The 50,601-nt window shown below is 39.6% G+C and overlaps 4 protein-coding genes, 1 long non-coding RNA gene and 3 pseudogenes across 8 annotated transcripts; 2 read left to right on the forward strand and 6 right to left on the reverse strand.

Moving 5' to 3' along the window:
* Nucleotides 1-249: 249 nt before the first annotated feature.
* Nucleotides 250-5,755, reverse strand: LOC126597540 (cysteine-rich receptor-like protein kinase 2). 3 transcript variants are annotated; one of them, XM_050264336.1, is made up of 8 exons: nucleotides 5,653-5,755; nucleotides 3,854-4,546; nucleotides 3,599-3,712; nucleotides 1,923-2,071; nucleotides 1,668-1,840; nucleotides 1,292-1,549; nucleotides 1,059-1,203; nucleotides 250-946 (listed from the first exon to the last, which is right to left on the reverse strand). In XM_050264336.1, the coding sequence occupies exons 1-8, from the start codon at nucleotides 5,723-5,725 to the stop codon at nucleotides 614-616; spliced, it is 1,938 nt and encodes a 645-aa protein (XP_050120293.1). In that variant the 5' UTR covers nucleotides 5,726-5,755; the 3' UTR covers nucleotides 250-613. The 3 variants fall into 3 exon arrangements, with proteins under 3 accessions (XP_050120293.1, XP_050120292.1, XP_050120294.1); XM_050264335.1 differs by having other exon boundaries at nucleotides 1,292-1,526; nucleotides 1,630-1,840; XM_050264337.1 differs by having other exon boundaries at nucleotides 773-920; nucleotides 1,292-1,526; nucleotides 1,630-1,840.
* A 3,308-nt stretch (nucleotides 5,756-9,063) lies between these two features.
* LOC126597553 (2-phytyl-1,4-beta-naphthoquinone methyltransferase, chloroplastic-like) lies at nucleotides 9,064-10,973 on the forward strand (annotated as a pseudogene).
* On the reverse strand, nucleotides 10,898-14,803 carry LOC126597544 (cysteine-rich receptor-like protein kinase 2; annotated as a pseudogene).
* Nucleotides 14,804-15,613: 810 nt separating this feature from the next.
* On the forward strand, nucleotides 15,614-17,290 carry LOC126597552 (uncharacterized). The gene is made up of 2 exons (XM_050264351.1): nucleotides 15,614-16,786; nucleotides 16,993-17,290. Exon 1 carries the CDS (start codon nucleotides 15,673-15,675, stop codon nucleotides 16,507-16,509), a length of 837 nt encoding a protein of 278 aa, XP_050120308.1. The 5' UTR covers nucleotides 15,614-15,672; the 3' UTR covers nucleotides 16,510-16,786; nucleotides 16,993-17,290.
* Nucleotides 17,291-26,678: 9,388 nt separating this feature from the next.
* On the reverse strand, nucleotides 26,679-28,537 carry LOC126596808 (transmembrane 9 superfamily member 8-like; annotated as a pseudogene).
* A 4,522-nt stretch (nucleotides 28,538-33,059) lies between these two features.
* Nucleotides 33,060-34,109, reverse strand: LOC126597557 (uncharacterized). Its single transcript, XR_007614283.1, has 3 exons — nucleotides 33,698-34,109; nucleotides 33,495-33,580; nucleotides 33,060-33,208 (listed from the first exon to the last, which is right to left on the reverse strand). It is a non-coding gene; the product is annotated as an uncharacterized LOC126597557 (long non-coding RNA).
* A 4,516-nt stretch (nucleotides 34,110-38,625) lies between these two features.
* Nucleotides 38,626-42,971, reverse strand: LOC126597543 (cysteine-rich receptor-like protein kinase 3). Of its 2 annotated transcripts, none has more exons than XM_050264342.1 (7): nucleotides 41,911-42,971; nucleotides 40,425-40,529; nucleotides 40,187-40,335; nucleotides 39,932-40,104; nucleotides 39,556-39,813; nucleotides 39,316-39,460; nucleotides 38,626-39,203 (listed from the first exon to the last, which is right to left on the reverse strand). In XM_050264342.1, the coding sequence occupies exons 1-7, from the start codon at nucleotides 42,677-42,679 to the stop codon at nucleotides 38,871-38,873; spliced, it is 1,932 nt and encodes a 643-aa protein (XP_050120299.1). In that variant the 5' UTR covers nucleotides 42,680-42,971; the 3' UTR covers nucleotides 38,626-38,870. The 2 variants fall into 2 exon arrangements, with proteins under 2 accessions (XP_050120299.1, XP_050120298.1); XM_050264341.1 differs by having other exon boundaries at nucleotides 39,556-39,790; nucleotides 39,894-40,104; nucleotides 41,911-42,967.
* Nucleotides 42,972-44,999: 2,028 nt separating this feature from the next.
* LOC126597547 (high affinity nitrate transporter 2.5) lies at nucleotides 45,000-47,631 on the reverse strand. Its single transcript, XM_050264347.1, has 2 exons — nucleotides 46,090-47,631; nucleotides 45,000-45,650 (listed from the first exon to the last, which is right to left on the reverse strand). The coding sequence occupies exons 1-2, from the start codon at nucleotides 47,232-47,234 to the stop codon at nucleotides 45,281-45,283; spliced, it is 1,515 nt and encodes a 504-aa protein (XP_050120304.1). The 5' UTR covers nucleotides 47,235-47,631; the 3' UTR covers nucleotides 45,000-45,280.
* Between the last annotated feature and the right edge of the window lie 2,970 nt (nucleotides 47,632-50,601).

A 50,601-nucleotide genomic window follows, 5' to 3' on the forward strand; every position in this document is an offset into this window, starting at 1 on the left:
TTATTCCATAAAATTCAATGGATTCAACTCGGTGCTTGAAAATTGTAGGAGCTGCAGTTTGATTTGCATGTGCACCCCAAGAGCTGGCATTGTCATTATTCCTTGATTAACTGTTAATCTTGGATTATTTTTTGTGTTAAATTTGACTTTAGTATGGTTGCTTATTTCAGTATAATTCTCACCGACATTTGAAAACGCTGGTTCAACCAATTATATATATTAAACTAAAATAAAGAAATAGAGTTTCACTTTCGTAACTTTGATTTTGATTTTATTCGAGAAGTACACCAAAACTGCCTAATACAAACAAAATCTTGAAAAGTTTATTACGAGAAAACTGATAACGTGACAGTGTGACAATCGTATCATTTCAAAATAAAAAGATTGCATATCAATAGTATAGTTCTCTACGTATATTTTACAAAGGGCATTCAGGTCTACTTACCCATGTTGTTAAAACATATAGAAGTTGCACAAAATTTGACTGTAATTAGACTCTAGGAGCTGCGGGGCTAGATCATTTGACATTCACAAGTCTGTAGGAATTGCTTAAGCTCATAGATCATCTGAACTCGCAACATTTACATCGTGGATGATGACAAATACAAAATGTTCATCTCGGCTCAATCCAGCTTTGGGTCATGCTATTCTTCGAAGATTGCTTGTTAGACTCCACGGGCAGTGAAATGAGACTTCCTGAATGAATTCTCCTGTTGAATTTTGCGGTACCAGAATTGAGAAATGGGGGTTGTGTTGGCTGAGGAATCTCAAGATTTTCGGTAAGCATTTTTACGACTAATGACATTGCCGGCCGCAGCTCTGCTGAAGCTTGCACACAAAGTAACCCTATCTGAAGTAACCGAGATGCTTCTTCATTTTCAAACTTACCTTCTAGGAGTGGATCGACAACTTCACGTAACCTACAAGTTCCATAAAGATCCCAGGTCTTTATGAAATGAGATAAAAGAAGGTTAAATTATGATTACTGAAAGTGGATGTGAAAATTTGTTCACGAAATATAAATTTAGCAGATATGCAAGAGAAACAATTTTGTTTACCATATGTAGGATAGAAGTCGAACTTGAAAGGACAGAATTGTTCCTCCTTCCACAGATGACTTCGATTGCAAGAACTCCAAAACTGTAAACATCTGCCTTCTCAGTCAACTTGCCACTAACGGCATACTCTGGAGCCATATAACCTCTAAGCAAGAAAATTTAGTATTCTTCTATGTTAGAAACAAGTCTTTGGAGCAGAAAATAAAAACGAAAACAGGCAGAGCGCCACTTACAGTGTGCCAGCAATGGCAGTGCTTATGTGAGTTTTATCTTCAGGGAACATTCTAGCAAGTCCGAAATCAGCAATCTTTGCATTGAATTCCTCGTCGAGCAGGATGTTGCTCAGTTTTATATCCCTATGAATGATCCTCAATTTCGATTCTTCGTGAAGATAGGCCAAGCCCTCAGTTGTTCCCAGTATGATTTTATACCTCAAATCCCACCTCAGTGGCTCCACATTGTTTTTCACTGAGAATTCATAGAGGGATGAACTGTAAGAATGCGAAAACGGACTGATGATGCTAAAAACCAAATTGTCTTATCGAAAATAGGATGGAGAAGAGAAAATTACCAATAAAATAATCATGAAGGCTTTGATTTGGGACATACTCATAAACAAGAAGGCTCTCGGGGCCTGTAATGCTGCACCCCAACAGCTTTAAAAGATTTTTATGATGGATTCCGCTGATCAAATTAACTTCGTTGAAGAAATGATCCACCCATTGCCTTGTGTTGAAGAACAGCCTCTTTATGGCAACAACATTTCCACCCGGCAGAACTCCCTGTGTGTAAAATAAATGAAATTCCCAAGTTAATTCCATATAATGAAATCTGATACCTACGCAGAACGAAGGGATAAATTACCTTATACACTGAGCCAGATCCTCCTTGTCCAAGCTTGTTGGTATCATGAAAGTAATTTGTGGCCTTCTCGAGAACTTCGTATGAAAAATTGAGTTTGGACTTATTCACAGTGGCAAACAGAGCTCCGAATTGCTTTTTCTCTGAAGCAGCTGTGAAATTAAAACAAGAACACAAATTTAATCCAATGCTTAAAGATAGAACATGTATTCCTTCTCCAATTCATGACTTCTAAGCAAGCATGTAATTTGTTGTGTTATTGTATACTTGAAAATGTCACTTAGTATTACAGTCCGGTGATATTCCTCTTCGCTTTGAAGTGAAAGGTCTTGGGTTCGAATCTTGTGGATATCGAATTTGATACCAAATTAGGCTGCCCAGGCCTCATTGTGTGGTTTAGCCGAACTCTCCATCTCCTTTAATGTAAAAATATCGATGTACTAAAAAAAAAATGTATACTTGAAAAATCAGAAAACAGGTCAATTAAAAAGGGGCTGATCCCATAACTTTTTATCCTTTTCGGTTATCTGATTCATAACGTCATAAAATTTTGAAGAACAAAGTAGTTTATGATTGGTGAGCCCATGTCAGCCTGCACTTTTAATTTGAGTCCATGCATCACTATTGGGCATAGACTGATATTGCTTATCAACATTGGGCTTACTGTAGAATGGATGACCCATAATTTACCGGATTCCAACTCTCATGAATTGGGCCCTCTTATCTGATCACTGATCTCAGAAGAAGCGTCTTCCCGCCGTTGTTTCAGTAATTGACATGGCTTCGCTTCAGTTACATCTTCCATTCTCAGCTGGTCCGCGCCTACCCATTTCCCGGTTCAGAAGCGGTTCGGTCCTCCACCGAACGCCAGACGCTCTTCAACCGCATTGCCCCTGTCTATGCCAACGTTTGATTCCTCTCCCTTTTTTCTTTTTAAATTGTAGTCACTTTTTCTTTCTTTGTTAATAACTTGCATATGGGCACACATAAAGTGTGTGAGAAAATTCTTATTTTTGTTTTTGAAATAGAAGGAGAGAGGAAGAGAGTGATAGAGAATGTGGGAGTGTGAATTTTTTATTTTTTATTTATTTAATTAATTTTTTTAATTAGAGAGATGTTAGGATTACATGTAGGTGAGGTTTTGAAAAAAAAAAACAAAATTTGGTTGTGTGAAATTACATTTTTACCCCATATTTCTTATTCATGTTCTGTTTTAATTAGAGGGTTAAACTGGTAATTTCATAGGATTTTGATTGACAATGAGTGTTTTATTAATTAGTAGAGATTAATTTGCCTAGATATTTATCTTCTGATTTTTTAAATAATTTTTAGTTAAATGATTTATTGAGCTTGGGTCAGCATCGAATATGGAAAAGAATAGCAGTTTCATTGAGCGGGTAAAACTTAAAATTAACTATTTTTTTGCTCTATTTTTTTGTGGAATATATATATGCTTTTTTATCAGGAGGTGGAATATATATATATATAATATGTATGTATATAAAATATATGTATGTATGTATGTATGTATGTATGTGTGTTTCCTAGTTTGGGGTGTATTTCATGTAATCAATTGTATTTATTCTTTCTTTATTATGTTAGGATTGTATATGATTCTATATATACCTCTGCATGAGAAGAATAGAAAACACATTGGAAAGCATTCTTTCTTCTTTTACCTCTTCTTTTCTTTTGTATATATCTGTGCTTCCAGATATAATATCCAATGGCTACTCCAACTACCAAAACTACCAAGGAGCTGACAACTGAAACTACTATGACAATTGTGGTACCTGCAACAAAGTTCCGAAGATTAGGCAATCAAAACTACACACCAGGCTCAGTCTCGAACCACCGAAGCACCCTACCATCCCCTCGCTTAAAGTGATTAAAGGGAACCTATGTTAAATAGAAGGGGTAGAAATTTCATGTACCTCTGGAGCTTCCATTTCCCATTTCCTTGTTGAGAAAATCTCTGTCTGAATACCTCATGAAGCACCCGGTGTACAACGCTCGCCCCTCGGACCAAGGCAAGCATCCCAACATTGATGCAGATGCATTTTCCAAACACTGTCTGCAAGAGCTCTCATCCAAAGTTCTCCAGCAATCGGCCAACACATAAGCTGACTCGTTTGCTGCCCCACTCACACTCACCTCACCCTTTGCATATCCTCGGTTGCTTGGCGCAGACTCAACCGCATGCTTCACAACCTGCCTTGCCGCTTCTCCAAACGCCGAACTCTTCCTCGTGGTGTTCCCACACTCAACCCTGTCTTCCGATCCTCTAAACTCCTCGTAAAAGCTATAGTTTTCGGACCTCATGAAGCAACCGTCGAGAAAAATCCGACCCCCAGTGTAAGGAAAACATTGGGGAAGCACTGTACGCGCCTCGTCGTAGCATAGCACACAGTCTGGAAGAGAAAGGTCTCCGTAGCATTGAGCTAGGCCGTACTCGTTGTCGGGGCCTGAACCGGTGACTGCCACTCCGAAGCCGGAAGTTCGCATTTGTTCACTGATGTTTTCCATCGTGCTGGCAACATTCGGAACAAACACGGTTGTGTTGTGCTCACGTTGGTTGCCGCACATTACTTGGACCGTCTTCGTTCTTGGATCTCCGACAGTCATTCCTAGTAACAGCAGGATCTTCAGGAGAAGCAAATATTGGGAAAGAACTGAAACGTTGCATTTCTTCATTTTTTTTTTTTTTTTGTGATGAATTGGAAGTTTGATTTAATTTGCAGCTGCCTCCATCCAAATTTATATGAAGGAATTGATAAACCAAATATTCAGGATCCTTCTCCACGTCAGCAATGCATGGTAAAGGACTCTCCAAGTCAGCTACACATGTTGGATACTCTTCAAACTCTTCAACAGATAGAAAGGAATCACAATCCTTCCTTATTTATAACTTAGTTTTGAATTTCAAATGTAATCAGATGATATGTTTATACTGCAACCAACCTCATCTTGTAATCTCTATATATTGAAGTCCATACCTCACTCATAATTAATTGAGTTGAGTTTTATGCAATCAGTATTTACAACCCTAGTTTAAATTCTTTCAGGAATGTCGTGGAAGAAATAAGGATTGCTGTCAATTGGGCAAATGGGAGAATTAGGAGTTACAGAAGGACAGATGGCACAAAAGTAGCAATACAACTTGTTTTGAAGTGGATAAATTGCAATGAGATTTAGGCACCGTCCTTAAAGTCAAAAGTGCAGGTCTTGGATTTGGGTTTGTACCCAAAAGGCAAAACTTGTTGCAGGGTTTGCAGTTTGCAGTCCCAAGTAACTTCCTGTGTGTTCACATTTTCACAGACAATTTAAACAAGAAACGTTTCTGTGATTAGCCTCCTGAAACTGGAGGTAGACTTACCAACGCCCTCAGATGCCTCTGGGATAACTCGAACTGTTAATACAATGTCATGTTCAAAACGATTCACATGACACTATAAGATTAATATTGATATGATATATATTAACATATTATCAATGACATATTGTCGACTGTTTTGCTCGAGAAACATGAGAGCATCGGCAGTCATCAATAGAGGCACCTAGACTGAACAGCTAAGAAATGCAAAAATAAAGGATTTTTCCCTACGTCCACATTAGCTGCAGCCAGCAGGAATAGACCGGATTATAATTGAATTTTTTCGATTTATATCCTAAATAAAGGGTATGAATTGCAGATAGAAATATGTATATAACTAAACTGTCAAGGAATTCTTACCAGGATTTGGTTCAGAAATCAATCCATGAGAGAAGAAAATAATGAAGAAGTTGTAGGCAAAGTTTGAGTGCATGAAAATTGGATTTTTTCGTTAAACACGAGACCTATAAATATATATATATGTACACGTACCTTTTGTTTTTGCATTGGATCAGTGAAACTATGAGTTCCTGCAAGTGAGGTGAGAAGCTTAATCGAGGACTTCTAGCTTCTGGTTTTTGGCTTTTAGCTTATGCTGTTGTGAAATGAATTAGCAAGCTAAAGAGAGAAAGGCCAACTCGAAGAATTTGGAATATGTTCAGATGAGAAGTCAGAGTGATCTAGGGCTTAACTGGAAAAGTTTCCTCTTTGCTATTCAACTTCAAATTTTCAAATCAAAAGACTGAATACTGAAGACGGAGGGAGGAGAGAGTGGAAACTACGCGGTGTTGGACCGAAAAGCCGACAGCAATACACACATACACACACACAAATATGAACACACAAATATACTGAAGACTGAAGACGGAGGGAGGAGAAAGTGGAAACTACGCGGTGTTGGACCGAAAAGCCGACAGCAATACACACACACACACACACAAATATGAACACATATATGTGTGTAGGAGGAGGGTTATTTTTTTTTACCAAGTCAAGGGTATCCCAAAGGCTTCCTAGGCCCAAGGACTAATCCCTCCGGCGCATGTGAAATGCTCCAACTGTGCATTGCAGCACAGTGCCTGGCCACTTTAACAGCTTCGGGGTTCAAACCTAGGCTGGGGAGCAAACCCAACTAGGCAAGCTTTTTGCAAGTATTCTTTTCATCCTTGATTTAAGGAGATTGGTGTAAGTTTTTTCCTTGTTGTCAACTCCTTGATTTAAGGAGATTGAAGTATGTTGAAGTAAGACTACTAGACTAGCCTTTGTGGGGGTGTTTCAAAGAGTTTTTCCCGGATGTCTTTGTGCATTGCAATGTGCACCGAATCCACCTCTTATGATGTTTTGAATGTGTTTAAAAATAGAGAAATTGAATCACACTATTGCTAACTTATTGTGAGGTACTATTTGAAAAAAAAAAAACCACAAAAAAATTAATTAATAAAAAAATACTGTTAAAATGACAAAAATGCCCCTGCCTTATTTGATGCATTATTTTGGGATGCATTTGAAGTTTTTTGTCTTGGGGCATTTTTGTCCAAATATTTTTTGTTGAAGCTTGGTGACACCAAAATCATTATATATAGACTAACCTCCATGCACGCACTCACGCGCCTGCAGAAGGCTATTTTATAATTACAACGTTCTACGCGCGATTTATACAATTTAAATGTATTTATGTACATGGATTTGAAAAGTGAATTAAACATCAAAAGAATGAATGTAACCTTATCATATATTTGATGGAAGCAAAATATCTTTGTACACAACATGGTTAGTGCAAAACTCAATTTCACAGGAAACTATTTTCTCATCAGTTCAAATGGGAGTATAGCGCTTTCTATGGTCTTTAAAGAGATTCTTGGTAAAAACACTCTAGTTCTAGCAAATTGGCCAAATAATATTTCTGCATCAGTTAGATTATTATAAGCTCCATGGTAAGCTAGTCTTGTACCTGTTATTTTGTATTGGGATAAGGGTTATACTAAACAATGTTTTCCGTTATCTGATTCATAACTTCCCCATTCAAGTAAGTAGGAGAAAATTTTCATTGTGACCGGAACATGGATGGTACCCCACGTGTTTTTATATAAGTGGTGGAAAATTGTATTTTTTAAGTTATGTTTAGGCCCAAAATAATTTTGGGCCGAGCTTATAATCATTCTCGGCCCAGTAGCATTTATCTAGAATCTTGTCACGGGTCGTCCACTCAAGATCTGCCGAATCCTGTTATGAGGAGGATTGATTTAGATAAGGGTGAGATGGTCAAATCCTAATGCAGCAAGGAGTCTTAAAGCTAAAGATGTTTAGAATTAGGAGATGAATATGGTTCGTTATGGAGCTTGGTTCAAAGTCCAATAAGGGTTAGGATTGGCTGAAACCTTCTCAGATTGGGGAATCCTGTAACGAGGAGGATTGATTTAGATAAGGGTGAGGTGGTCGAACCCTAATGTAGCAATGAGTCTTAAAGCTAAAGATGTTTAGAATTAGGAGCTGAATTTGGTTTGTTATGGAGCTTGGTTCAAAGTCCAATAGAGGTTAGGATTGGTTGAAACCTTCTCAGATTGGGTTGAGGAGTTCTAATCCGAATACATTTCTAGTTCGGCTATAAAGGGCATTAATGAGTTCTAATTTGAGTACATTTCTAGTTCGTGCTATAAATAGAGAAGGGAGTGCATCATTCAAGGCCCCTTCAAATCAACACATAAATTGTTATGTGCAAAGCTTCTCAACAACCCTGAGATTTTTTTTCCTCCTCCCCTTTCTTCTCACCAACACATCTTCAGTTTAGATAAACAACACTGTGAAGGCAACCGGTGACATCTTCAGTTTGGATAAACAGCACTGGAGCCATAGAATAAGCTGACCAAGGAGCATCTTCAGTTTGGATAAACAACACTGCTTCGAGACCGACTGGTTATTATCCAAGTCTCGGTATACAAGGATTCTCGAGTCCTTATTGGTAGATGTCATCTCATCAGCCTTTTCAACGAAGTGAGGTGTTACAGGTTACTAGGTTCGGCACATTGAACGTCGAGTGTTATTTTATGATCGGATATTCGCAAGTACATTTTAGAGTTCAGCACTCCGACGGCCAAACCACATTTACAATCAAGACATTTGTCTCTTTCGAGTATTTGTGTCTATATAGCTTGGTGTTAGTTCGGTGTACTTATACTCGAATATAATTACCGAGATTGAACCTGGAGCCGACGATTTGTGAACTTCGCAGAACTAACAGCCTTATCTTTAGGCTATAGAACCTGAAGGCCGAGACGTGTTCCTTCCTCGGCCGCAATCACAAGGTCAAGAAGTCAATAACACGCCCAACGCCGCATCAACATATTTTACTCCCCGACCGACGAGTTGGCATTCCCCACACACAACCGAATGACGTAATTAGCTTATTAGTTACTCGACCTATGCACCACGTAGACTTGGTAGTTTTTAGGGTCAACAAGTTATTAACTTTTTAACACATATATCTCACCATTTGTATAATGACACATGGTGTACCACTCCGTATTCCGGTCACATTGAAAAATCTTTTTCATAAAATTTTGAACAAAGTAGTTCATGATTGGTGAGCCCATGTCAGCTGCACTTTTAATTTGAGTCCATGCATCACTATTGGGCTCAGACCGATATTGCTTACCAACATTGGGCTTACTTTAGAACAGACGATCCATAATTTACCGGATTCCAACTCTCATGAATTGGGCCCTCTTATCAGATCACTGATCTCAGAAGGAGCGTCTCCCCGTTGTTGTTTCAGTAACGGACACTAACTGACATGGCTTCGCTTCAGTTAAATCTTCCATTCTCAGCCGGTCCGCGCCTACCCATTTCCCGGTTCAGACGCAGTCCGGTCCGGTCCTCCACCTAACGCCAGACGCTCTTAAACCGCATTGCCTGTCTACGATAACGTTCGATTCCTCTTCTTTTTATTTTATTTTAAATTGTAGTGTCACTTTTTCTTTCTTTGTTAATAATTAATCTGCCTAAATATTTATCTTCTGTTTTTCTAAATAATTTTTAGTTAAATGATTTATTGAGCTTGGGTCAGCATCGAATATGGAAAAGAATGGCAGTTTCGTTGAGCGGGTAAAACTTAAAATTAACTATTTTTTTGCTCTATTTTTGTGTGGAATATATATATGTTTTTTGATCAGGAGGTGGAATATATATATGTGTGTGTGTGTGTGTGTGTGTGTATTTGGGTCTTTGAATTTAAAGTTTTTGAATTTTGGGTTGCAGAGCAAAAATGGGAGAGAGTGTGTTGGATTTGTGCTGTGGAAGTGGGGATTTAGCGTTTCTCTTGTCTGAGAAAGTTGGGTCTAATGGCAAGGTTTGTTCTTTGTTTTAACTTGCTGAAAGATTGGTAAATTAATTTGAATATGAGCTGATGTTTGTGATTGGGATTGTATAATTTGGCTACATTGGCAGGTGATTGGTCTCGATTTCTCGAAAGAGCAGTTGTCAGTTGCTTCGTCGCGGCAAAAGTTGAAGTCGAAAGCCTGCTACTTGAACATTGAGTGAGCACGGGTAAATCTAGTGGCCAATCAATTAAAAATGTTTGAACTTTAACTCAGGATTTTGGAAATGTTTAGTTTTATGTTAAACACTTTAATAGATACTAAATTACATTTGTGCGAATAGTCGATCATGTTATGCATTGCATCTTGTTAGGTGGGTTGAAGGTGATGCAACTGATTTGCCGTTTTCTGACGTTCACTTTGATGCCATCACTATGGGTTTTGGGCTAAAGAAATGTAGTCGACAAATATAAGGCCATGGAGGAAATGTTAGAGTTTTGAAAGCAGGTTCCATTCTCCCTCCTTCGATGGATGATGCTGTAGTTCTAGGTATGTCACTTTTTTCTCATTTTTGCTTGGCATTACAGGCTCGAGGGTATCGATCCTTGATTTCAATAAAGGCATCAATCCAATTGTTTCATCAGTTCAGGTACTCAACCAGATACAATAAGCCTTTGCCTTCTAACGCATACACTAATTTTCCCGTTCTGTATTTATTTTTGCAAACAAGTGCTGAATGCTTCATGATTCAACTTTTGCTAGGAATTGATGATTGCCAATGTTGTTGTCCCGGTGGCTTCTGATTTTGGACTTGAGGAGGATTACAAGTATTTAAAGAGTTCAATCAGGGAATTCCTGACAGGTGCATTTTCCTTGCTTTGAACTCTTTATTTTTATGGCATATGCACCACACAATGTTCTTATCTCTTTAAGCTCTCTTTGTACTACTGTGTTTATACGTTGTATCTTCAAATTTCATGTACTCTTGGGAATTGTTCTGTTTGGAGGCCTTTAGGCATAGCCTTAATAAGTGGTTAAGTGGAGTGGTTAAGCGGATAGTAGGGTACTAGTCTGTTGATTAAAATCTTTCTGTGAACACAGGGGACGAGTTGGAGAAGCTGGCTTTGGACGTAGGTTTTTCCAGTGCCACATATTATGAGATTGGGGGAAGCCTCATGGGGAACTTAGTAGCCATACGATAAGTTGGTTCATGTTGAACACAAAGTATGTGCCTTTGGGAAATAAGAAAGATGTTGTGCCTCCTACATTTCTTTTCACTTATTCTTTCATAGTTGTGAATATCAATCTTTAAGAGCATTTCTCATGATCAATTTTACTTCTACAAATGAGAACAAAGTATTGCTCACACTTTCTGGCTCTGAAAACTGAGAAAAAAATATTTGCAAGTCTGGCTCAACCATCCTCACTATATCTACAAATCCTCAAATGCCATTTGTACTTCGTCTCAGTTACTCAAACTTGACCTTGTCATTAGATGTATTCTCTGACTGATATGAGCAGGGCCAAGTAGTAGCCTGAGATTCTTCGGCTCCTTCATAGGAGAAATTAGTGCTTGCAAGCCCTGGAAATTTGTGAAACGTTTTTTTTTCACTTTTCACCATGTTGTGATCACCTTGGATAGAAAGAACTATGTGAAACACTCGCAACTGAAGAAACACCACCTGCATTTAGAGGGTAACATTGGTCGTCACCGTTGTCATTGAGTTCCATGGTCTTTTCATCTATAAAAGGTGGATTGGTGGGCGCAGGAAGGTGCAGCTCCTTCTTTGTTAGCATCTGCAGTGCCTTTGACATTGTTGGTCGTAAAGAGGAACTCTCTTGGGTGCATAGAAGTCCTATCTGAACCACTCTGAATATCTCATCCTTAACATTGTCATGGCAATTCTGCAACATTAAATTTGGGTCGTACAGTTCGTCTACAGTCCCTGCTTGAAAGTGCTTCCAGGTCTGTTTGGACAAAAAACACAGAAACAACAAAGTAAGAATGGGGATCTACTGTATACTGCAAATTCGAAGATTAAATTGTCTTTTGAATGGAAGAAAAGGAAGAATTTATTGGGAAATTTACAATTGTAACTATGCCGTCTGAGTACTCTGCAGATTTGCTCCTGTTGTTTTGCTGTCCAGTGATGATCTCCAATATAAGCACCCCGAAGCTGTAGACATCTACCTTTTCTGTCAACTGGCCATGAGCTAGGTATTCTGGAGCCATGTATCCCCTGAGGTAGGTTAGAAACAACGGTAAGCTCAACGTTTTCGGAGTCTTATTCATTTATCTTCGCTAAAATAACCCGAAATGAATTTACTATAAATAGGCTTACAATGTTCCTGCAATTGCTGTGCTGATGTGACTCTTATCTTACTTGAAAGACCTGGCCAAACCAAAATCTGCAATTTTAGCACGAAGCCTTGAATCCAAAAGTATATTGCTCGCTTTTATGTCTCTGTGAATGATCCTTGTTTTCAAGTTGTCGTGAAAACAACTTCTGCTGTTCTGACAATGATCTCATTTCTCCTCTCCCAGTTAAGTGTTTTAGCTCTTTCTTGATCTGTCGAAATTTGTTGAAAACATTGAGGGAAATGCAGAAACACGCACATACCACCTAGTTAAGATTTGTGTAAATTAGCATAAGTCTACGTAATTACCGAAGATGAAGCGGTCTAGACTCCTGTTCGGTAGGTATTCATAGACGAGAAGGCTTTCAGGTCCCGAGCAACTGCAGCCCAACAACCTGACCAAGTTTTTGTGTTCCACTCTGCTTATAATGTTGATTTCATTGTAGAAATCTGCTGCTCTGTGTCTGGTGTTGAAGAAAAGCCTCTTCACTGCAATCTCCTTCCCATCGGCCAGAACTCCCTGCAAGGAGAAAACCCGGTTAGTTTCTGAGTACGGAGGCATCAGATATTTAAGACAAACAAAAGACATGGAGACAAACTACCTTATAAACAGTTCCGAAACCTCCTTGTCCAAGCTTGTTGACAATGTCAAAACACCCCGTGGCCTTTTCGATTGTTGAGCACTTGAAGTTTAAGTTACTGTCGTTTAGGGTTTTCGCCCGTTTCTCTGCATCATATGATCCTGCAAAACCCCGAAATTCTCTAGCAGTCCGGTAATCTCTTATGTTTAATATACCATTTTGTCCATCACAGATGATCTTTTAATTTCACCATTGAAGCAATACAATCTGATAGCATTGCAGAATTTCTACTAGCTTTTTACCTCTTCTTTTCTTTTGTATATATCTGTGCTTCCAGATATAAAATCCAATGGCTACTCCAACTACCAAGGAGCTGACAACTGAAACGACTATGACAATCGTGGTACCTGCAACAAAGTTCCGAAGATTATGTGAGCAAAATTATACACATGCTGTCTCTCGAACCACCGAAGCAGCCTATCCTGTTAGAATATATATGTCCCACATGGCTAGAAGACTTGAGAACAAGCTCTTTAAATAAAATTACCGTATTCTAACTAACACCGAAACCTTTTGTATTAAAACTTCACACTTGACGAATTAAGCAGGTGGCCAAGTGGGGACAATATTGGTGTTGTTGGAGTGGGCCCATGGTTCGTCTACTTGAAATTAAAGATGGTAACAGAGCTAGGAGACTGGCCCGTATTGCCACATGAACGGGTGAGCCCTGACTTGGCTCCACGTAGGCCAAGAGATGCCGCGTGAATGGGTGGGTCCCCATTGGCCCCGCGCGAACGGGTGAGCCCTGGCTCCACGTGGTTGCTGATGTGTGGAACTTCATATGTGACCCATAAAATAGGGTCTCACGTACGAGGGAGTGTTAGAATATCTCTGTCCCACATGGGCCAGAAGGCTTGAGAACAAGCCCTTTAAATAGAATTACCCCACTCTAACTAACACCGATACCTTTTGTATTAAAACCCCACACCTGACAGATTGAGTAGGTGGCCAAGTGGGGACAATATCGGTGTTGTTGGAATGGGCCCATGACCCGTCTACCTGAAATTTAAGATATCCTCCCCTCGCTTAAAGTGATTAAAGGGAACCTCTGGAGCTTCCATTTCCCATTTCCTTGTTGAGAAAATCTTTGTCTGAATACCCCATGAAACACCCGGTATACAACGCTCGCCCCTCGGACCAAGGCAAGCATCCCAACATTGATGCAGATGCATTTTCCAAACACTAGCTCTCATCCAAAGTTCTCCAGCAATCGGCCAACACATAAGCTGACTCGTTTGCTGCCCCACTCACACTCACCTCACCCCTTGCATATCCTCGGTTGCTTGGCGCAGACTCAACCGCATGCTTCACAACCTGCCTTGCCGCTTCTCCAAACGCCGAACTCTTCCTCGTGGTGTTCCCACACTCAACCCTGTCTTCCGATCCTCTAAACTCCTCGTAAAAGCTATAGTTTTCGGACCTCATGAAGCAACCGTCGAGAAAAATCCGACCCCCATTGTAAGGAAAACATTGGGGAAGCACTGTATATGCCTCGTTGTAGCATAGCACAGAGTCTAGAAGAGAAAGGTCTCCATAGCATTGAGCTAGGCCGTAGTTGGTGTTCGGGCCTGAACCAGTGACTGCCACTCCGAAGCCGGAAGTTCGCATTTGTTCACTGATGTTATCCATCGTGCTGACAAAATTCGGAACAAACATGGTTGTGTTGTGCTCACGTTGATTGCCGCACATTATTTGTACCGTCTTCGTTCTTGGATCTCCGACAGCCATTCCTAGTAACAGCAGGATCTTCAGCAGAAGCAAATGTTGGGAAAGAACTGAAACGTTGTATTTCTTCATTTTTTGGGGATGAATTGGAAGTTTGATTTAGTAGGCAGCTAGCTTAACACCAGCTTACTATCGATATTGTACTGGTATTGTAGAAAATTTAGTGATCAGTACTAATAACATGTCGATACATTTTTTATTTAGCAGCAATGATATTAACATGTTATCAATGACATATCGTCAATCCGTTCAGAGCAGCATGCTCGAGAAACATGAGAGCATCGGCAATCATCAATAGAAGCACCTAGACTGAACAGCTAATAAATGCAAAAATAAAGGAATTTTCCCTACGTCCGTATTAGCTGCAGCCAGCAGGAATAGACCGGATTATAATTGAATTTTTTCGAGTTATATCCTAAGTAAAGGGTATGAATTGCAGATAGAAATATGTATATAACTAAACTGTCAAGGAATTCTTACCAGGATTTGGTTCAGAAATCAATCCTTGAGAGAAGAAAAGAATGAAGAAGTTGTAGGCAAAGTTTTGAGTGCATGAAAATTGGATTTTTTCCTTAAACACGAGATTTATAAATATACATGCACACGTACCTTTTGTTTTTGCATTGGATTAGTGAAACTATGAGTTCCTGCAGGTGAGATGAGAAGCTTAATCGAGAGGACTTCTGGCTTCTGGTTTTTGGCTTTTCGCTTCTGCTGTTGTGAAATGAATTAGCTAGCTAAAGAGAGAAAAGCCAACTCGAAGAATTTGGAATATGTTCAGATGAGAAGTCAAGAGTGATCTAGGGCTGTACTGGAAAAGTTTCCTCTTTGCTATTCAACTTCAAACTTTCAAATCAAAAGACTGAAGACTGAGGGAGGAGAAAGTGCAAACTACGCGGTGTTGGACCGAAAAGCTGACAGCTATATATACACACATACACACGCAAATATGTATACATATGTGTATAGGAGGAGGGATAGCTATGTCCAGTAGTAGTTGGTGCATTTGACTGTTGTGAGAAATGTAAAGAGATTACTACAGGTCCAGCAAATCAAGCAGACAAATCTGCCATTAGGACGTGATTTGCTGCACTGCATGATTCGCTCAGTCTCTGTCTTTTGCTGTTGTATTGTATTCTAATACTTGCCTTCTATGGCTTTACAAAGTCAATTGATGTAATATGTATATATATACAATCTGTGATAATGCAAATAATCAAGAAAATCAATCTCAAATTATTCTCACCTATTCTCTGCTCTTTTGCGTTCATACTTTTCCTTTCCAATCTCAAATTTTATATGGTATCAGCCTTCTCACAAGCTAACGCTTTATTCGATCCTCTATGGCTTATGCTACCCCAATCTCCTCTACCTCCTCTGATTCATCTTCCTCTACCATGACTACCCCTATCATCTCCCTTCCCACCACCTTCAATATCTCTCATACGATCAACACTCCCATGGACCGCAACAATTATCTTAGTTGGCGATCTCAATTTCAGGATATTCTTGAAATTCATGGCATGGAAGATGTCGTGACTATCAATTCTAAACCACCGAAGAAGCTTGATGATGGCTCTGTCAATCCCCATTATTCTAGGGACAAACTCGTTCTCAGTTGGATCAAGGCTACCTGCATATCCTCTATCCAAACTATTCTAATCCCTTGCACCTATGCTTATAATGCTTGGACTTTCTTGGAAAAGCGTCTGTCACCTCTCTCCAAGACTCACATCCTCACTCTTCGTGACCAACTTCGCACTCTTAAGAAAGATTCGGAGAAGCCCATGTCTGACTATCTGATGCATGCCAAAAGCCTTGCAGATTCTCTTAATACTGCTGGTTCCAGTATCAGTGAAGATGACCTCATTGAATGCCTTTTAGATGGCCTTGGTCCTGAATACAAGGAGTTTACCACCGCTGTTCATCTTCGCCCTTCTCTCTTATATGATGATTTTTACGACCTGCTCATTCAGGAAGAAAATCTCATAAAAAAGATGTCATCTTTTTCCTTGTCCAACGATGTTGCCTTCACCGCTCATCATCGCTTTAATGGCCCGTCCAAATCCATCTCCAATGGAAATCGGTTCTCCTTCTCCAATCGTTCTTTTAGCCACGGACAAGGTTGTGATCGCCATCGTCCTGGTGGTGCTTGGCGTTCTTCTAATTCCCACCGCTAAACCAATTTGAATGCTCATCGACTCAACCGTGGTCCATCTAATGACCATCGACCTCCTCTTCTTCCTTCGCCATCGTTGCCACCCAAGCCACCCACTTTTGAGACTGACGAACCTTGCCAACTATGCGAGGAATATGGTCACAAAGCCAAACAATTTAAGACACGTGGAAACTTTGCATATATTGCTCCGTCACCAACACCTTGGATTGTTGATTCTGGTGCAACAAATCACATGACCAATGATCCTTCCACCCTCACACAGATTCAACCTTACGAAGGTACCGATTCTATTATTGTTGGCAACGGTAATCAATTACGTATCTCTCATGTTGGTAAATCCTCTGTAACTGGTTTACATGGCTCCCTCATACTGGATGATGTGTTATATGTTCCTGCCATTAAAAAGAACTTACTATCGCTTCGTCGATTTTGCTATGATAATCATTGTTTCTTTGAGATGGATGATCGTACTTTTCGTGTGAAGGACAAGACAACGGGCCAGGTACTTCTTATTGGGCATAACTATGGTGATTTTTATTACATTCGAGTTGCTTCACAAATCAGACCAAAGCTTGTTTTCTATGGAGAACGAACGACTCGTGATGTGTGGCACGCTCGTCATGGACATCCATCAACCGTTAATTTTCAAGTTGTTGCCAATAAATACCACTTACCTATTAGTGGTGGATCCTCCAATAATAAATGTCACATTTGTCCATTAGGCAAATAATGTCGATTACCTTTCAATTCTCACACATCTATAGCTCAACATCTACTTGATCTTTTGCATCTTGATGTATGGGGACCTGCTCCAACTCTCTCTAATTTTGGCTACAAATTTAATTTATCAATAGCGGATGAATGCTCCAGATTTGTGTGGTTCTTTCCCCTTGCAAGAAAATCTAATGTTATGTCTACCTTCGTTACATTTAAAAGAATTGTTGAAAATCGGTTGACACGAACAACTAAAATTGTGCAAACTGATGGTGGTGGTGAATTCACTAGTAATGCTTTCCACACTTTTCTACGTCAACATGACATTACTCAACAACTTTCTTGTCCCTATACTCCCCAACAAAATGACATCGTTGAAAGAAAGCATCGTCATATTGTTGAAATGGGTCTTTGTTTACTTGCCCAATCCCATCTTCCGTCCTCATTTTGTGTGGAAGCTTTCACCACGGCTGCCTTTCTAATTAATCGGTTACCTCTGCACAATATTGGGGATGTCTCACCTTATGAAAAGTTATTTGACAGGACACCAGATTATCGATTCTTGCAGACATTTGATTGCACATGGTTTCCTCATATCGTTCCCTACAATTCTCATAAGTTAATGCCAAAATCCATCAAATGTGTTTTTATTGGCTACGATAACAATTACAAGGGCTATCGGTGTTTAGACATTACCTCTGTAAGGTTTATATTTCCCGGCATGTTCAATTTGATGAATCCATTTTTCCATATCAGGCCATCAAAGCTGCAGATTCTCCTAGCATGCCGTCGCAACAACAATTTGTTATGGACCTCACTACTATGCCTAGTCTTGCTCCCCACAACCAAGCACAGCAGCCCCCACAAGCTACAACTTTTTCTTCCCACCATGAGGCCACGGACCTAGATGCCTCATCCACAGCCCTTGGCTTGGCACCCACTTCTCCATTGCCAGATCATTATGATGGTGTTTCTCCGAACCCACGGACCCATATGTCCACCGATGAGCCATCCCCATCCACGGCGCTCACGCCAACCAATGATGCTGATGTGCTTGATCAGGCACACTCTCCTGACCATCAAAAGTTTAAAAGTGTCAACAATATAATCTATGGCTCGACGCCACATCCTCTTCCACAAGCATTAACTGCTGCCCTTAATGATCCAATGTCATTCGAACCATCTAGCCACACTCAAGTAGCCAAGTATCTTCATTGGCAGAAAGCTATGACAGAAGAGTATGAAGCCCTTTTGTCAAAACCAAACATGGTCTCTTGTTCTTGCTACTACTTATATGAATATTGTTGGATGCAAATGGGTCTTTCAGATGAAACGCAAAACAGATGGTTCTATTGATCTACACAAAGCACGTCTTGTCGCCAAGGGTTACAACCAACAAGCAGGTCTTGATTACGAAGAAACTTTTAGTCCCGTTGTCCAACCAGGGACTATTCGTACGATCCTTACCTCGGCTATTTGCAAAAATTGAACTTTACAGCAACTCGATATTCGTAATGCCTTCTTGAATGGAATCTTGCTTGAAGAGGTCTATATGAAACAACCACCTAGTTTTGTCGATTCCCAACACCCTAAGCATGTTGGTCATCTTCACAAGGCACTCTATGGTCTTAAACAACTCCACGTGCATGGTTTCAACGCTTAAACTCCTTTTTGCATAGCCAAGGGTTCTTCCACAGCTGATCAGATGCATCTTTGTTTATTTATCACTCTTCCACATATTCTCTATATGTGCTTATATATGTTGACGATCTGATTGTTACAAGTTCTAATTATGCTGCTGTTCATCAATTCATTGATACATTATGTGCCACCTTTGCTAGTCGGAAGTTAGGGGATTTGAATTATTTTCTTGGCATGGAGGTCATCCGCAATGGCAGTCACCTATCTCTCTCTCAATCTTGTTATGCTTCTAATTTGTTAAAGAAATTTAAGATGGATCTTTGCAAGCCAAGTCCCACTCCATTCCTCTCATCCACACGCTTATCTGCACATGATGATGATCCACTTTCTAACCCAGAGACATATCATAGTATGGTTGGTGGGCTTAAATATCTTACTCTCTCACGCCCCGACATTACCTATGCTGTCAATCAAGTTTGTCAATACATGCATAATCCGAAAACCACTCATCTTCAAGCAGTCAAGCGCATTTATTGCTATATCAAGGGCACCGTTGTGCATGGTCTCCTCTTCGGTTCCTCAACGGACTTATCTCTTCGTGGATTTTCTGATGTTGATTGGGTTGGTTTTGTTGATGATCGTCGATCCACTAGTGGTGCGTGCATTTTCCTTGGCCCGAACCTTCTGACTTGGACTGCTAAAAAGAAATCCACAGTGTCTCACTCAAGCTTTGAAGCTGAATATTGCGCTCTTGCCACCACAACAGCTGAACTACAGTGGTTCTGCTATTTGTTTCATGAGATTGGTCTTCCTCTTTACACTCCACCATGCATTTACGTCGATAATGTCTCCGCTCTTCACATGGCTGCAAATCTAGTCTTCCATGCTTGCACACGGTACATAGAAATTGACCATTTTGTTCGTGAGTTAATTGCTCAGGGGGGTCCTTGCCACTCGGCATATTCCTTCACAACATTAAATTGCCGATGTCTTCACCAAAGAACTATCTCGTGAACGATTCTCCTTCCTTATTTCCAAGCTCAATCTTCACTTTGTTCAGTTTCACTTAGGGGGGGGGGGATAAAGAGATTACTACAAGTCCAGCAAATCAAGCAGACAAATCTGCCATTAGGACGTGATTTGCTGCATTGCACGATTCACTCAGTCTCTGTCTTTACTGTTGTATTGTATTCTAATACTTGCCTTCTATGGCTTTACAAAGTCAACTAATGTAATATGTATATATATACAATCTGTGATAATGCAAATAATCAAGAAAATCAATCACAAATTATTCTCACCTATTCTCCCCTCTTTTGCGTTCATACTTTTCCTTTCCAATCTCAAATTCTATAAAATGAATGTCTCCATTAACAGTTTTACCCTAATAATAATAATCTCTTGTGATGTATCTGGGATTTGTTTTCATGGTTAAATAAAGTGAGAGTTGACAATTGAAGCTTTTTGTTTTTTCTTCATAAAATAGCAGCTAGGTTTTCATACGCACTACAAACTCATGATATTTGTCTCCGCTTATTTAGTTGATAGAATATTAAATTTGACTCGCATGCATGACGAGAACGATATATATTTGTGACAAATTTAACATCTAATTGTTAAAGTGCCAATTACAGTTTTCTTTTTTTTCGTCCCCAGCAAAATTCAACAAAGGCTGTTAGCTCAGCACAAGTTTGTATGGAAAGATAAAGTTCATATTGATGCCTTGTTTTCTACTCATATATAGCTCTTTGGCACTGATGACATATTCAACGTGAAAACAAACCACCCACTGCAATATAAGTCAATAACATTTAGTCTTAATCATCGTTCCATATAATTAACAGATGCACACAAATTAATATCCCGAGGAAATAAAAATAAAAAAACCAAGTGGAGAGGAATGTTGATAATAATAAATAATTGTTGCTATTATTAATGTTATTGCTGTTGTTATATTGTAACTATCTAATAATATATATATGTTATAGCAACTTGGTGTTTCAAACCCACCATTTGTCATTTAATTTGAATGTTTATCTTAATCAGGGAATTGTTATTGACATTCCAAAATTCTCATTCTACACTCCAAACTTTTTATATTTAGAAAGAAAAATACACTTGTGAGGAGTGTAGAATAAGATTTCTAGAGTGTTAATAACATTTCCCTATCAGTAATTATATTTGTATACAGCGCACCAAATTAATCTAGAAGACATATTTAATTTACTGAAAATAAGAGTTTCCCCCATGAAACATATTTTCTCTCACTTAAAACCCATCCTCTTTATTTTTCCAGACTTAAACCCCATTTACTAGAGTCCAACTAAGCAAATTTCCTTAACAAGCTTGGTATGTCAATTTTTATAATTCTTGTGTTCCTAAAATAACCTCATAGATTGTAACGTGGGTGAGGGTTTGACTTATGATTAACAATAAATTTTTCATTTTATTGTTTTCAATGCAATTAAATGTCAATGAACCTATTATTTTATTAGGCTTTCTTTTCTCAAAATTTTGTTACCAACAATTGTTTTATCGTGAAACTAACTTACCTTATTAGCATGCAATATATAATATAAATAAAAATATTATGGTGTTTTACGTTGAAACATGGACAAATAATTTGTGTCAAAAAAAATTGCACAAAATAATTGTTGTATTTTTTTTCATTTCATAGAAAATAATTTACCTATCTATATGTTAGTACCCACTTAGAAAAGAAATACTGTAAAAATAAGTTACCTACCCCATATGACACACCCCGACCTAGATCGAGGCATGCTGGCCGTTACGTGGGAGTGACTGTGAACACGGAAAATTCCTGAAACGAAAGAGACAAGAACAACGTGCACAAACAAATATTTAGTGTTTGATGATTTTGAATGATTTTGGGTTACAATCTCTCTCAAATTTGATCCTCTGATTCGATCTCCGTAAGGTGTTGATTGGTGGATGTTTCGTTGATCCAAGGGCCGTCGGGGCTTGATCTTGGATGAACTGTTGGAAGTTTCTTCAAAGGGTCGTGGGCTTGATCTTTGAATGTGGATTTGAGCGGATCTTCAAGGAGCCGTTGGGGCTTGATCTTGAGGATGAATGTTTCTTCAAGGGCCGTTTGAGGCTTGATCTTGAATAACGGTGATGAGCGGATCTTCAAGGGCTTTTGTGCTTGATCTTGAAGAAACAGTGATGAACAGATCTTCAAGGGCTTTTGGGCTTAATCTTGAAGAATGGTTGGATGTGTGTGGATTTGTCGACGTTGTTGATTCAAAGGGCCGTTGGGGCTTGATCTTGGATGAACGGATGATGAACGATGGTGCTTTCTTCAAGGGCCGTCGGGGGCTTGATCTTGAAAGAACGATGAACGAAGAACGAAGAAGGCTTTCTTCAAGGGCCGTCGGGGCTTGATCTTGAATTGGTGGATGATTGTTGATCCAAAGGGCCGTTGGGGCTTGATCTTGGAAGAACGATGAACGAAGAACCAAGAAGGCTTTCTTGATTCTTCGGGAACCTGGATGCTTGAGAGCTTCGGAGTTTCAGAGCTTCAGAGCTTCAAGGTGTAATATGAATTCCCCCCCAAATGAATGAAATGGGCTTGTATTTATAGAATTTTCCAAGGCCTAACTTTGAATATAATATTCCAGATGAAATAAGTCGTTTTTGCCAGGTGTTGACACGTGTCATATTTGATGACTTTTCCAACTCATTTCAATTTTCGTTGAGTCACACGCTACGTGTAAAATTTATGTAATACATGAGCGTTGACACTTTGATTTATCGGTTAACATTTATTTACCGAAATTTCGATGTCTACAAATGCCTCCACTTCAAGGCACGTCGTATACATGTGCTTGTCACGTGTAGGAGATGCGTTTTGAAGTCCCTTACTGTAGATGTCGATCCAAGGGCCGTTGAGGCTTGATCTTGAATTGGGCTGGAGATTTCTTCAAGGGCCGTTGAGGCTTGTTCTTGAACTTTTGTTTGAAATTTCTTCAAGGGCCGTCGAGGCTTGATCTTGAAGGTTAAAATTGGGCCACAAGGAGCTTCATGTGGTAGATGATATTTGGCTTTGGTAGTGGATGAATCGGCACGTATTTTGTTGCGCTTGTTGACTTTCCACAGCTTTGATCTTGAACTGGGTTGGAGGATTTTCTGGATTCCTCCAATTGTTGATTTTTCACAGCTTGTTCTTGAACTGGATTTGATTCAAATATGGTGAACGCTTGATCTTGAATCGGACTTGTGATTTCCTCAAGGGCCGTCGAGGCTTGATCTTGAATTTGGCCGGAAACTTCTTCAAGGGCCGTTGAGGCTTGATTCTTGAAGGTTGACTCGAACACATGGCAAGCAGGCACGAGGTGAAGGTGACAACCTGTTTCTTTGTTCAATCTTTCTAATTCACACCTGAGCAGTTTGGTCAACGGTATGATCTTCAAGATTGATGGGCTTTTCTTCCAGTTGGTGACTTGATCTTTAAGGATTCGATTCAAGGGTGGTAAATCGGCACGTGCAGCCCACAACGCCCAGTAAGTCGACCCAAGAATTTGAGGGTCAAAACGAGTTCTTCATCTCAGACTCTTTCTGCTGAGTTGGCTGTGCATGCTGCATTCTTCTCTGCTTGTTTCTTCAGGCAGATATGGCAGCTTCTCGAGTTCCTCAGTTCGGACTCCTTCTGCTGAGTTGACTGTGCAGACCGCATTCTTCTCTGCTTGTTCCTTCTGCACCTTGTCTCCACATGCTGCAAGGTATCATTTTCACTTGCCTTATCTGTTCTCCAGGCAGATGTGGCAGCTTCTTTGGAAGTACAGCAGCAGTGCGAAACGAGTACTCGAGAGCAGTGCTAGGTAGGCAATCAGGAAAGGGTTCCAAGCAGTCGGCTCCTTACCCGAGTTTGAGTGGAAGTTCCGGCATATTGTTTTCTTTATCCTTGTCTTTGTAGGTAAGAACAAGGACAAAGGAAAGGACAGGGAGAACGCATGATATGAGATACTCTTGCTTTCTACCCTGGTGATATGAGATACTTTTGCTTTGGAGTCATTGGCTTGCAGAGGTACCCCAAGGAATAAGGAACACTGAATGACTCGAGAGGTTTCGTTGGGAAAACATTTTTGGAGATGAAGAAAGGCTCTGTATGTCTGCCTTGCTATGGAAGGTGAAGGTGGACAGTTATAGGAGGTCCCTTAATACCTGTAGAGATACTATTCTTTCACTCGTGTCGGCAACTAACGCGTGATTGAACAGTAAACTTCACGTGCTTTCTCCTTCACCGAAAATCTTCGACAAATTGCCCGTGATTTGCGCAAAGTTGAGTGTGCATATGACAGGTGATGACGCGGCTGAAAAAGACTGGCGCCTCTTCGATATCTGGGATCGGCGCTTCGACAAATTACCCGTGATTTCCGCAAAGCTGAGTTTACGTGTGACGGGTGCCGACGCGTCTGGAAAAGCAAGATGCTTATCCGATTTTCGAGCTTGCCTCTTCGATTTTTGAATGGCCTCTTCAAATTCTGAGCTCGCCTCTTCGATCTCTGAAATCCCGTCGAGTGCTGATTTTTTTTTATAGAGGCATGCAGTTCGTTTCAAAGCACACTTGAATTTTCGCTTATGAAAACTCCCTTCTTGCCTTCTAAGATCTTGATTTGTCCGTTTTCTTCTTCCTTCAATACTTTGAAAATGTCTGGACCCTCCGACCGTCGTTTTGACTTGAATGTTGGTGAAGAGGCAGTCCCTTCTTCTCCAGACAACATATGGCGCCCATCCTTCATATCCCCTACTGGTCCTCTTACCGTTGGGGATTCGGTGATGAAGAATGATATGACCGCTGCGGTGGTGGCCCGGAACCTTGTCACTCCCAAAGATAACAGACTACTTTCCAGGCGGTCTGATGAGTTGGCTGTTAAGGAGTCCCTGGCTCTTAGTGTGCAGTGTGCGGGTTCTGTGTCCAACATGGCCTAACGCCTATTTGCTCGAACCCGTCAAGTTGAATCGTTGGCGGCTGAAGTGATGAGTCTCAAACAGGAGATCAGAGGGCTCAAGCATGAGAATAAACAGTTGCACAAGCTCGCACACAACTATGCCACAAACATGAAGAGGAAAATTGACCAGATGCAGGAATCTGATGGTCAGATTTTACTTGATCATCGGAGGTTTGTGGGTTTGTTCCAACAACATTTGCCTTCGTCTTCTGGGGCTGTACCGCGTAATGAAGCTCCAAATGATCAACCTTTGGCGCCTCCTCTTCCTGGAGTTCCGCCGAGTGGTGTGGCTTCAAACAGTCAACCTCCGGCGCCTCTCATTTCTGGAGCTCTGCTGAGTGGTGAGGCGGCACCTGATCGTCCTTGAAGATCCCCTCTTGTAAATTTGATTTTTATTTTTTTTTAAAGTATGTATAATGCAAATTTATGTAAAATTTCCAGAAAAAATAAATAAAAACGAACTTTATTTCTCTCGATGCATTTGTTTTTTTTTTTTTTTTTTTTTTTTTTTGCCGTAAACATACATATATTATGCACACACACATACATACATATTAATTTTTTCACATGGACTGATCCATTCCAAAACCTTTTCCCTTTTTTTTTGCATGGTGCTAGCCACCAAGGATCTACTTACTTCTTTATATATATATATATTTTTTTTTTTCTTTTTTTTTTCTGCAAATGGTCTTTTCTTTCTTTTTTTTTTTTTTTTTTAATTTTTAATTTTATTTTATTTTTATTTTTTATTTTATATATTTCTTTCCTTTCTTTCTTTCACGTGGTGAGGCACCACTTTGCTCCACCATCCCATTTTTTAATATATATTTTTGTATAAAGTTTGATGATGGGATGAGGAATTTGCAGGGATGAAGCCGAGCAAGGAGGACGGAGAAGATGGTGCTTCGAGCTTCACGACCGGCTAGTCGTTTGACGGCGGTCGTTGAAGTCATTGGCAGCTGTGAGGCAAGAGACGGAGTAGGTGGAGGTGACCTTGATGTCGGATCCAGTTAGAACCCAGAGCACAGCCACTGAGCCCAACCACTGAGCACAACCGCTGCACACCCGTTGTACTGCCACCGAGCACCGCCACTGCGCATCCGTTGCACTGCCAATCGCTGCAAAGGATTATGTTTAACAGCGGAGATGCTGCCGTTTCGGAGAGCATAGTCTCCCAATCCTCAAATCCGCCAAGCCCAAGGCCGCACTTCTCGACCCCTCCATCCTTATCCTTTCAAACTCCACAGCCGCCATAGCCAAAGCTCAAAACTCAAGCTCCTGCAATCTCCACAGCTGCCATAGCCAAAGCTCAAAACTCAAGCTCCTGCATACACACATGCGGATCGGGAAAATCCGCCAAAACGGTTCGCTACCCATTTGGATTCTCACCTGGCTGCCAAATCCGGTTGAACTGTTCTGAAAATAACGAGATCACACTCGGCAAATTCAGAGTCCAAAACGTGACCCCAAACGCCGTCTTCGTGAACCTCCCTACAAGATGCAACCGTCGGTTTGAATCCGTGATCGGACTCCTCGGCCCGAACTTTGGCCCGACTTGGAACAACAGCCTCCTCCTCCAGAATTGCTCGGCGCCGCAAAACGACTCCGCCGATTTCGTTCAGAAGCAGTTCAATTTAGAGAGCTGCAGGTCCAGCGCTGATAACATCAGCTGCCTGTCTCAGCCCCACAACCAGTCAGAAGTTATGCGATTCGAGGACTTGAGTCGGACCGGGTGCAAGAACTTGTTCGGGTCGATTTCGGTTCAGTCGGATGGGGAGTTGCCGTTCTCGCTGGAGTTCGAAACAGTGGAGTTGGGATGATGGGTCGATGAGAGCAGACGAGATCAGGCTGCGTTGAGATGATTGGACTGGCGGAGGCAAAACTCGACGGAAGAATTGCAGGGGTCTATGGTCTGAGCCAGAATCCGACTCACTCCGAAATCGGCGATCTTGACCTGTTTCCTCGCGTTGATCAAAAGATTCGAGGGTTTGATATCGCGGTGGACGATCTTCCGCTGGTGGAGATAGGCGAGGCCGCTGAGGATTTGCCTGGCCAAATCGGAGAGGGCCATCTCGTTCCCGATGTACTGGCCCCAAATTAGAGTGTTCAAGACAATGAAAATGACAGAGACAGTTGCTGGGAACATGACTGCAGTCCTGAAAGCAATTTTCTTCCATTCTGTACCTTTAAACATCTTGTATAAGCGAGCAGAGGCATAACCAGCAAAAATTCCCATGAAGGCAAAATAACAAAAGCATTGCCGTCATAAGACCACCCCGGTTCGATGGGGAGAGGAAACCAAGGACAACAAAGATCATTGTCACCAGTATCATTCCAAAGAACTGAGCACCAGTTCCAACATATACGCACAGCAATTCAGAGTTATTTTGAGCCCTGAGAACATCCCCGTGGACAAGTTTCCATCCTGTCTCTTCTTGCGCTTCTTCCTGGGTCTCAAGTTCATTATACTTGGAGATATCACGGTAGAGTGTTCTTAGCATAATCATCGCTTACCATACCCGAAAGGAAGAGGACAATCATCAATGAGTTGTCAATTGAAAACCAAGGGATTTGGTCGTCACTCATCAGCAGATAAGCATCCCATCTAGAAGCCCACTTTACATCACTCTTCTGGAATTCAACATCATAGATAAAAATGATTTCTTGCTTCTCGGCAACCTCTTGGGGAAAATTAGAATTAACAACAGTGTGTTTCGAATGGGGGTCACATGTAGTTTAATGAGTCTGTGCATCACTCCATTTCCCTTCGTATTCATGTTTAACACTGAATGGTTTAACCTCAAATCCCACAATTCTTGCTGTTTCAGTTTGTGAATCTCTATGGTATTTCACAGTAAATGCCAGATGGTTGTGGATGAAGTACTTCTCTTCTTTGCTCCCAGCATAATGGCCTTTGAGCCTAACATGGAATCCAAGCTGATAAACAGTAGGAGCTTCTTGATCTGGCCTTTGAATGGGAACGACTAGAGGTAGATTATCAAGGATCATGTTCACTTGATACTCGTCATCTATCTTCTCCTTAAACTGCTTCACAATTTTGGCATCAGGTGTCAACCGGCAAAGAATGTTGCACATCTGAGCTTCCCGCATTTTAAACACATAGGGGGAATTCTCAATTCGGTCACCACGAAGCACTTCCCCAAGATTCTCTGCACTGTCCACGATTTTCTCAGGTTTACAGTAAGGGAGAGAGTAAAATGAGTAAGGAAGCTGAGTCTTTGTAGATGTCAATTTATTCACTTTAACTCTCAAAACATCTCCCTTGATGAAGTCCTCCGGAGCGACGCCGGGGAGGTAGAAGGAGCGGGCGGTTGAGAGCTGGAGGGAGGCCCGTGAACGGCGAAAACGACTTTGTCGTCGTTGTTGCGGAAGTTCGGCTTCGCGGCTCTGGCTCTGATTACTTCCATCACCGACCTCTTGTTCACCATGGATGTCTCAATCAGTGTGGTTCAAACCGGGGAGGAGGAAGTCGACCCAGGTGACAATGTCGGAGGGGTTGTAGAGGACGGCGTGCGATGCCGTTGTCGGTTGGTGCTCTTTTAGTTGTTGCTCGGGCGGGCCACGAGAGTTGGGCTCTTGGCATCTGGGCCTGTGAAATGGAGGGAGGCCTGGGCCTGGAAGAAGAAGAAGCAGACATTTTGGCGAAGGGATAGGCCTGGCATTTGGGTCTTTTGCTGACATTTTGATTTTTTTTTTTTGAAGCTGTAATAAATAAATATATTTTTTGTAAATACATAAAACATATGTATTTTTTTTTCTTTAATAAATTTTTTTTTTATTTTGATATGACTGAACTCGAAATTAAATATTCCAGCTGCCTACGTACCCTTCCAAAGAAAGAGATCAAGTCAAAACGTAGTTCAAATACATACATATTTTTGGTATTTTCTTTTTGTGCCGTTTGCAGTTTTAACTCATGCAGACAAGGAGCATTTGGTGCCGTGTTGCAGTTTCAGCTCGTGCAGGCAAGGAGCGTTGGTGTCGTTTGCAGTTTCAACTCGTGCAGACAAGGAGCATTTGGTGTTGCCTTTTATGCTCGTGCAGACCAGGAGCATTGTGCCATGCAGTTTAGGCTCATGCAGGCGAGGAGCCTTGGTTCGTGCAGTTTAGGCTCATGCGAACAAGGAGCATTATTGATTTTGTCAAGCAATTTTGGAGAGGCGTTCCTCACAATCTTCATAGCAAGGAACCTTGACCGAGTGATTGAAGAAGTCTTTGGGTAAGAAATCACGCATCGTGATGGGGATGGACGATCTATATGTCGAAATTTCATTATCTTCAACACGTTCACGTTGCTTTGAAGGTTGACAAGAGCTACTTTGCCCCCTTTCCGATTGGCGAACTTGTGGAGGAGACGTATGCTTCTTGTGCAATTTCTTAGGAGTGACTTGAGTCCATCCTTCAACTTTGCTTGTCTTGGAGGATGCCCCCAGCGGTTGAGGTGAAAACTTTGAGTCGGAAGAGCCAGAAGTGAAGGTGGTATAGTTTGACTTCACCACATCGTCAAGATCTAGCTCGATGATTCCTTTCTGAGCCAGCTTCATGATGAGATCTTTCAGCACGAAACATTTTTCTGTGGGATGACTGATGAAGCGGTGGAATTTACAGTATCTTGGACTGTCGGTACGATTCATCTCTTCCGGCCGTCTGCACTCAGGCAAACTGATCACCTTCTTGTCCAACAGGCCATCTAGCATGGCGACCACATCAGAGTCGGGGAATGGATAAGTCTTCTCCTCAAGCTCCTTCAAAGTGCGTCTACGGATCTCTTGAAAAGCTTCGGTTTGAATCGCCTTGCCTCGTGTGGATATTTTGACGGGAGATGTGTTGACCGTCATCGCTTCCTTGGTGGGTTTCCATGCAGCCTTTTCCACCTTTGTCCCAAGAACTTTGTCGTTCTTGTAGTCGGCGATCGGTTCTTTCTTCCCATGATGGGCGATGCTCAACTCCATGTCATGGGCGCGAGTGGCCAATTCCTCGAAAGTCCGTGGTTTAATGCCTTGAAGGATGTATTGCAAACCCCATTGCATGCCTTGGATGCACATCTCGATTGAAGAGGTTTCAGAGAGCCTATCTTTACAGTCGAGGCTTAGAGTGCGCCATCTGTTGATGTAGTCAATGACTGGCTCGTCCTTCCACTGCTTTGTGTTCGTTAGCTCTAGCATGCTCACAGTGCGGCGGGTGCTGTAGAAGCGATTGAGGAATTCCCGCTCCAATTGCTCCCAACTGTTGATGGACTCAGGCTCCAGATCAGTGTACCACTCAAAGGCGTTTCCTTTCAGCGAGCGCACAAACTGCTTGGCGAGGTAGTCCCATTCGGTTCCTGCGTTGTTGCAAGTTTCAACGAAGTGTGCAACATGTTGCTTCGGGTTTCCTTTTCCGTCAAATTGCATGAACTTTGGTGGTTGATAACCCCTCGGCATCCTTAAGGCGTCGATCTTCTTTGAATACGACTTTGAGTACAACCCGGAGGTATGTGAGCTCCCTTCGTACTGTGCCTTGATAGTGTTGGTGATCATCTCCTGCAGCTGCTGGATAGAAAGAGATCACATGAGTGCCGCTGCTTGGTCTGGCTCCGGCTTCACATCGTTTTTCTCCACTTGAGGCTCATCTTCTTCGTCATCTCTTCTCTTTAGTGGATCATTCTCTGGGTCGGGGTTCTCGTCGTCCTGTGGCTCCAGTCGGCTGACGAGTGCAGCGATTTGCAAGTCTTTTTCTTCAACAATCCGTGTTAGCCTTGCGATCGCTTCATTCATTTGAGCCAGTTGTTCTTCAACGGAGGTAACGCCGATAGTCATGACTTGTGCGACCAATAGACGTGACTTTCCTTTAGACATTCAGGATGCTGATGAAGAACGTCGTTGGCTGTTTTGGGATGTCATCTTGTGTGCCCCAACATCATGCTTCGGTGCCCCCAGCGACGTCAGGTTGATGACATACTCACACCTTGGATGCTCCCCTTGCTCTTTTAGCGGCACCAATTTTGAAGTGGCATGTTGAGGAGCGGTTGTGGCGCCAATGGATTGTCCGTTTGCGGCAGAAGTGCTTAGGATCCTTCCCTCAGTGGTTGCAAGAACGGCTTGTCCCTTGCTTGATGCCATTGACTTTGAGGTGTGCTTGGATTCCTTGAACGGAGAAAGAGATGAGAGGTAGAGATTGTCCCACTGGGCGTGCCAATTTGTGAACACGGAAAATTCCTGAAACGAAAGAGACAAGAACAACGTGCACAAACAAATATTTAGTGTTTGATGATTTTGAATGATTTTGGGTTACAATCTCTCTCAAATTTGATCCTCTGATTTGATCTCCGTAAGGTGTTGATTGGTGGATGTTTCGTTGATCCAAGGGCCGTCGGGGCTTGATCTTGGATGAACTGTTGGAAGTTTCTTCAAAGGGTCGTGGGCTTGATCTTTGAATGTGGATTTGAGCGGATCTTCAAGGAGCCGTTGGGGCTTGATCTTGAGGATGAATGTTTCTTCAAGGGCCGTTTGAGGCTTGATCTTGAATAACGGTGATGAGCGGATCTTCAAGGGCTTTTGGGCTTGATCTTGAAGAAACAGTGATGAACAGATCTTCAAGGGCTTTTGGGCTTAATCTTGAAGAATGGTTGGATGTGTGTGGATTTGTCGACGTTGTTGATCCAAAGGGCCGTTGGGGCTTGATCTTGGATGAACGGATGATGAACGATGGTGCTTTCTTCAAGGGCTGTCGGGGGCTTGATCTTGAAAGAACGATGAACGAAGAACGAAGAAGGCTTTCTTCAAGGGCCGTCGGGGCTTGATCTTGAATTGGTGGATGATTGTTGATCCAAAGGGCCGTTGGGGCTTGATCTTGGAAGAACGATGAACGAAGAACCAAGAAGGCTTTCTTGATTCTTCGGGAACCTGGATGCTTGAGAGCTTCGGAGTTTCAGAGCTTCAGAGCTTCAAGGTGTAATATGAATTCCCCCCCAAATGAATGAAAGGGGCTTGTATTTATAGAATTTTCCAAGGCCTAACTTTGAATATAATATTCCAGATGAAATAAGTCGTTTCTGCCAGGTGTTGACACGTGTCCTATTTGATGACTTTTCCAACTCATTTCAATTTTCGTTGAGTCACACGCTACGTGTAAAATTTATGTAATACATGAGCGTTGACACTTTGATTTATCGGTCAACATTTATTTACCGAAATTTCGATGTTTACAGTGACGTAACCATGTGCACAGTGCGGAAGTAATAAAGATATAAGGGAAATGCGAATGAATAAAAACCAAACTACTAGCAGTACTAGTTAAGATAGAGTGCTAGTGCGAGATTAAGTGTGAAATACACAACTTGTGCAATAAATATCCTAGATGCAGTCAAGCAGGACAAGTACTAATTGTACAACACCCAAGAGTGATCCTACATTTATGATTTTTGTCAGAACCCCCGTCGAAATCCTCGTGATCCACCAAAGCACTTCTACCTAAAACTTGGAGGGGCGCAAAACAGAAAGTGTGAGTGGGCAAAAACAAAGTTTTTCAAAATCACATCATTTCTCAAAAGTTCTAACCCCTCGCCGTAAAACCTGTATAATTTTCCCAGAAAAATATAATATATGCTACATCAGAATTCATGCTCAGGATGAAAATCCAAAGAAGTATACCATGCCAAAGTATCTCAATGAAATGCAATAAGTAGTCCAATTCACATATATCAATGCCAAATATCATATCAGTCAGATTCATCTAATGTACCATGCATGGCTGAGTCTATAGCTCATAACTAATCTCAATCATATCAAATCAAATCCTGCACACGAATCGGAACCACCTAAAGTGGTATGTACGACAAGACTAGGTGTAATATAAATATGCTCTAGTGTTACAATCACGTGAAGACTGTGCGAATAATCGTGGGTCATCTACGAATCGGAACCACCTAAAGTGGTCTGTACGACAAGCCTATGCACCTAACTTGGATCCAAGGTGAGCATATGGTGCAGGAGGTGAACATCACATAAAGGACTGTGCCCTAACTCTGGGCGGGAGCACTAACACCGGGATGCAGGTTTATGAGCTCTCAATACATCACAACATATCTCACATAACTGAAGCAATCTCATATCTTTAATTTATAAACTTACCTGGCACTTACCTCTGCAAGCGCAGCACTAATCATAAATATATGCAACTACTAGTGCATAATAAAATAGACAGATACTTTGCATGGCATTTCAAAACGTAATTTCATTTAAACACATTTTCTGGGAAAAATCTCAAGTATATAGGTATATACGGAAAACCAAAAGCCTACTCACTGGTATGTTGAAGTGTCGTAGCCCCCGAGCCTCTATTGATGGCGCTCGTCCTCAAGATAGGTCTCACCTATATGCGAAATAACTGAATAAACGTTATTTAAAGTACATATACAAAACTAGGAAATAACTTCTCATACATTGCTCAAATGGGGTATTTGAATATACCACCATGATCTACTCAACCTCAGGAACATCCCCATATTTTTAGAAAATTTTTTCGAGCACCCACGCACTGGCCAAGGCACGGCTAGAAGCATGGCTCACGCGCAGGCACGTGCTTGGCACAGGGGACAAAATAGTCAACGCCGTTATGGAATATTTCGTTAAAAACTAGAATATGCCGTTAAAGTTACCTGACAGAGTCAAAATATTCTGTCAACTTTGACGGAATATTGTCCTCCTTCTTCCTTGGATAGCCGGAGTCCGGCACCGGTCGTCGCTGCTATAGCCGGAAACAAGGAAATTTTAAAACTTCAATATCTCGCTCATTTTTTCCACCAAAAATCATGAAATTTGCACCAAAATGAAGCTTAGGACTAGAAGAACAAAACCTTACCACTTTCAAGCCTTGAAATTCACGGGATTTTGCCGGAGAAACCTCGATATTCCGACCAAACTTGAAACTTGTCAAACTCAACTTCCCGACATCCAAAACACTTACGTTTTTCTTCTTCGAGCTTCACAAAGACGTCCTAAAGCTCACTAGCAGCTTAAAATCTCCTAAAAACTTCGAAATCATGAGTGCATGAACAATAACCCAAAACTGGGTTATCGGGAAAATGAGATCTTCACGTTTTAAAAACGGTATAGATGTGTTCCTGAGCTCACAAGGAACACGAAGATGACTTCAAAAACCTTGATCCGCAAAGAAATCGCTTGGTTTGAGGTTTGTCTGTACGTTGTACGGAAAAATGGAGATAAACCGAGAGGGAAGAGAGAGAGAGGGTCAACGGGAGGGTATGAGTGTGTGTGTGTGTGTGGTCCATGATTGACCAACCAAACTAAAAACAAAGGAAAATAGAAACCTAAATCCTAAATAGTTTCAAAAGTCTAGGAAAATAGGAATTGGACCACACCCAAAACATAACACGCAACCCATCTCAACATCTAAGGGCAACATAGACATTTCACATTGTTGACGGGAGGGTATGGGTGTGTGTGTGTGTGGTCCATGATTGGCCAACCAAACAAAAAACAAAGGAAAATAGAAACCTAAATCCTAAATAGTTCCAAAAGTCTAGGAAAATAGGAATTGGACCACACCCAAAACATAACACGCAAACCATCTCAACGTCTAAGGGAAAAATAGACATTTCACATTGTCGAAAAATTTATTTCGGGACGGGTTGTCACACCATAGACGTGATATTGTAAAGAAAAAAAATATAGGTAAATAGTTTGTATCAAAAGAATGTAGGTCAATTAGTTTGTATCAAAACAATGTAGGTAAATTAGTGAATTTTTAAAATATAGGTAAATAGTTTGTAATACGTGGTCTTAAATCAGGAGCTCATTGCTCATTGCTCATTAAGCATAATTGAAGGTGAGTAATAATATTTATTGACATATTTAGGGCATTGTGGCATAAGTTGTAAATATTTTATAAGGATAGGTCATTTATTTGCCAACATGGCAAACTATTTGAATTTTGGGTTTTATTTGGATGTTTAATATGAGGTGGGTTTTTGTCTAGACAATGACAACTACAAGGGTCTATATCTAAACAACCCATTAATTTATGAACTAGTCTTTTTGCAGAGAAAAATTGCTAGACTAATTATATTTAGTTTTTGTGCTTTCCAGATAAATTATAATATGATATTTTATTCCATAAAATTCGATGGATTCAATGCGGTGCTTGAAAATTGTACCCCAAGAGCTGGCATTGTCATTCACTACAAGAAAAATGGGCTAAGAACACAATTGATTTGTGCCCTTCTCATTTTCATTGAGCACAAATATATATTTGGCTTTTTAAATTCCATTGAGCACCAAAATACCTCAAATGTGCCCTCTAACATAAAAACACATTAGTTTGTGTCGGGTATTTGTGCCTACTAAAATTTGAACACAAAACTTTGTGTCCAGCTTGCATGTCAGAGATGGAAATTTTTTTTATTAATTTACACAGACACAATAAAGGCTTTTGTGCTCTCTATTTTAATATATTTAAATAAAAAATTATGCTTTTGTGTCCTTTACATTTACTTTTTCCTATTCCGAACTATTTTTTTCCTATTCACGATTTGTGAAAATATCTAGTTGCAATCAACTTGAATTATTAGTGGTGATAAATATTTTATTTTATTTAAATAATACTTATCGTAATGAACATGTGGTCACAAATGGATGTGAATTCAGAGTTAGAACGAGTAAGTTACGAATTTTTAAAGTTAGAAGGCAAAATGGTAATTTTGGGAGAGAGCATTCTATAAGCCAAAGGCTTCTCCCATTTTACTTTCCCGGCAAGCAGATGCAGCAGGGACCCACCCATGTGGGTCTTCACCCTTCCCACCTAGTTATATGTGTGTATATTTTTGATGGATTTTTGTGCTCCTTCATTGTTTTCTATCCTGGCAGGTAGATGCAGCAAGGACCCACGTGGGTCTTCACCCTTCCCACCTGGTTATGTATATATAATTATTTGTTGAGTATTAATCCAACAGTCTTCCATCTCCCTCCAGGTTATGTATATAATTATTTTATTAATTTTCTGATGGGTTTTTGTGTCCCGTGGGACCCACCCACGTGGGTCTTCACCCTTCCCCGTGCTTCTACTCCTCTCTGCACTCCATCACTCTTCCATCTCCCTCCTTTACACAATCCTCTCTCTCACTAATTTTCTCTCTCTACTTCTTCACACTTTTCTGTCATTTCCCTCACCATCTCTGTGCTCACTGCACAGAAAACCGCAGTATCCATCTCCATCTAACTAGCCACTCCGACGAACCTTGCCACCACCTAAACACTACATTGCCACCCTCACTCTCTCACAATCTTTCTGTCTCTCCCTCTCGGCTTCTTCCTTGACACAGAGAAACACATAAGCAACGACGGCGACATAGCTGGCGATCTCTGGCGAGGCAACCACTAGCGTCAACTGCAAACTCCCCTTTACCTTTTGCTTTCTGGAAATCGAAACCAACGTGACGAAATGACAAGCTCTATCGTGGCTTGACTCCCCGACGAGATTTTTCATCGAATTCAGTATGGGTGAGTCTCGAAAACACCTTAGTTAGGTTCTTTAAGTTGTTTAGAGACGTTTTCGTGCACTGCATGCCTGATTTGGTTAAGTTTGGATGCATTTTCAACTCAGGGGACAAATTCCCCTGATTTCCAGCGAGGGCTATGAATTTAGGCTATCACCGGCCACCTAATGGCCTTAAAAAAGGTAAATTTCGAATACTTACCCTTGTAGCTTTGTTTTAGCTTTTGAATTGTTGAAAATGGTTGTGTTTTGGACCAAAACGGACTCTGAAACCCCTGGCGTGGCTGCAGGTCGCACTGTCGTTGCGTCTGGTACTGTTGTGGATGGCGCGTGGAGCACAGGTGCCTCCACCGGAAGGATGACTACCTGAAGGGATGAATATACGTTTTCAAATGTTTGTTTGGTATTTCAAATTTGTTATTTTTATTTATTTTTAATTTAATTGATAGGGCACAATTACAAAAATTGTGCTAACATGAATCTGAAATGGCATCTAACACAGGTGTCAGAACAGGGCACAAAAAGAACCTTATTTGTGCTCAACTCTTTGAGCACACATGGCCATATCGTGCCCTCTAATCAATGATGACGCCCATAGAGGGCACATACACAAAGATAGTAGCTGCATTGTTGCTATTGGTCTATGACCACAATTGTTGGTGCTTTTTGGCCTCAAAGGGCACATATAATTTATAGTGCGCAATGCTCATTTTTGTTGTAGTGATTATTCCTTGATTAACTGTTAATCTTGGACCGTCTTCGTATATGCATACATATAAGTGTGTAGGAGGAGGGGTAGCTATGCCCGGTAGTAGTTGGTTCATTTGACTTGTGAGAAATGAATGTCTCCGTTTAATAGTTTTACCCTTATACTAAATCTCTTGTGATGTAACAATGATTAGTTTTCATGGTTAAATAAGGTGAGAGTTGACAATTGAAGCTTTTATTTTTTATCTTCATAAAATAGCAGCTAGGTTTTCACAGACGCACTACAAACTTGTTTTAGTTTAGTGATATTTTTCTCCGTTTAGTTGGTTAACAGAATATTAAATTTGACTCGCATACATGACAAAAACTATATATATTTGTAACAAATTTAACATCTAATTGTGAAAGTGCCAATTATAGTTTTCTTTTCATTTTTTTCGTCCCCAGCAAAATTCAACAAAGGCTGTTAGCTCCACAAGTTGCTCTGGATAGATAATGTTCATATTGATATTGATACCTTGTTTTCTACTCATATATATAGCTCTTTGGCACTGATGACATATTCAACGTGAAAACAAACCACCCGCTGCAATATAAGTCAATAACATTTAGTCTTAATCATCGTTCCAAATAATTAACAGATGCACACAAATTATTACCCCGAGGAAATAAAAATAAAAATAAAAAAGAGAAGAATGTTGATAATAATAAATAATTGTTGCTATCATTAATGTTATTGCTGTTGTTATATTGTAACCATCAAACATATATATATGTTATAGCACCTTGGTGTTTCAAACGCACCATTTGTCATTTAATTTGAATGTTTATCTTAATCAGCATTATCACTAATTGTATTTGTATACAGCACATCAAATTAACCCAGAAGACATATCTAATTAATTTATGAACCAATCTCTTTGCAGAGAAAAATTGTCAGACTAATTATATTTAGTTTTTGTGCTTTCCAGATAAATTATAATACGATATTTTATTCCATAAAATTCGATGGATTCAATGCGGTGCCTGAAAATTGTAGGAGCTGCAGTTTGATCTGCATGTGCACCCCAAGAGCTGGCATTGTCATTATTCCTTGATTAATTGTTAATCTTGGATTATTTTTTGTATTAAATTTGACTTTAGTATGGTTGCTTGTTTCAGTATAATTCTTACCAACATTTGAAAATGTTTATTCAACCAATTATATATATTATATTAAAATAAAGAAATAGAGTTTCACTTTCGTAACTTTGATTTTGATTTTATTCGAGAAGTACACCAAAACTGCCTAATACAAACAAAATCTCGAAAAGTTTATTATGAGAAAACTGATTTCGTAAATTTGACTTTAGTATGGTTGCTTGTTTCAGTATAATTCTTACCAACATTTGAAAACGTTTATTCAACCAATTATATATATTATATTAAAATAAAGAAATAGAGTTTCACTTTCGTAACTTTGATTTTGATTTTATTCGAGAAGTACACCAAAACTGCCTAATACAAACAAAATCTCGAAAAGTTTATTATGAGAAAACTGATAACGTGACAGTGTGACAATCGTATCATTTCAAAATAAAAACATTGCATATCAATAATATAATTCTCTACATGTATTTTACAAAGGGCTTTCAGGTCTACTTACCCATGTTGTTAAAACATATAGAAGTTGCACAAAATTTGACCGTAATTAGACTCGAGGAGCTGCTGGGCTGGATCATTTGACATTCACAAGTCTGTATGGATTCCTTAAGCTCATAGATCATCTGAACTCGCAACATTTACATTGTGGATGATGACAAATACAAAATGTTCATCTCGGCTCAATCCAGCTTTGGATCATGCTATTCTTCGAAGACTGCGTGTTAGACTCTGCGGGCAGTGAAATGAGACTTCCTGAAGGAATTGTCCTGTTGAGTACTGCGCTACCAGAATTGAGAAATGGGGGTTGTGTTGGCTGAGGAATCTCAAGATTTTCGGTAAGCATTTTCACGACTAATGACATTGCCGGCCGCAGCTCTGCTGAAGCTTGCATACAAAGTAACCCTATTTGAAGTAACCGAGATGCTTCTTCATTTTCAAACTTACCTTCTAGGAGTGGATCGACAGCTTCACATAACCTACAAGTTCCATAAAGATCCCAGGTCTTTATGAAATGAGATAAAAGAAGGTCAAATTATGATTACTGAAAGTGGATGTGAAAATTTGTTCACGAAATATAAATTTAGCAAATATGCAAGAGAAACAATTTTGTTTACCATTTTCAGGATAGAAGTCGAACTTGAAAAGACAGAATTGTTCCTCCTTCCACTGATGATTTCGATGACAAGAACTCCAAAACTGTAAACATCTGCCTTCTCAGTTAACATGCCACGAACGACATACTCCGGAGCCATGTAACCTCTAAGCAAGAAAATGTAGTCTTCTTATATGTTAGAAACGATAAACAAGTCTTTGAAGCAGAAAATAAAAACGAAAACAGGCAGAGCGCAACTTACAGTGTGCCAGCAATGGCAGTGCTTATGTGAGTTTTATCTTCAGGGAACATTCTAGCAAGTCCGAAATCAGCAATCTTTGCATTGAATTCCTCGTCAAGCAGAATGTTGCTCAGTTTTATATCCCTATGAATGATCCTCAATTTCGATTCTTCGTGAAGATAGGCCAATCCCTCAGCTGTTCCCAGTATGATTTTATACCTCAAATCCCACCTCAGTGGCTCCACATTGTTTTTCACTGAGAATTCATAGAGGGATGAACTGTAAGAACGCGAAAATGGACTGATGATGCGAAAAACCAAATTGTCTTACCGAAAATAGGATGGAGAAGAGAAAATTACCAATAAAATAATCATGAAGGCTTTGATTTGGGACATACTCATAAACAAGAAGGCTCTCGGGGCCTGTAATGCTGCACCCCAACAGCTTTAAAAGATTTTTATGATGAATTCCGCTGATCAAATTAACTTCGTTGAAGAAATGATCCACCCATTGCCTTGCGTTGAAGAACAGCCTCTTTATGGCAACAACATTTCCATCCGGCAGAACTCCCTGTGTGTAAAATAAATGAAATTCCCAAGTTAATTCCATATAATGAAATCTGATACCTACGCAGAACGAAGGGAGAAATTACCTTATACACTGAGCCAGATCCTCCTTGTCCAAGCTTGTTGGCATCATGAAAGTAATTGGTGGCCTTCTCGAGAACTTCGTATGAAAAATTGAGTTGGGACTTATTCACAGTGGCAAACAGAGCTCCGAATTGCTTTTTCTCTGAAGCAGCTGTGAAATTAAAACAAGAACAGAAAAATTTAATCCAATGCTTAAAGATAGAAGAATCTAAACAGAGTTTCAAACCAAAACTCTGGTACCTTTCCTCCTCGTCAGTATTTTCTTCCTTGCAAAGAAAGAAACCGCAGAAATAGTCAGCACAACAGCAAATGTTACAGCCAAAATTATTGCCAAGCTGCGGCGTCCTGTCAAACAATTTGCATATGATGTAAACGTGAGTTAGTATTAAAAGGGTATGTAAATACTGTGAAAATATTAGGAGTTCTTTATTAGGAAGGATATATGTTTGTGTCCTTTATTGTTTCCTTGTGGAATAAGGATTGTATGTATATAATTCAATTATGTAATACAATGAAAATTAAGTCGTAAAATTCTATTCATTATCACTCAAGAACAGATTGCAGCATTTAGTTAACAACACAAAACCAAAATTTACAAGTCCACACAATGTCAAGTTTCCTACTTTAAGAAACAAATCATCACCACTCATCACATTGAACTCTAAAGTCGAATCAGATGGTCCGAAATTTGAATCCAAACTACAAAAATTTTGAACTTCATCAAATATTCTTAGACGGTAACCAAGAAAATGTACAAAGATCAAGTAAACCAAACCAGAGCAGTCCGCCCCGCATAACCGGAGTTTAGATTATATTAGAATATCGCTCGAATAAAAAACAAATTAGTATTCGTTCCTTAGTTACTAATGTTCATTGACTGATACCTTATTAGTTTTCAAATTTTGATTGAAGTCCTAGTATTAATGTGATAATGAATTTTACATATTTATTACATATTTTTTTTAAATAAAAAATTAGTAATTGATTTAGGATTTTAATACTCACACCTCTATTAAACTCCTAATTAATTTTCAATTCAAACATTTTCAAAATAAAAAAAAAATTAAATTAGAATAAGTTCATACCCATTAGTTTTTTATAAAAAGATTCTTAATTTTTTAATCTTAAATGTACCCATTCATATAATTTTTAATTTGTTTTAATCTTAAATGTACTCATTCTTAAATATACCAATTTGTTATATGTAAAATGTACAAATTTGTTATATAAAATTTACCCAAAATTTTAATATAAAATCCATTCAAAAAGTTTTAATCCATCTTTAAACTTAGATGGGTATATTCTTTTTTTGTTGATTTGAGAATGTATCTACATCAAGTTTAATCGAAGCAATTTACTAATGTTATTAAGCCTAATATGTTTTTTTTTTTTTTGAAAAATGTATCCATGTTTTGGTACAATATTTTTTTTTTTTGTTAAAATTTGATGAATGTACCCATATACCCACAGACACACGCAATATAATAGAGATTATAATTTATATTTTATTATTTTTAATCTCACAAATTATGGGTTATATTTAAAATCTCATTAATATAAACAAATACAATTTTTAATTTAAAAATTATAATAACTTATACTATTATATTAATGTCAGAGATTTCGATCAAAAACTAAAAACAAACAAGATTTTGATAAAAACATATTGATAGTCAAAGACCGCATCCAAATTGTCAAAAAAAAAAAAAAAAAAAAAAAAACTAACCTCCATTTCGTCCTGCATCATCAGTGACTGTATTGTTATCATAAAACTTCTGAGTCGAATACCTCAAATAACACCCAGCATTCAAAGCCCTCCCTTCTTCTTTCGGAGTGCAAGATCCGATTCTTTTAACGGCGTCAGCCAAACACTCCTCGCAACCAGGCCCCTTCACAAACTCCCAACACTGCGCCAACCCGTAAACCGAAACGTTCCCTTCACCTACCACAAACCCAGCAGAAAACCCATCATTCCTCGGCGCCAACGAACTCAAATTCCTCACCAACCTCAAAGCATTATCCTTAAAAACTGTCCGATTCCGACCAAAATCTCTGTCCCCACAAACGGTCCTGTCTTCGGAACTCAAGCTCTGGTTGAAGAAATCGAAATCATCGTGCCGGAGGTAGCAGCCGTCGAAGAAAAGCCGGCCCCCGCGAGTTGCTTTCACAAATTGGAGGCACCCTAAAATCTTGATTTTGCACTGGGCGAAGCACTGGTCGCAGTCCGTTTTGGAGACGTCTTTCATGCACTCGCCGAAGGCGAAAACGGTTACGTTTCCGGTTCCGGTGACGACGCTGGCGTATCTTCGGGTGGCAATCTGTGGGGTGACGGCGTTCATGGCTGCTAAGAAGTTGGAGATGAAGGTTTGACGTTCTGGGATCTGAATGGTGTCGTTTCTGCATATCAAAGCTGCCTGTGTGGCTCTCGGGTCAGAACGAGCGCTCTTTAGAAACAAAAACAGAGGAAGGAGCAGAAGTAAGATAAAATTGGACATGTTGGAGTTTGATTCGGTACAAAGTTGTCGAAAAATGGTTGGATTGAATGGTATGTGTTAATGGGGTGCTTGGAATTCAAGAAAATGTTGTGGTAATGTGGTCGTCTTCTGAATTCGGAAACTGGAAAATGATGTCGAAAACGAGTAAGCAATGGTGACAGTAAACAATAGAAAACATACATATTTTCAGTGAAACGACACCAGTTTTTTAGAAAAAGTTTCAAGTTAGTCATTTTTTCTTTAAACAATAAAAGACTCGTTGACTCGCCCTCCTATCGATCATCTTCCGATCCTTTACCTATATGATTTAATTCTTTATTTTATTCCTAAAGAAATAATTAAAAGCGCACTAAAGGGCGGAAATGTAGGTAAGCACATAATGATAAGGATCGATCAAGTACTCGACGAAATGTCTCACGGTAAAAATTGGGAAATTTTTTTTTCTTTGCGCATGCTATTGTTCCAACAAAAATAGAGTCTTGCTACTTGTTGTGCCCTCAGTGAACTAACTTTTTGCCTTCACCCCTAGTTATAGGAGCTTTGTCGAGTGAAAATGACAATAGGATACATTAATATATTTGCCTCTCATTTCCAAGTAAAGAATAATATCAATAGACTATTGCAAGCTTTAAACCTGCTATTTTGTCGGTAATTGAAATGAAAGTCATATTTTGCATATATATTTTTGGTATTTAGGGTAAGTTTACTGGTTCGTAATCATTAAGAATAGAGTTTCAATTATAGGTTACTCATGTGTTATGTGACAAAAAAATAAGTGAGATTTTCAGATACATACAATAGTTGGAGTTCAACTCTTGATTCTTAAAGAATTGGACTCCTTGGGTTGGGGTGGTTTCTATAATTCATGGTTTCTGATTTTTAAGGATTGGTAAATGTATCATTAAATTAGACTCTTATATTAGAATATATATATATATACATATATTTATATTTTTAAGAGAAATACTAAGGAGATTATCTCAAAAGTGAGACTCTTTATAGATTATATGTCACCTCAAATTTTTTGCACAATATTTTATAATATTAACACAAAAATTAACATTAAACTGTGAAGTTACAGAGAGATCCTACATAATTTCACATTGTAATCTCAAATAAATTTACCTCTACTTGGGTAGCCGTATTCTAATTACATTTAATAGTTAGTCACTAATGTCTTGTTCTACAGGTTGGAGAAAAGTCAAAGTCTGAGAGTAAGGCAATGAATATTCCAAACAACCCCATGGTCTAAAATTTCAATGTTGATTTTTGCCTTGCTGAAGTTTCAAAGTTGGAATTTTCTTGGTCCAAGTGCTAGCGTTGGAATTTTCATGCCAAAATTTATAGGGTAGAACTGTTTGAATAAATTCTAAAATTTTGTTTCAAATTCTCAATTAGATGCATCCCCTTCAAATACTTCAAAGGATGCAAAATATTTTATTCTTTCAAAAGTCATGGCAAGTCAAGTACTCAGCATTTGCACGTGAGATCTACCAGCGCACGGAACAAGGCACCCCACCATAAATACGAAACGCCGGCTTTTTGGTTGAGGCCAAAAGAGCTTTCAGCCTTGGCGATTCTACAACCAATTGTGGGGCCCATGTGGATCGTACATTGTCGGATACGGACTTTGGAGATGCGACTTGTCGAAGTAGTGAAAGGGATCGATACGATGTATCGTATCGGAGGCCCAATCATTGTCAGAGGCCCAATTTGAAGAAGCCTGTTTCCGTAGCCCATAGTGGTCAAGCTTGTATTTGGTTTCTCAAGCCCAAAACCAAAAAGTTTGTTGGAAGAAAAAGTTGCTTTATCAAGCCCATCCAATTGAAGGCCGTTGGAAGAAAAAGATAAAGATAAAGTTTAAGAAAGACGACGGATTAAGGATCAAACAGTCCCTACTTGTTTATGCTTTTGATGAAGTTGAGCTACGTAATTTTCGTGTCAAATCAACATCACTATTTTTAGAGATATACTATGGAAACGGGATTTTCTTAAAAATTGGATATTCTATGGACTTTTCATTACTTAATACTTTTAACATAATTTTCGTACTAACATTATTATATGTAATATAAGATGAGTTTGGTAACTCTCTTACAGTTATACAACATGGTACAAAAAATATAAGATGACGGAGAGTTCACGAATAATCCTATTTTAAGTGAGTTTCTTTAGTATTTCTCGTATGTATAGTTTCACTCATTATCAGGTTGTTTGGTGCATAATTGTGGCTCCTTTTATTAGACTCCAACTTCTCTTCCCTTAAGCTTTTGGGATTTTTTACCATGTACTAGTATTTACTGTATTAGAATCATAAATATTGTATAAATAAATCATTGATAATATTATTACACAACACGCCAATATATAGATGTCAATTATGAAAAGACAGATATCCGGCACAGAAGATTTCTAACTAAATAAAACTATACTTAATTAGATAAATTTTCCTTGCTTGTAACAAATACTGGCACAATGGCACGTAATCGAAACTACTAATTTACTTAAACTAAAACAGTACATATTTGAACAATTTAATAGGTATGCACACATAAATTTTGAATTCCCAACTTGAGATCATTAACGATGGCATGCAGTAAATCAAACATGCGGCGGTGAAATCTCATCAGAGGGTCGGGTAACAGAGTCTGATTTTCCTCTTTCACTTCTGCAGTTCTCAGCAAATTTCACACTTGCCTGGTGAAAGCCTTTCTCCTTCTCCTTGGAGCTCCACTCAGACATGTAATAGTCTTCCTCTGTGGCCTTGTTCTTAGATGGACCACAAAACATGCCACCCCACTGGGGAAAATAGATCAAAGTCATCGGGAGGGTGCAACATATGATCATGATCCCCATTAGGGTTATTCCTGTTTCTTTTGAATATTTTGATCCTTTGAAGAATATCAGTTGGGTCAGAACTGCACCCACATTTCCACCACCTCCTGTCATTCCAGATATGACCCCCAATGACCTGAAAATAGGGATTAAAACCAAGAGAAATGGATGAAAATGTGATTAGGGTAAGATAATAATGGGTAGCAACACAATGGTTTAGGTCAAGGTCAAAATTCATGGAGATTCTCATATAGAATCGGAATATATATCTCCAGTTACACATCAGAATCTATCTCTTTAAACATAAAAACATCCACTATCATATGTGAAAGACCGAAAGTTTGTATAGTTTCACTAGTAAGGATAATGTAAGAAATGAATCAGGAAAGATAAGATCGAAAGAAAAAATGAGGTTGAGGTTAACTAGCCATATGGGTGTGGCTAACTTGGCTATGACATTTTATCCTCTCTTTTCTGCCCTCAAATTTGAATCACGATGTCTTCATAACCTAGATTAGATTATAATACCGCTCGAACAACACAAGAACTAAAAAGTCATTGTGAAAAGAACATACCTTCTAGAGACAAATGGAACCACACCAAATGTAAGCCCACAAGCACCTTGGACGAACACGGAGAACAAAATCATGACAACTATGGATCCAACCAAAGAATTCACCCGCCCAAGAATCACACACAAAACACCTCCCGTGGTCTGCACCACCCACAGAGTCCACAGCCTCCCCCTCATCCCAAACTTCTTCGCCACAACATCCGACAGAATCCCACCTCCGGGCCTTGAAACAATATTCGCCAACCCGAAACTCGCCGCGATCATCCCGGCCGTGTGGAGTTTCAGATCGAACCTGTCGTAGAAATATTCCGCTATGATGTTGTCCACCGCTAGCTCCACCCCAAAGCAATATCCGTACGTCAATGCCAGAATCCAACCTCTGTAATTCGTGACGCCGTGGTAGAACACGCTCGAGAATTTGTCTTTGGGCTTCTCGCCGGACTTATGGAGGCCGTAGAAGTTTCCGTCCGGCATGTCCTGTCCGAATATCAGGATGGCGAATGCTGACAGTGTCTGAAACAGGGCAGGGATGAAAAACGCGATTCTCCAAGCTGTGAACTTGACGGCGCCGATGTCCCTGATGAAGCCGAACACTACCGGCATGATGAGTTGCGTTGCTCCGCCCCCCAAGTTTCCCCACCCGCCCGCGACGCCGTTGGCGGTGCCAACTACGGGGGGAGAGAACATGGAGCTCATCCAGAACTGGGTCGAGACGAAGGTGGCGAGAGAGAAGCCGGTGAAGAAGCGGACGAGGAGGAAAGACATGGGGGACGACGCAATTGCAGTGAAGTAGACTGCAGGGGCAGTGAGGAGGATGAGTGAGGCGGAGGCAAGCCGCGGACCGAACAAGTCGCACGCTGTCCCCATGGCTATTCGGGCGAACACAGCGCCGGACACAGACGCAATCCCGGCATTGCCGATGTCGCTGGCGGTTAGGTTGAGGTTGTCGCGGATGATGGGGATAAGCGGCGGAGCAGCAAAGCTGGACACAAAACAAAGGAAAAAGGAAAACCAAGACAGGTGGAACGCACGCATGTGGGGTTTGGCAATCGAGAACAATCTGAACTCTGTGGCCTTGTGGTCGGAGTCCACCGGCAGCGCGAATTTCGGAGACCCGGGTTCCATGACTCTGCTCTCTACTTCCATTTTTCCGATGATTCGAGCGTTGGTTTGATCAAACTCGAAACTTCAAATGCTGCAACCGTTAGCGGCCGTCTGATGATGCCGGACTACCAGATACATACAAAAGGATTGCAACTTTTGTTTTTTTGTTGTGAATTTGGATGTTACTTATAAATAGTATCACTACAAATGGGAAGCTCGACTTCTCTAGGCCTCGAAAAGGCAAGAATTTTGGGTTTTTGGAGTTGGAAACCCTGTGAATCCGCCGAGTCTCACCCTTTCACTGCCGCTGTAAGATGCAGAGGAGAAGTTGGAATTGATTAAGGTACGTGGAGGTTAGTGCTTGGCTGGAAGTGTGGGGTTTGAGATCCCCAAATGCCAAGGAATTTGGAATTATATAAGAACAAGTTGTGTAATTGCCATTGACTATTGAGCTTCCTTCGTGACTGGGTAAGAGAGATTCCTCCTCTCACAAGTCTTAATCACTCCTGATATAGTCAAGTTGTGTTTTAGGGATTGACTCTGGAGTTTGGGATTCAATTTCACATGGCATGATCGATAATTAAAGAATGAAGTGGGTTCTCAATAATCAACTTGTCATCGATTGAATCAAATCTAATCCCTAAAAGGTTAAAAATAGTTATTTAATATTACGGTTTAGTGGTATTTCTCTTATTTGATAAATAACAGATCTTTGGTTCAATTATTGAAAAATGCGAGTTTGACCATATTATTACTAATCTATTATGAAACTTAGTCCACACCCATTATAATATCCAAAAAAGAAAAAGAAAAAAAAGGCTAAAAATAGACTCCAAGAAGTGAGAGGATTCAATTATTTTCTTTTATTGGTATAATTTTGTGTTGATCTTCTCACTCAAATGGGTTGGTAAACTTTTTGTTAAAAAATAAAACTTTATTATGAATCGGTAAGTTGTTAAGTTTCAGATTTAAATGTCAATATGAGTCAATATAATACCTGTTATAAACTTATAATCTAAGATAAATTTTGAAATTTATTATAATGTCTCTAATATTAATCTTTTTAGGTTTTATAGAAAATACCTGGTGGAACATTACTCAAATATTAGTTTTTATGTATATTCTTAGTAGGTACGTAGGTTTTTCATATTCTCTCTTCTTAAACAACCAATATCTTCCACACTTGATCACCATCTCTCACCTCATGCAGCATCTAGGCAAGCTAATTAAGCCATCACCATCAAACCACCAATATTTTAGTGCAACCTTATAACATGCAGCAGATGCAGGAGGCGAGCATCAAAAGTCGATTCAATAAAGTTAAAGGCTCATCTTTCTCTTGCATGCAGATGCAGTAGGGTTTTGGAAGTCGAGGGGTAAGAAGAATTAGTACAGCGCCAAATAGTCTCAAAATTCAAGCCATTTTCGTTGACTTGGGCACCTGTCCGTGTCTGGGTTTGGGAGAGAATAAATAATTAAATATACAGTGAGACTTTTGAATATTCGAATGAGGATTCTCTTTGGATTCTTTTCGTAAGAATTCCGAAAATCTTCTAATCACACATGTTCATTGTGCTATTAGAAATTATTATAATTTTTTTTATTTAAAATTAAATATAAATAGTACCTGATAAAAATTATTTACACGATATATTACATACAGACGTAATTAGATGATCTATGAGATCCACACAAAAAGAATCCGAAAATGATGCTCATTCTAATATTCAAGGAGGGTAGAAAGTTTGAAAGGAATCTGCCTTGTTACGTGTGTACGCCTCATTCGTTGCAGCAGTATCGGCTGGTAAATCTGTGTCTCCAAAATATGAAATTGGTAAAAAAATATGTATAACTAGTTATTTAAATTGTGAGATACTTGTATTAAAAATTTAAATTTTTTTATTATTTATATAATAATACGTGTACCATCCATATTTTGAACACAATAAAAAAATTATTCACACTCACGTGCTCTATTATTCTTTCTTATTTCTCTGTTAGAGAAATAATAATAGAAGAAAAATGAATGAAAATGATTTGAAAATTTTGAGTTTTAACGAAAATATTAAAAATATGTTGTAAGTGAATAATATTATGATAACTTTTTAAAATAAAAATATAATTTTTCGTTAAAATAAATTATCTTATAAGTTTTTCGTTAAAATTATGAAATAATAAAGGGCTAATCATATATTATTGTTTAAAAACAAAAATCCTTTGGTGAGTAGCACAAACAAGCTATGCGTTGGCTGATTGATGGAGTAGTGAGCTTGACAGATGACACAGAGGGAAGCAATTACTCTAGGACAATCCTTGTCCATTACTCTACACCCAATGGGTGCAATCAAATCATGGCGGAATGAAAGTCTACTTTGGCAGTTGGCCTGCCATTACGAATAGGACCCTAATTTTTTTGACTTGGCCAGTAAAAGCAGAACTTTAGGGATCCAGATCCACTCCGGTTCTAAGGATCCTGAGTTCAGAGATCAATTGATCCAGTCTGTTGAAATTTAATCCAACGTTTACAATTATTATAACTTTTAATGAAATCTCTATTTGTAATCGTTTGATCAAATTTCAACGGACTAGATCAATTGATCCATAGGCTCAGGATCCTTAGATCCGGAGAGGATCTGGATCCGAACTTTAGAAGTGCTTATTTCCAACTTTTACGGCCACAATCTGCCAACCAATGGTTGCGAAGCTTAGGGGCTTATCTATTTGCATTGAGTTGGAAAGGCCTTCGAGATTCGACACTAAGTTCATACGTACGGGATTTGTATGATACTCATGGAACTCATGGAAAAAACTAATGCGAAACTGTTTGTGTTTGCGCTCTATCTGTTGGACTTGGATTCTCTGCCCCCCAATTCGGTGCTCTCTCCGTGCCTTCCTGTTTGTGTGGTCACGGTTAAGCCACGTCAATATTTTATATTACTATTTTTTTATCTTATTATTTTTATAAAAAACAATATAAAATGTTAGCATGGATTAACCGTGACCACACAAAATAAGAGGTCACGGGGAAGGCACCGAAATAGGAGGGCAGAGAATCCAAGTCCCTATCTGTTGGCTGGTAGAATCTACTTTCATATTTGTCATCTCAATCAATAAAAAATTGATGTTTTATGGGCATTAAGCGCGTTCAAGTAAAAACCCAAAAATTTATAAGGAATGCTAAAGAAGTTAAATTTTATACATTAAATAATGTGATTGTTGATAATTTGATGATTACTTAAGTGTTAATTAACATGTTTATTTCTTATTAGTGACGTATCATTTAATTTACAAATTTAATTTAAAATTTTAGTCTATCATTACTAGGGAGTAGAGATGAGTAAAATACCCATGAGTTTGGGTAATCGCGGTTACCTGTCCATTTAAAGTTCACAGTTACGATTATGGGTAA

This window comes from Malus sylvestris, chromosome 13, assembly GCF_916048215.2.
Source record: "Malus sylvestris chromosome 13, drMalSylv7.2, whole genome shotgun sequence".
Classification (NCBI taxonomy): Eukaryota; Viridiplantae; Streptophyta; class Magnoliopsida; order Rosales; family Rosaceae; genus Malus; species Malus sylvestris.

What these genes read in the sequence shown, in the direction of transcription:
- LOC126597543 (XM_050264341.1), bottom strand. Translation starts at nt 42,679, where the DNA reads ATGTCCAATTTTATCTTACTTCTGCTCCTTCCTCTGTTTTTGTTTCTA. An exon ending in GATCTGGCTCAGTGTATAAG is followed by an intron (nt 40,105 to 40,186) that starts GTAATTTCTCCC and finishes TTTTACACACAG; the next exon opens with GGAGTTCTGCCGGATGGAAA. An exon ending in CGACTTCTATCCTGAAAATG is followed by an intron (nt 39,204 to 39,315) that starts GTAAACAAAATT and finishes CATTTCATAAAG; the next exon opens with ACCTGGGATCTTTATGGAAC.
- LOC126597547 (XM_050264347.1), bottom strand. Translation starts at nt 47,234, where the DNA reads ATGGAAGTAGAGAGCAGAGTCATGGAACCCGGGTCTCCGAAATTCGCG. An exon ending in GTTCCATTTGTCTCTAGAAG is followed by an intron (nt 45,651 to 46,089) that starts GTATGTTCTTTT and finishes CCCTATTTTCAG; the next exon opens with GTCATTGGGGGTCATATCTG.
- LOC126597552 (XM_050264351.1), top strand. Translation starts at nt 15,673, where the DNA reads ATGGCTTATGCTACCCCAATCTCCTCTACCTCCTCTGATTCATCTTCC.
- LOC126597540 (XM_050264335.1), bottom strand. Translation starts at nt 5,725, where the DNA reads ATGCACTCAAACTTTGCCTACAACTTCTTCATTATTTTCTTCTCTCAT. An exon ending in GGGAAATGGAAGCTCCAGAG is followed by an intron (nt 3,713 to 3,853) that starts GTACATGAAATT and finishes ACTTTGTTGCAG; the next exon opens with GTACCACAATTGTCATAGTA. An exon ending in ACTGCCATTGCTGGCACACT is followed by an intron (nt 1,204 to 1,291) that starts GTAAGTGGCGCT and finishes TTTCTTGCTTAG; the next exon opens with AGGTTATATGGCTCCAGAGT.